At 37.1% G+C, this 65421-nt stretch overlaps 3 protein-coding genes across 9 annotated transcripts; 2 read left to right on the top strand and 1 right to left on the bottom strand.

Moving 5' to 3' along the window:
• Positions 1–14080: 14080 nt before the first annotated feature.
• Positions 14081–35887, top strand: LOC105050551 (uncharacterized). Of its 2 annotated transcripts, none has more exons than XM_019852328.3 (26): positions 14081–14516; positions 14700–14759; positions 14846–14938; positions 16261–16489; positions 17669–17775; positions 18029–18088; positions 19390–19490; positions 19921–20015; positions 20279–20299; positions 21391–21486; positions 21633–21753; positions 21872–22054; positions 22208–22404; positions 24745–25016; positions 27321–27422; positions 28327–28503; positions 28614–28802; positions 28915–29156; positions 29245–29391; positions 31987–32200; positions 32522–32650; positions 32736–32876; positions 34660–34746; positions 34828–35001; positions 35241–35300; positions 35370–35887. In XM_019852328.3, the coding sequence occupies exons 1-26, from the start codon at positions 14283–14285 to the stop codon at positions 35511–35513; spliced, it is 3675 nt and encodes a 1224-aa protein (XP_019707887.1). In that variant the 5' UTR covers positions 14081–14282; the 3' UTR covers positions 35514–35887. The 2 variants fall into 2 exon arrangements, with proteins under 2 accessions (XP_019707887.1, XP_010928927.1); XM_010930625.4 differs by having other exon boundaries at positions 14082–14516; positions 35389–35887.
• A 196-nt stretch (positions 35888–36083) lies between these two features.
• On the top strand, positions 36084–40139 carry LOC105050550 (uncharacterized). 2 transcript variants are annotated; one of them, XR_003801660.2, is made up of 3 exons: positions 36084–37645; positions 38535–38578; positions 39862–40139. XR_003801660.2 is itself a non-coding variant. In XM_010930623.4 (2 exons), exon 1 carries the CDS (start codon positions 37277–37279, stop codon positions 37616–37618), a length of 342 nt encoding a protein of 113 aa, XP_010928925.1. In that variant the 5' UTR covers positions 36111–37276; the 3' UTR covers positions 37619–37645; positions 39862–40139. The 2 variants fall into 2 exon arrangements, 1 of the variants encoding a protein (XP_010928925.1); XM_010930623.4 differs by lacking the exon at positions 38535–38578 and having other exon boundaries at positions 36111–37645.
• A 555-nt stretch (positions 40140–40694) lies between these two features.
• On the bottom strand, positions 40695–50395 carry LOC105050552 (protein DEFECTIVE IN EXINE FORMATION 1). Of its 5 annotated transcripts, none has more exons than XM_010930626.4 (13): positions 50111–50395; positions 49692–49802; positions 49107–49189; positions 48637–48754; positions 48410–48570; positions 47354–47862; positions 47155–47225; positions 44627–44883; positions 43651–43832; positions 41950–42233; positions 41713–41830; positions 41237–41422; positions 40695–41130 (listed from the first exon to the last, which is right to left on the bottom strand). In XM_010930626.4, exons 1-13 carry the CDS (start codon positions 50269–50271, stop codon positions 40816–40818), a joined length of 2556 nt encoding a protein of 851 aa, XP_010928928.1. In that variant the 5' UTR covers positions 50272–50395; the 3' UTR covers positions 40695–40815. The 5 variants fall into 5 exon arrangements, with proteins under 5 accessions (XP_010928928.1, XP_073100346.1, XP_073100347.1 ...); XM_073244245.1 differs by having other exon boundaries at positions 48637–48692; positions 50111–50182; XM_073244246.1 differs by lacking the exon at positions 50111–50395 and adding an exon at positions 49919–50088 and having other exon boundaries at positions 48637–48692.
• Positions 50396–65421: the final 15026 nt, after the last annotated feature.

Genomic DNA, 65421 nt, shown 5'->3' with positions numbered 1-65421 from the left:
TTTAAGGACTAACGACAAATCCTCCTTTGTCGAGTCTAAATAGTCCTAAGGACTTCACCACAACACAGGAGTTCATTAGAAGATGAAACATTTGTGATGAAAAAATATTAAAATAATTTTTATTTATTTATAATTCAGTACTAATATAAAAAGGAGCACAACCATCATAGGCTGACGATTGGCTTTGGGATACTATTCCCCAACAATCTCCCACTTGGCCTAAAGCTATCGGTGCAGTATCTAATACCCATTTCGACTTGTAGTCGTTGAACTCCTTCACCGAATGGCTTTAGTGAATGGGTCGGCCAGGTTCTCCTTTCCCGTCGATCTTCTGAAGGTCGACGTCATCTCGATCCACGATCTCCCAGATGAGATGGTAGCGGCGCAGAATATGCTTCGTCCGCTGGTGTGCCTTTGGTTCCTTCGCTGAGCAATGGCTCCAGAGCGGTCGCAGTAGAGCAGAACTGGACCAACAAGGGAGGGTGCTACTCTGAGTTCGGTGATGAATTTTCTCAGCCACACCGCTTCTTTGGAAGCATCTGATGCAGCAATATACTCCCCTCGCATACTGAATCAGCCACAGTGTGCTGCTTGGAACTCTTCCAGCAGACAGCCCTTACCATTAAGGGTAAAAATAAATCCTGACACACTCTTGCTATCATCGCGATCAGACTGGAAACTAGAGTCTGTAAACCCTATAAGTCTCAAGTCCGATTCACCATATATAAGCCACTGGTCCTTAGTATTTCTTAAATACTTCAGGATGATTTAACAACCTTCCAGTGATTCTCTCCTGGATCAGATTGGTATCTACTCACTACCCCTAGTGAGAATGCCACATCTGGTCGTGTACATGTCATGGCGTACATGATAGATCCCACTGCCGAAGCATATGAAATCCTACCCATACGCTCTCTCTCTTGAGGTGTTGTCGGACAATCCCTCTTCGAGAGAGAAATTCCATGGCCTATCGGTAGATAGCCTTTCTTGAAATTTTCCATGCTGAACCTTTTCAGCGTAGTATCAATGTACGTGGACTGGGATAAGTCAAGCAACTTTTTGGATCTATCCCTATAGACCTCATCCCTAGGATGTAGGAAGCTTCTCCCAGATCCTTCATGGAGAACTGTGACGATAGCCAAATCTTTATTCCCTGTAATGCAGGGACATCATTCTCGATTAAGAGAATGTCATCCACATACAATACAAGAAATACTACTACTGGACCATTAGCCCACTTATAAATGCAGGGCTCTTCTCCGTTCTTAATGAAGCCATACGTTTTGATCGTCCTATCAAAATGCATGTTCCAACTCCGAGATGCCTGCTTAAGTCCATAAATGGACTTCTGTAGCTTGCACACCTTAGACTCATCTATGGATGTGAACCTTTCAGGTTGTATCATGTACACCTCTTCGTCCAGCTCTCCGTTTAGGAAAGCTGTCTTCACATCCATCTGCCAGATTTCATAGTCCAGATGGGCAGCTATCGCAAGCATAATCCGAATGGATTTGAGCATTGCCACAGAAGAAAATGTCTCGTCATAGTCTATACCATAACGTTGACGATATCCCATGGCAACCAGATGGGCTTTATAGGTCTCCACCTTTCCGTCTGCGCCCCTCTTCCTTTTGAAGACCCACTTACACCCTATGGGTTTTACTCCTTCGGGTGGGTCAACCAATGTCCACACATCGTTGACCTTTATGGACTCCATTTCGAATTTCATGGCCTCTAGCCATTTCTCAGAGTCAGATCTCTGCATTGCATCCATGTAGGTGATCGGATCCTCATCGTTTTCATCACGTTCGACAGGATCACCATCCCGGACCAAGAAACCATAGTATCTGTCTGGTTGATGTGGTACTCTACCAAACCGCCTTAAGGGTGCATAATCAATGGGCTCCGAATCTGATCTAATCAAATTCGGTTCAGGTTCAGTAACATGTGTCGGTTTTTTTACCTGTCGAACTTCGTCAAGTTTGACTTTAGAGGCAACAGTTTGTTCACTAAGGAACTCCTTTTCTAAAAAGATTGCCTTAAGGCTGACAAACACTTTTTGCTCATCAGCAAGGTAGAAATAATACCCTTTGGTCTCTTTTAGGTACCCTATAAAATTACACTTGTCAGACCTAGGTCCAAGCTTGTCTGTAATTAAATATTTAACATAAGTCGAACACCCCCAAACCCTAAGGTGCGAGAGTACTGGCTTACGTCCTATCGATATCTCATATGGCGTTTTGGCTACAGACTTACTTGAAACTCTATTTAAAAAGTAACAAGTCGATTCGAGCGCATATCCCCAAAGGAAGATCGGCAGACCAGCAAACCCCATCATGGATCGAACCATGTCTAACAGGGTCCGATTCCTCCTTTCAGACACACCATTATGCTGTGGTGTTCCAGGCGGAGTCCACTGAGAGAGAATCCCATTCTCCCCTAGATACGTCAGAAACTCATTGAAAAGGTATTCACCTCCTCGATCAGATCGAAGAGTTTTAATACACTTCCCAATTTATTTTTCTACCTCATTTCGGAATAGTTTGAACATTTCAAATGATTCCGACTTATGCTTCATTAAATAGACATACCCATACCTAGATAGGTCGTCTGTGAAGGTTATGAAGTAGAAAAATCCACCTCTTGCACTTTAGCTCATGGGTCCACATACATCAGAATGTACCAGACCTAAGGATTCACTGGCTCGCTCATCTTTTCCAGTAAAAGGTGACTTGGTCATCTTTCCAAGAAGACAGGACTCACAGGTTGGAAGTGATTCACAATCACTAACTTCAAGAATTCCTTCTTGAGCCAACCTGTTTATCCTGTTCTTATTGATATGACCTAGCCTACAGTGCCAAAGGTAGACTTCTGACACATTATCTATTCTAGAGCGTTTATCAAATTTTTGAACCACATTAACAGGCTGTGATAGTAAGTAAATTCCATTATTTAATTGTCCAACAAATATTGTAACACCATTCAAAATGATATTGCAAATATTTTTTTTTATTAAAAAATCATAACCGTACATGGCCAAAAGGCCTACAGAAATAATATTTAATAAAAAACTTGGACAATAGTGATATTCACTCAGAATTACATTACGAGAATTGATTACAAGACTCATGACTCCTAAAGCTAGAACTGGAACTTTGCTTCCATCTCCAACATTCAGGAACCTCTCGCCTTCATCAAATCTCCTACTGACCTGTAGACCCTGCATCGAATTACAAATATGATAAGGACTTCCGGTATCTAATACCCAGGCAGTAGTATCACAAATCGAAAAGTTGCAAGGAGTTATCATATAATTACCTTGCTTCTTCTTTGGCCTGTTCGGGTCCAGGGAGGCAATGTATTGAGGACAGTTCCTCTTCCAATGCCCGTGCTTCTTGCAAAAGAAGCTCTCCGCCTGGCTCTGGTCGTGCTTGCGCTTCTTGGTCTGACCCCGTGCTACTGTCCCAGCATGAGATTGCACCTTCTTATTTTTCTTCTTCTTGTTCTTCTTCCCCTTCCCAAAGGGTTGACGACGAGAAGAAGACCCTCCCACTACATTCACCGACTCCTTATGGAGTTGGTGATCCTTCTCAAAGTTCTGCAGCAACCCCAACAATCCGTGGTAGTTTACTGCAGGCTTTGTCATTCAAAAATGAGTAAGGAATGGGAGGAAGGACTTGGGCAAGGAATTAAGGATCGCATCCTTACCGAGCTGCTCGTGCAGAGGAAAGCCCAATTTGCTTAGGCGCTCAATCATCTCGATCATGTACAGTACATGATCAGTGACTGAGGCCCCATCCCTCATTCGAGCATTGAAAATGGCACAACTAGTTTTGTGCCTTTCAACATCGTCAGGCGTGCCAAAAGAGTCGTTCAACATTTGAAGCATCTCCTGTGGCTGGGCATTCTCAAACCTTCGGCTGAACTCGTCATTCATTGCTGCCAGCATAATACATCGAACGGTGGTGCGGTCATTGAGCCACTTCAAGTAAGTGTCTCGGATCGCCTTACTAGCGTTCGGAGCTGGCTCCTCAGGTGCTGGATCCGTTACTACATGAAGGATCCGCTCATGCTAAAGGACGATTTTCAATTTTCGATACCAGCTATCGAAATTGGGTCCCATGAGCTTGTCATTATCTAATAATGATCGGAGCGACAGGGTAGTGGCCATAGCTGCTTAAAGGAAAATGAGACCTCTATTAGTACATAAATTAATACTAAAGACTTGGATTTTAGTCTAAAGTTTTTCCCAATATTTTTCCGAACTGGTAGCCTCATCCTCCAATTCGAAGAATTACTTTAATTCCTTAATGGGTACTAGAATCCACACAGACTACACACGAGCCCAACTTTGGTTGGTCAACCCATGTGCATCTATGGGTAGGTTCTTAACCAGTTGTTTCTGTAAACAACTTCTAGTAATTGATTTTGTCCCAGAACCTAATCAGTAGGCTTTGGCCTCCACTGAAAAGATCTGGTTAGGTCCAACCATTAACATGACTTAATTTAGTGAATCAGACCAATAAATGATCAGGCCTGACTTTGGCCGGCCAACCTAACCACCATCAGAAAGACTCAATCAAATTATCATATTATGAATAATAATTCCATTAGCCAATGAGCACCAGGCCTTTGGGCCTCCAATGATCATTGAACTAATGGACTCATTATCATTCACTTAATGGGAGGCTATGACTTAGTTATCATTATAACTTAATCATTTTAGGGACCTAATAATTTTGAGGATTTTATTAAAGAATAGTAGAGAAGAAATCATCCAGCCAATTTCAATCCTCCCACTGACTTCATCAAGTCAGATTAAAAAAAGATTTAATTAAAACTGGCATTAGGAGCACCTAATCAGTCACACTGATTTACCTAATGACATGGGTGAGCTCTAATCACCAAGTGATCTAATCAAAATCTAACTTACCATATTGGCCAGGTAAGTGAGATCAGTGGTGGGGATTTGCCATTAACTCGTCAATGATCGAATCAATGCGAGTAGCTCCCGCTTAAGAACCACTGGTCAAAACTGTCGAACTTACCTTAGACACCAACCGGTTCATTAGTTTTAATTTTGATCAACTTAGTAAATAGGGCTCCACCGCGTAGCCATGAATTAAGTCCATCTTGGTCTAGTTAAAGATATGGACCCATTCAACTACAACTATTGAAGTTGAGTCTAGAGTATCCTTGACCTAATCTAATTCAACTTTTGATTAGATTTGATCAATTACTCCATTTAGTCTATTTTTTAAACTAACCTTAGGTCTAACCCAATTATGGACCTAATTCATCTAACCCATTGACCCACAAGTTTATGCAATTGTCTTAGGTCTTAATTCACAATTCTAGACCTACTTGACAACACTTAATTCTTTTAATTAAGTACTTGGGCTGATGGGTCAGGGTTTGACATTTTGAAAATAATTTTCAAATTTGAAAGACTTTATTTTCTGTTCACCAAATGTGTTAACTCATTTCACAAACGGGTCAGTACATTTCATAAACAGCAATTCTATTGCTCATTTCATAACAGAAAATAACTCAAAATAAATCATAAATTTTTTTTTAGATCTAATCTAACACATTTATGATAAATTTTTTAATTAAGTCCTTTCGCTGCTTCATCGGCATGGGATATAATTGCATCGGCACCCCTACCGCCATAGGAGACCCCATCGAATGGGAAGAGAGGGCCTTTAAACCCTACTTTTCTCCTATGACCGGACGGCCATGGCAACCAACCAAATTAGATTACTTGCTACTTGGATCAAGTATATCTAAATATACCAATTTCAAAATTTAAATTTTGAATTTTAAATTTCAAATTTCAAATTTTAAATTTCAAATTTGAGATTTCAACCAAATTTCAAATTTCGAATTTCCAATCTTTGAATTTTAAATTTTGAATTTTGAATTTCAAATTTCAAATTTCGAATTTTAAATTTGAGATTTCAACCAAATTTCAAATTTTAAATTTTGAATTTTGAATTTCAAATTTCAAATTTCAAATTTCAAATTTCAAATTTCAAATTTGAGATTTCAACCAAATTTCAAATTTTGAATTTCAAATTTGAAACTTCTAACAAATTTCAAATTTCAAATTTCAAATTTCAAATCTTTTTGAATTTTGAATTTTAAATTTTAAATTTTAAATTTAAACTTATAGATTACACCTTAATCTATGCATGCATATGTATATCATATTCTAGAACCATGCTGTGATACCATTTGAAGCAAAAATTTAGTGCAGGGGTAAAATGATAATTTTAAAACTTTTTCAAAATTACTATTTTACAGCAGAATTATTAATTAATCTCATTAATTAATACTAATTAACCCTACACTAGGATCTAAATATGATACAACAACATGCATTTAAATTTGAAATTCAAATTTGAATCAGTAAACGTTTTACAGTACTGTGTTCAGAACACATCACCTTTTGCGGGTAGTCGATCACCGTAATCTGATCATCGTTAGGGGGCTCTGATCGTCATGTCACAGTCACATAAATGTCTGGCCTCTGCGGATCATCCACACGAAGCTCCCATCTGATCAGCTCCTCACGAATGCTAGTTCGTGATTTCATCCTTTTGATGGCAGATGTTGATCGAACTCCTTCGATCGATGTGTGCCGACTTTTTGGATGCTCTGGATCATCTGCACAGTTGCTTGAGAGGCTGATGGATCTTTCTCTAAAATTTGGTGGACTCACGATACTCGTGGCACACCAATCTCACTTCCCGAACCCTAGGTAGAAACCCTAGGGTACACACCAAAAACCCTGCACCCAATTTTCTCTCTTTTCTTTCTTTTTCTCTCGGAAGGTTTTGGACCTTCACCTTGCGCAGAAGCCTTCCTCACACCCCAAAGTTTTTTTCCTAAAATTTTTACGCATGTCCCACCTTTCTTCTCTTTTTAAAACAACGTCGAACGTGTCTTATCCGCGTGAGAGGATAAAGACAAGAGGTTACACATTTGAATTCAAATCAAATTTGAATTCAAACGAAAACCAACTTATCCCTATCCTTTTGGGCATGAGAAGAGAAGGGGCGTGGCTCTTTGTGCGTAGAAAATGTTTCACAAGAAACCTTTTCTCGTGTAAGTAATGTGGCGCACAAAATGGATAAGGATGAAAGGGCTAGTGATAAGTTATCCATTCAAATTCAAACATGCTTTGAATTTGAATGGCTAACTAATTATTTTATCCATCCATATGGTGCACAAATGAGGGCGTGGGGAAGGGTTTTGCGTGAGAAAAACTTCACGAGAAGTTTCTTCTTGTGAATTCAAATGGGTGCAAGGAAGTTGGGTGTCGCAGGGAATTCAAAACAAGGTGGTTTGATTCAAATTGAGCCAACCTAGTTTAAAATAGGTCAAGCATAATTAGACCAGATTAAACCTAACATGATTTGGCTTAATTAGGCTCAATAAAATCTTAATCAAATCTGGAATTAACTAAACCTAACCCCTGATCAAATCAGGGACTAAACCACCTTAGCGATTAGGTCAACATTTAACCTAATCGGGTCAATCCAAACTGAATCCAATTCAATTGGACTTGATCCAAAAATAATTACTCAATCAAATTAAGTTAATTAGTGATTAAATTATTAATTAAATCTCTCATAAATATTAAGTCCAAATCCGATGGGCAATCAGGCATCAGAGACCATCGATATGAAACCCTGATCAAAGAGTTCAAATTTCAAATTCAAAATTTGAAATTCAAAATTTTGACCCCGGTACCCAAAATGTATGAAACTCATGATTAGAGAATCCTAATTCTCAATCATAGAGTCTCAGATAGATAAGACTCATAATCAGCCATCAGATCAGAAAGGAATCTCTAATGTGTGTGACCCCGCAGGTTTGAACCTAAACCGGTAGCACAGGAACCAATTCCTGTACTAATCGAAGTGACCATCTAGCAATGGTACCCGATGATCAGATAGGTCAAATAATCGCAATCGCAACATTGAGAACCTACGTGAATATGGTTACCGTATAATTCATCCCTTTTAATCCCTGTATTTAGGACGACTCAAGGTTAAACTGTCAATCCTGATGATATCATCCGAATCGTGCTCAACTCAATTAGTCCTGTGACTCCTCACTAGGACTACCCTGGCCAAGATTTTGCTAAATTGAAACACGACTGTACACAGCTCCTAAACTGGAGTGGTCAATCCCATCTTGACACACGCACCGATAAGTCAAGTACTTGACTACACCCAGCAACCTTCCGTCACTGAATTAGAAATTCAGGTAGTCCAGTACCTAAGTGCAGTGAGTTGCTTGCAAGTCACCGTGGCGGTCTCAGGTCGGAGGGACATTTATATCCATATCCCATCGGAGCAAATCTTGACAACAGAAATAGCTCCGGAGTTGGTCACGTTCAGTGCAGATGTACCATTACATCTCACCTGTATGCCATACCAGTGTCTTCACACTCTTTGGTTATGAGGACAACCAACCCATATGGCACACAACGACCTATGCTCGATAAACGTTATCGTCCTTGGTAACAACATATCATTTGGTCGCGAACATGTTTAAGGACTAAGCGACAAATCCTCCTTTGTCGAGTCTAAATAGTCCTAAGGACTTCACCACAACATAGGAGTTCATTAGAAGATGAAACATTTATGATGAAAAAATATCAAAATAATTTTTATTTATTTATAATTCATGTACTAATACAAAAAGGAGCACAACCATCAACAGGCTGACGATTGGCTTTGGGACACTATTCCCAACACTCGGATCATAGCAAATAAAAAAAGAAGAGGGCATAAATCACTCCTCAGGGGGATTACTAGGGTGGTCGTCTGTGGGATGGTATTCCTCAGCACTGACGATGCCTTCGGTCTAGATGGCTGCATCGATTTTGGCCACCTCATTCAAAAAGTAAGACGTCATTATAAATCTCGACCAATTATCTAATGACACTGCCTGTAAATCTTCATCCAGATAATCGATTTGAAGATACTTGATGAAGTCAGGAGGAAGATGCACCTGGGCAATGGATTTGCACTTCTTGAAGCCCGTGAAGAACACCGCCTTGCAAGCTTGGGCTATGATCTTAGTCCCTTCCTTCTCCAGCTGCTTTCTCCTACTTTCAATACGTTTGAGTAAAACCCCCTGATCTATAAATTTGCCCTAGAGAAGCTTATGATTGATCTTTCTCTCTTTCAACCTCTTCTTCAGGTACTCCATCTCCAATCTGATCTCCTGGACTCCCGAGAGTGGCTCTAGAGAGATCTGAACCCCCTTGGAAGCGGAGCGCCTATCTCCTCGAGGAGCTTTCTCTCCACGGCTCGTTCTTTCAGAGATTTTGACCCTCTTGGATAGACCACCACTGGGCTTCTTCGAGAGTGAGTTTCATGATAAGGAGAACCACTTCTCGCTTCAAGTGTCCTCTTTAGGTGCTCTAGGTCAAACGGGTCTGTCAATAGTCTTTCTCAGCTTCAGACTTCTGTCTCTCAAGGGTTCTAATCCTCCCTTCAAGGTCTTCAACTTTTTTGTCGGTCCTATATTTCTATTGTTCGAGAACCTCAATCTATCTTTCAGCTGTCGAAGTTCTTCATCCCGATGGAGGATCGACTCCTGGGCCTCCTGAAGAGCCTCCTCTGTAAGGCTGAGATCCTTGGCCAGCTCAGTATTATCCCTCTCTAGATACTCTAATCGGTACTTCAGCAAGTCGATCTCCTCCTTTTCCATCATCAGAACATCAATGTTGGAACTAACGAGGCTCGTCAGATATTGTTTCACATGTACAAGGGATCTTAAAGCATCGACAGATCGTTTCTCTCCCCTTTGTTCATTGAGGAACGATCTCTCGACTGACAGTAGGAGGTTCTTCAAGTATTCCACTGTAAATTGGAGGCTCTCTTTTGTAGATAGAGCATGAGGGGTTGAATCTGAGGGTCCTGCATGAGCAGTGGATGAAAGAAAGCATCCAGCAGGAGTCGTCATCTCTAGAGATCTCCTAGTCTCCATCATCGTTGTCAGATCCTTCTCCAGGTTGTCGACCATCTTTTTCATCCATGCTACCTCAGTCGGATCTCTTTTGGAGCATCCCTCCGTGCTCATTTTCGGTGCCATCTCCATCGACGCCCCATTGATCGAATTTTTTTAAAAAATCTTGCATCACGACTTCCAATGGTAGGACTGTGGGCTCAACATAGGAGTGGCATATTTTTCTTTCTTGACCACAAGTCTCGTTTCAACAATTGAAACCACAACCTGCCTCTTACGAGTCAGAATTTGCTTAAGTCTCTTCATGCACTGTGAATCCATCTTGCTTTAAGAAATTGTGATGAATAATTAACACAAAAAAAGATCCGTGGCTGCCTCTGCAGATCCGTGGCTACCTGTGTCTTCAAAGTACAAATTTTCAGGAGGAAGAAAATGAAAAATCACCGCAAAGTGATTAAAATCTCGAAGGAACCGTCGTCTGAGTGATCCCATCAGTTATGTCTGTCTACATCAGTCACATTAAACTGACGTCATACGCTTTAAATGTAGAAGGCAAGTGTAAAGGCAGAAGCACGTGACATTGGATCTGAGATACTTTTGGAGTACTCCTTTCATCTGATTCTCAGACTTAGGAGTAGGAGATAGTGTTACGGTAGTTACCGCGAGCGCCTCGGATCAGCACTATATTATAAGATATTTTAAGCTCTCGGGTCATCAACATGATCGCTGACCATCATATGAGCTGAGGAGTCTATCTCTATGCTAAGCTGAGACGTCTTCGAGGTCTAATTTGTGTATGAGCTACTCAGCCGACTTATCTCTTCAACGTGCATGATAGCTGTCTATCCTGAATAGATACGATTTGGCATAACTGTCTTTCCTAATCTCACGAGAGCGATTAAGGGCTGAATTATCTTGCCCAGTTTGACATGTCCAACGGTCCGACAATCTCAGGATCGTACGATCTCACAGCTAACAACTCAGCTATCTGACATCTTTCTATATAAACAATCAGAGTCCTAGAGACTCGGTAAGTCCAAAAAAATCTCTCTCAGAGAATCCGTTGCTGCTCTTTTATTCTCTGCTTTTCTTATTTGAGCATTGAAAGGTCCTCACCGGAGTCATAACTTCTAATTTGAAACTTATTTTGCAGGTCACTTCAGCACCAGCATCCTTGCACGAGGATCAGATGTCCATCATCCGACCTCGATCGATTTCAGTAGCAACACTGACAAAAATATGCCCCGACGAGTCTGGTGGAGTGGTGATCTTCCCTTCCCTCGATCCTAATTTTCTTCCCATCTTGGTCAACCTAATCTTCATCATTTTTTTTTTGCTAAGAATTAGAAAAAATTATCTATAGGTCCCTAAATGGATTTGAAATTATTTTTAAGTCCTTAGACTTTTCAAATTGAATAAAAAATCCCTGAAATGCTAAAAAATTATTTCTGTGCAACCAAGATATATACCTGTATAACCTGAATATGAACGTGTATAATCAAATATTGAAACTAAATAACCTGCATAATCTGAACATAAAACTGTGTAACTTGAACATAAATTCGTATAATCTGAATATGGACCTGTGTAATTAATCTGTGTGGACGGCAGGGATCCAGAAATAACTTCTTAGCATTTCAAAGACTTTTTATTCAACTTGAAGAGTTTAGAGACTTAAAAGTAATTTCGGATCCATCTAGAGACTTATAGATAATTTTTTCTAAGAATAATCTTCATCCTTTTATCCGAGATTTTTTTTGCCATCATGTTGGTGGTTTCGCCTCCACGTAGATTTCTTTGGTCTCCTCCCATTAGCAATCTCCATCTGCTTCCTCCTCCTCTTCTCCTTGTATATTGGGTTCCATCATATATATTCTTCGAACAGGTGTCTGCATGCAGGCTCCAAATCGTCTCCCAATGAGGGGCTAGGCTGAAATAGAAGAAGAATGAAGAGAGATGGACAGAGAGAGATGAAGGATGAAGGATAAGAAGAAAAAGGAGGATTATGATTGATATGGAACCGGTCTTGCTGATATGGCAAGTAACCAATAAAAGTTCACCATCCGGCAGGTATTTAAGGTGCATAGAGATATTTGAATTTCAAAATTCCCCTACCTAGCGTCCATTATAGCTCAGCCCATGATTGTGCCTATTGATCCTTACAAGTGATCTATGTAGGTGAGATGTATGGCGTAATGCAGAAGCGAAACATCTAGACAAGATGCACAGGCTGTCATCGAGCAATTAATACGTGTGCCCTCGTTACTCAGTGATGGCCAGAAATCTTTGCCTATATAAACTACATCCGAAGGACCCCAAGTATATTCTTTTGATCCTACACTATTAAATTGCTACTTTATATTTCAAGCTTCAACTATTTCTTTAAGATCAACACCCGATTTAGGCATCCAAAAGTTCTCGTTGGACATACTCCGGCAAATGGACTTCTTCATTTTTATTTTAGATCGGATTCAACGCAGAAGTTTATATCCCAGCACAGTCACTGCCATTTAGCTTTTCTTCATCAACTCAAACACCACAGTGGCCTCAGACCGATCTTGCCAATCTAAGTAGAGATTTCATTGATCTCATTAACTGATGGATGGCAACCCCACTAGACATACTCTGCCAAATTTCAATAGCAACGCTTGTGACCTTTCATTAAGGATTCTCGCTTGACTCTCTCTCTCTGGCAGTCTCTTTTCATCTTCCTACTTCACAAATAATGCCCCTCCCCACCCCACACCCATCCGTTTCTCTCTCTTCCTACTTCACCAATAATGTCCTCCCCACCCCACCCCACAGCCATCCCTCCCTCCCTATCTCTCTCCCCCTCCCCTTCTCTATACCCCAAGCAGCTTCATACCCATCAGATATTGCCACAAAATCACAACAAAAGTACATTGATTACTCCCAAGCAGTAAATCTCGAATTTAAAGAGAGGAGCAACATATACAGAAGTGGGAGTCTTGATTATTTAAAAATGCCCTCAAGGTAAGAAGCCAACAATACTCGGACTAATTTAATTAAACCTGGCGCCAGGCTAAATGGCTTTAGTCACAAAATCGACTTGTGTGTTACGTATACTCAGCAAAATTGACTTAAATTACATATAAGGGTATGCAGGAGCTTATAATGTTAGCCTCCACTAATGTCGGCAGGTGAGCCTGTAACAACATCAGGTAAACTGAGCATCTTTTTAGACTCGTTTGGTTTGTAGAAATTAGAGAAAAAAAATAGTTTTTGAGAATTGAAGGAGAGTTCTTTGTTTGGTTGAAATTTTAAGGAAAAAAAAATTTCTCCTATAAAAATATATTTTTTATATTTCATAAAAAATAAAAATTCATAGAGAATATGGATTTGAGGATTTCTCATGAAATATAAATTGATGGTATTTTTTTCTTTCCAAAAATACTCTTTTAAGATATACATTTGAAGTTCTACAAAATATTAATAGATGATTAAGATAAAATATCGAATAGTAATATGTTCATTATTAATATAAATATTATAATATATATAATATATTAATAATATATTAATATTTATATTAATATAATATTTTTATCAATATTAATATGATATTTACATTAATATTATATTAATATACATTAATAAATTTATGATGTTAAAATATGAATATTATATTAGTATTTATAATAATATAATATATAATATATTAATATAATATTAATATTATACTTAATTATTTTGATCTAATATTATATTATATTAATATTTATATAAAATTTAGGAGGAAAAAAGATATGATCTTATATCTATTAAGAATATAATAGATATTTTATATAATTTTTTAAAAAATAAATATATAATTAAATATAAATTATTTTAAAATAAATTATTTTTTTATGATCAATTAAATATATCAAAATTATATTTTTAGATATTTTAAAATAATTTTTCAAAAATAGCATTTTTGGGAAGAAAATTCTTCCCGCAACATGTTAAGCTCCCTGGTGTCAGGCGACCAGGGAGGTCTGTACGGTGTCGGCCATGTATCTGCCGACTTTAGAACACGGTTACCGCAACGACGAGTCCAGAGTCGTAGGAGTGGGCGGTTGGCTCGCAATCGACTTGGGGTCCCTTCACGCTGGTTTTAGAAGAAACTGCTTTAACAGCGAAGCTCAGAGCATCGTCTCCGACCTCTCCCAACTTCCTCGTTGTCCTTCACGGGAAGGCGTCCGACATAAGCTGCCGGCGATCTTGAACCCTGGGTCGCCGTTCGGGAAGAGGAGCTCAAAACCTAGCTCTCCCTTTGGCACCCTCCGACCATGGCGTCGGGCCAGGAGTCCGCTGGGACGACGCTCATGGATCTCATCACCTCCGATCCGTCGGCGTCGGCCGCAAATTCCTCCTCCGCAGCGGCCCCCTCCACGCTTGGCAAGCCGGTGACCACGGAAAAGAAGTCGAAAAGGGCCACCTTGATGCAGATCCATAGCGACACGATCTCCGCGGCCAAGGCTCTCAACCCCGTCAAGACCAACCCACAGAAACAGAAGAAGAAGGTCGCTTCGTTCCACCAATCCTTTTCATTCTCACTTCTTGACCTTTACTTGGGAGCAATTCCTTTCTTTTCTTGATCTTTTCTGGAAGAAATGGGTTCTTCATCTTGATCCACTCGTTTTCCTAGTTATTTTGCTCGGTCTATATCATTCTCTAACGGCTTTTCGGATCTTGATTCCGAGCAGCCAGTGTCGTATGCTCAATTGGTGCGGAGCATTCATGAACTCGCCGCCACATCTGATCAGGTTTCCACTGCGTTTTTGTAAAAGAAAAAAAAAATTGAATAGTTTTTAGGGTTTCTGATCTAATTTATTCTTGTTGTTCCGTTCAGAAAAGCTCCCAGAAGCAGTTAGTGCATCATGTGTTTCCCAAACTCGCTGTATATAATTCAGTGGATCCTTCTGTAGCTCCATCTCTTCTCATGGTATGCCTTCTTTCCGTGGGCGTTCTTTTGATCATTGAATCTTTTGATGCATTTAGTTGCAGTATCTGGATCTTCATTAAATCTAGATCTATTGGACGAATGCATGAATGAACAAGCCTCCGAAGTTCTTGGAGAAAGGATAATAAGTTTATCTAATTATGATTAGTTATTATTGTTGATTTTTTTAAAACCTTCGAGTTTTATGACTGTAGCATGCTCGCTGAATGATTGCGTTGTACTAAGACATTTAGCACATGATGTTATAATATTTGATTGGCAGTTTTTATTTGCACACTTAAGACTCTCCCAGACTTGGATAGCATAAGAACTCTTTTTTTGAAGCTCTGAACAAGATCACCAATAGTTCCTTAAGTGACCTCAATTCTAAAACGTGGCTAAGTGGGAGCTGAAGTAGCTTTTTGTTGTACCAAATAGACAGTTGAAATATCACAATATCATGGAATATTGCTGGATTAGCTCTAGGTTTGCTGGTTTCCATAAGGTATGCTAAGGAAAATCCTAACAAATTTGAACAACTTTTTAAATTGCCTGATTTACAGCTTGTTTTTTTTATAGTAATGCTGGTTAAGAGAGTGGTTGGAGTTCTTATTTGAAATGTGGTGGATGGAAAAATAAAATAAAATTACAGATATGCATGATATTCATGTGAGTCCTTTTCCAAGTCATTTGGATACCCTGTACATTATTTGGTCATATGCATTTGATATTTAGGTGAATATATCATATATTGCTTTCATTGCTCTATGCCTCTACCTACATAACCAATGATCGAACAAATTATTTGAGAAAAATACAGTCATCTAGTTGATTAGGAAGAAGTGCAATGGCAGGCTAAGGATTTTTTATTACATTAATGTGATTGTTGACCAGGCATTCTGTAAGTAATTTGCTAGTTAGGAGGAAGCAAAAAGTTGTATTAACAATGCATTTTTGGGGAACCGAGATGGTACAGGAAAAGTAGATGGAAGAGAAAATAAACTGAAGGAAAAGGTGAAAAGGATAAAGGCATAAAGAGTCAAGATGATCTGCATGATCCCAGATGCACGCACGTCACATGGGCTTTTTTGATTGGTGTATATTCAATATCTTCTGTTCAAATTGCATTTTTTTTCTTACTTCATACTGTATGAATTTTTTTTGTCCATCTCTAAAGTAATAAGAAGATTGAACCTTGCCTGACTTCCATTTTTCTAACTTTTATGGGCATGGCTGATGCATAAGCTGAACAGAGTAGTTTTTATATACTCATACATAATGTGGTAAAGCTATTTTGATGTCCATGTTGTTTTATCCTTCTACAGCTTCATCAACAATGTGAGGACAGGAGTGTTCTGCGCTATGTTTATTACTACTTGGCCAGAATTTTGTCAGATAGTGGTGCACAAGGTTTAAGTGCAGGTGGTGGAATTCCCACGCCAAACTGGGATGCACTTGCTGATATTGATGCTGTTGGAGGGGTCACAAGAGCTGATGTTATACCTCGAATTGTGGAGCAGCTTACTGCCGAGGCATCAAATGCCGACACTGAAGGTATCCTGATTTCCTTCTCTCTTGATATAGATTCATCATCAACTTTGCACTTTATTATCAGCACCACCAGCATTTCGTTTTTCAGTCAAGATTCAGATTTTATCACTTCACATGATTTCGCAGTTAACATCCAATGGATCATCATTTTACCTTCCTATGGAGAAAGCAAAGTAGCTGCAGCAGTTTCCAATAAGCCATTTAGAACAATACAATCTTCACTGCTTGCTACATTAGGGACTTTTGAGGCACAACTTGGACTGTGGCCCTACCAAATAGTATTTAGTAACCAGCCACAGTTGATTTGAACAAGCAGAATGGACTACTCATGAAGAAAGTTTAGCATAACACATCTACCAGCATTTGAATTTTCAATAAGAATTTGCTAGGGAACTTTGGCTTTGTAAGCTTATGAACTTCAACTGTGCACTATTTTGATGTTATTTTGATGGGACAAACTTTGATTTGTCTTGCCCTGGAAAGTTATAGATCCTATTAGCGATTTTAGTTGTGAACACAATGAGAAATTGGTTTCTTTCGGTATCTTGTAACCATAATTTGATTTATTGGTGTTCCATTTTGTGTTTACTAAATAACGGTTAGGTGTGAATTTGTTCGCATGTGCAATCACTGTGAAAACTCTTGGTAGTATTGGCTTGAGCATGAATGAAAAACTACTTTTTAAATGTCTTAAACATGTTTTACTTCTAATATATGCTAATTGAATGACAGTTAAATAACATCCTGGATGCATAAGTACCAACGTCATCTTTCTCATGGTTGTAAAACCAAACAGTTCCAAAAGTTGCCTTTTTTTTTTTTGCTGTCAAAAACCCAATAAGAGTTGTTATGAGTTACTCATTATTCATCCATGATTACGTGCTACAAAGGATTTATTCATTTTGACCTGTCAATGTAGCTGATTGGAATATGATATCCTACTTGTATTGCCTCATCCAAGACAGACCAAGGCCTGTTTGTATCCTGAAGGGGATAATTTGATTAGCAGGACTCATACTAGTTTGAATTGGTATTGGTTGCTTGGTTATCAAGTATACTACAAGTGAAATCTTATATATGTATTTTATCTCCTATAACTGTTATGTTGCTTTTTTTCTTTTAATTCTTTCTTATTCCTTCATTTTTCTGGGGGTTAATAACTTCACTTGTGGTCTTTTGAAGTTCATGCACGAAGGCTTGCAGCTCTGAAGTCCCTTAGTGCTGCTTCACCAAGCAGTTCTCAGATATTGGGCAAGTTGTATGAAATTGTATTTGGCATTCTAGAGAAGGTCTGTCCTATGCATCTACTCAAATTGCTTTTATAAGATGATTACCAAATGCAAAGGCTCATGTGTTTTAACAGTCATAGCGAAACAACTTTGCATGTGTTAATGCTAGTTAAAGCATTTAACTGGCATTGTACTATCTCTCCCACGTTTATGTCTATATGTTCATCCTATCAGTCCATTGCTACAATTCTATCTGTTTGTAGCACATAAGGAAATTTTTGGTGGGCTCATCCATCCTTTTGTAATCTTTCAGGTTGCAGATACCAAAGAAAAGCGGAGGAAAGGCATTTTTAGCAAAGGTGGCGATAAGGAGGTTAGACATTAACTTATTGTGCATATGTATTGAAAGTTCAGATGAAGCTGCATGCATAAGTGTTATATTCACTTATTGTATTAATTTCTGCTTATATATTCTTCAAATCCATGCCTTTAACATTATTTCTTGATTTTTGATGGTTTAGTAAGTTAACTATATGATGATTCGACCTTAGTTCCATGAACCACATTCTGCTCTCACGTTTCACAACCACTCTGAAAATGCATTCGCTTAGCCTGCGCCAGTAGCAATTCTATAGCAATAAATAAATAAATAAATCACGTCTCATATGTTTGCCACCTTTGCATATATTATTGTTTTTACGTAGTATGCTTATATTTAGTCAAGTTCATAACTGAATGATAATGTGTTATGGACATGTACAACAAGATCTAAGGAGGCTCTAGTAAGGAGGGGTACTTTGGTTTATGTTGAAGGTTGTAAGAAAAGGAGAGGATGATCTAAGGTAACATGGATGGAGATTGTGAGAACGGATATGTAAAAACTTGGAATAACATTAGAGTTGGCTTTAAATGGGAATATGTAATGAATGAGGATCTACAAAGCTAGCCTTAAACAGTTGGGCAAAGGCTAGATGGTTAAGGTTATAGTTTATTCAGTTAGCTTCATTTTTTTTCAGAGAAAACATGGTCATACAACTGCTAGTAGCTTTATACCGTATAGATATGTTCTTTTTACTGATAGGCTCACCTTTTCACTTTAAAACTTAGTAGCAGGAATAATCAACCTAGCTTAAGGCACCCATTTCAAAATCTTCCTGGAAACTTGAACTGGCATCCACTTCCTAAGTATTTCCCTGAACAATTGTTTTTAAAATATCCGCTTCCTTGAACCTGCTCCTTCTCCTGCACCTGCATCCAGTTTTGGTAACTAATATTTAAAATAAACGCACAATGTTGTTGTTGAATGTGTAGCATTTGTGGTTCAAATTTGAGTTTTATCTTTTAGTAATTGCTTATGAAGAGCTATGCCTGAAATGATGTTTAAACAATCTCTCATCTATCTCTTATATCTGATTCAAGCCTTGTTCCAATTATTTTGGGTAGGCTTTATTGGATTTTAATTCAAAAAATCCTTTTGTTTAACTTCTATCAACAAGGGATGCCCTATATTCATGAATATCAACTTTACATCCATTTCATTGTTTGACATACTTAACACCAACACTTACCTTTTTCTCCCAGGACTGGGACCAGCATTGGTTTTGTTATTTCTTATATTCGTTACAATCAGTTTATTGATATATAGAAATTGATATCTGGTTCCTATATTTGCAGTCTATTATTCAGAATAATTTGCAATATGGTGCTTTAAGTGCTCTAAGAAGACTTCCTCTAGATCCTGGAAATCCAGCATTCCTCCATCGAGCTGTGCAGGGGTAAGTAGGTATATTACAACTTATAAGTAGATATATCTTCTTTGATTTCATCACCCTTCTGTGGTTCAACCATGACCAGACAGGAAAATACTGTCATTAGCATGATGCCAATTATTGATGAAAATGAGCACTTCATATGAAATATTACTGTTAATGACGAACAAGTCATACATACATGCATGCGTGCATGCATAGACAAAGTACAGCTTTGACTAGTATAATCAAATGTTAGAATATGGAAGATTGGTAAAAATGCTTACAAATGGATTAGAAGAATCTATAAATATAGAATCCTTTTGCGGCTTAACCTAAGCATCATGATTGGATGTGCTACATGTTGTGATTTGCATTTTCAATTTAAATCTTGTTCACAAATTTATTACTTGTCAATTTCTTGATTTGTAATATTTCAAGCTTGATATAACTGCAGGATTTCATTTGCTGATCCAGTTGCTGTAAGACATGCACTGGCAATCATCTCAGATTTAGCTGCAAGAGATCCCTATTCTGTTGCTATGGCTTTAGGTTAATCTTCTTTTTAACTTGACACCATTATGAAATTGTTGTTGATGTCTCAAAAGTTCCAACATTTACATCTACATGTGTAACTGCATGCATGAGGGTCTCTCATCGTGTATCTTGGCAAAATCTCAATATGAAAGGTTATATCTCTACAAATAAATTATGAATGTCGGTGGGCCAAACAATAGTATCCTTGTGCCTGTTCTATGCGATGTTTCCTATATTTGAATTTCAAACTAATATTATATTTCCTTTTTTTCCTGCAGGAAAGCATGCACTACTTGGAGGTATATTTCCAAATCTTTTTTATTATTTCTAAACCATGCTCAAGTTTTTCACTGAAAATAGTATAGAGTATTTATTTAATATTCACAAAATGTCGTAAAAATATTATTATGTTCAGTTTTATATGATCATGTACCTTCACTATTTATAGTTACCAAAAATCATAATTTGGTTTGGATTCTTTGATTTAAAGCATGTTTCAACTCATGCTGTGAGCTGAAGAATTTAAAATTCAAACCTCATTCTAAAATTGGAAAAAAAACATTTTTCTTTAGGTTTTAAAAATTAAAGCAAGAAGAGAAGGTTCTAGACTTGGAGGGGAAATGGACTCTTCAGACTATCAGATACCACTGATACAAAGTGGATCTACAAGCTATGATTTTGACACCTCTGATTTTGCACATTTGAGCTTTCTATATTCTTAATAAAAGAGGCATTATAAAGTTACCTGCAGGAAGACAAGTGGATTTCCATTCAGAATGCCCAGCAAAATGGGTGGCATTAAACCTTTACTACTACATACAAACGGACTCATTATTGATATCTAACTTAGCAGTAGGAATGTGGAGCAAGACTTCGAGGATTAAGGGCTTGAAAATCAATATAACTAAAGAATAATATATAGAAATGCAGTTTTGGTAGTAATAAAAATGAATATGCAGACTAGTTAGAATTGATGGCTAACAGATGCCATTGCAAATACCAACTAACCAAAATACTTACCTGGCAAGCTTTATCTTATCCATCTGGGTTTGGCTTTATGAATCCAATGTAGCCAGCTATCTCTTTAAAGGCTAGCATTCGCAACCACTTTAACAATGCCTTCTTTTTATCCATCTAGGTTGACATATTAATGTAATGCCTTCTTCAATGTTCTGGCCTAATGGGCTTCACTTTTTATCAGCTATTGTCATTGGGAAGTTGTTATTGCCATATCACAAACCACCCCCACCCCCCCGCCCCACACCCCCCAAAAAAAAAAGAGAAAAAAGAAAAAGAGAAAGCTCTTACCTGAGATGATACCTTTCATATTCATGCATATAACATTTCCTTTTTATATATGCTAAGCAAAAGCAGGTGTTATATGAAGCAGGTGCTTTGCAGGATGTTCTTCATTTGCATGATGTTCTTGCTAGAGTTTTCCTAGCTAGACTCTGTCATACATTATCTAGAGCCCGTGCATTGGATGGTATGTGAGTTCAGTTGTCCCATACACTTCTAAACTCTCTCTCTCTCTCTCTCTCTCTCTCTCTTTCTCTCTCTCTATCTCTCTATCTATCTATCTTTTATTCTTGGATTATTTTGGATTTTTAATCTAAAATATTTTTTGTGCAGAGAGGCCTGACATTACATCTCAGTATAGTTCTCTCCTCTATCAACTTCTTCTGGATCCCAGTGACAGAGTTTGTTTTGAGGCAATACTATGTGTTTTGGGAAAATTCGATAGCACGGAAAGGTGCTTGCTTATTTCCTTGTAATAAATTGGATATTGATTATTGCATGGTGATTACTTGCTAATTGCCTCTTTGAAGTGATGAAACAACCTCTTTTTATCTTTGATTCCTCTATCGTAGGACTGAAGAGAGAGCTGCCGGCTGGATTCGGTTAACTAGAGAAATTCTCAAGTTGCCTGAGGCTCCATCAGTATCATCAAAGCATGGTCAATCAAAAGATGCTCTTCCACCAAAACCAAGTAGCAAGAAACCTGCTAATAAAGCGAGGCGTCCTCAACCTCTTATCAAACTTGTAATGAGAAGGTTTATGGATTTTTTGCTTGATGTTACATACTTGGCTTCCTAAGTACATCTCCAAGTTTTGGCTATTTGTTAATGGCAACAGTTTTCTAGTTAGTTAATTTTTTTTCTTTTTTTCTTTTCTTTCTTTTTCTTTTTTTTTATTTAAAAAAAAAGATTGGAGAGCTCTTTCCGTAGCTTCTCTCGTCCTGTGCTTCATGCAGCTGCAAGAGTTGTTCAGGAAATGGGAAAAAGCAGGGCAGCAGCATATGCGTTAGGTGTCCGTGACATTGATGAAGGATCCCAACTTCATGCATATTCTGAAAATATTGAATCCCTTGATTCAGATCCCAATGATGGCTCACAATCTGAAGGTACACTTTCAACAATTTTATTTTATGCTTATGCATCAACCAAATAGCACAGGTGGAATTATTGTTCAAATATTTATTTCTAAAAGTTGACCGTGAAAATACTGAATTTCCGTTTTATTTGCAAATGGAGGATGATGATTCCATATGGACCATTTTGGAAGATATATACCGTTGACAAGGTCCCAGCCTGGACCGAGCAGTTGCAGACCTTTTCTGTCTCTAATGCAGGAAGGAAAAGCGATTGCTAAAGGACTGGAGCTTAAAGGGGAGACTGGGTCTCATTTATTGGTCTTCCACTTCATCTTTTCCTTGTAATGAAAATGCTGGGTCAATGAACTGAGGCACTTTGATGCTCTGTAGACATCCTGCAAGTTACTTCATCATGCTGTTGCATAGCATGACAAAAGTGGCAATCTGATGCTGACATCATGGTTATGAGGCTATTGTGAGTTTGGGGAGGGGAAATGAATATGTTAGGTAATAATATGAGATAGTCCGGTAAAGTCAAAAAGAAAATTAAGGATTTTTAATTGGTGCAGTTAGGGAAAGTTGGAGAAATCTACATCCTACAGAGCAATTTAAGGCCCTGACATCAGTGACACGTGGTTCTTTGCATCCGAATGGGCTAGAACATTTGAATGGTCTTTCCTAGTGTGACATTCCATAATGTATTTGAAATTTTATAAAGGGCTTCCATTTTGAGTTTGGTAGGAAATTAGAAGAATCTGTTAATGCTTTTTTCTTTGAACAAGCTTGAAGGTTTTGAGAAGTCAGCTTTAGATTGCACTGTAAGATTGGATTGCTAGAGTGGGTGAAGATAGAATGAGTAATGGCTTTCATCATGTTTTCAAACACCACAATTGGACTAGAAGAGTGCGTGACTGGTGGCATTGTTGGCAATAATTACATAAACACGTAACTAGATCTAGCAATAAAGGGTAGTGTACCAGTACTGCTCATAAAAGGAAGATATTGACAATTAAGTTGTCTAGGGTCTGTCTAGTTGTTTGAACATGGATTAGAATGTGAAATGATTTTCTTGTTTTTTAACTTATTTTTGAAGGTGAAGCTTTTAAAGTTGGCACTATATGGGGCTAACCTCAATGAGGATTCATATCCTTCTTGGACCCATCCTCCTCCCTGCTTTCCTATCCCTGGCAGGTTGTCACCCTGTAGATTAAGATCAACTTTGACAGGATTGTTCATCTAGAGGGTGCATGGTCAGGTTTTACCTTTCAGATCACTACCAGCTTCATTCTTTAAGTCGATTTGGTTGATTTTCCCATGTGTTTTTATCCTGAACTAGAATACAGAGAAGCTTGGGAGGCATATAGAATGAAAGTGGAGTCTCTGCATGCCTCTTCATTTGGATTGAAGGTGGCTTCACTACTGTGCTATCTGCCTATCTTGTATTGGTCAGTGTAGTCATACTTGTGCTCCTGCCACCTCTTTCTATTAGATAATTTGAGTTAGGCAGATATTGTTTGCTTTTGCAATGCCTCTCACACCGTCCATGAATCCAACAGGCCTGTGATTTAGTTTGCTGGTCTTGCTGTGCAGCTTATGTCCATCATTTACCTTGCTTAGTCGAGGGACCTTACTTGTTGATCAGAATGTTATCGTTATAGCATTGGTCTGCCCTGATTGTTGAATGAAACTTTTGTTTTGTTCCCTTGCATGCCTTTTTTTTCCTCTTTTATTTTGATTCACTCGCAAGTCTAACCCAATATAGTTGGGTTGCTTTACGTTTGCCTATAAGGAAACAGAAAACAGATGCTGCATATTCATAGGTGCAATATACCATAGGCAAGTGACTTTTCTACTACCATCATTGGCCAGCTTAAGGGGTCAAAGTAGGATCTACCAAAGTATGCAAAAGTTTTGCTGTCATCTCTCAACCAGATATCAACCCTCCAAATTCGTGAGGCATTTTGGAGAGAGAGGGTGTGGCATGAGATGTAAAGGCTGATTGGCAAGTTGGGAGATCTGCCTTCTTGGTCACATGGTTTGAGCATGCAATGGTCAAGCAACAGTGTAAAGTTTGCCTAGGTTTGAAGGAAATGTAGAAAAAAGGAAAGATGGTGGTCAAGAATGCAAAGATGTTTACTTTTTTGCTATTACGTTTTCATATGATGACAGATTCAAATGAAAATTTTCAAGGAATAAGAACTTTTATTTATAAGTATACAGATACATCATCTTCTTGATGTGATAACATTCCCACATTGCCTTCTATTGGCACTTAGATTTTTCTATATAACATTTAGCAACATCTATCATATGAAAGTGGTTATATTTCTTACAATTCGATGTAGATGATGTTCTTTGTTATGTTTGCAGTTACTCGTAGGGCATTACCACTGTCAAATGGAGCAGGTGGTACAGATACAATTGCCGGTTTATTAGCTTCACTAATGGAAGTAGTGCGCACGACTGTGGCATGTGAATGTGTCTATGTTCGAGGAATGGTGATAAAAGCTTTGATCTGGATGCAAAACCCACATGAGTCATTTGAAGAACTAAAATCTATCATTGCATGTGAGCTGTCTGATCCTGCTTGGCCTTCGGCACTGTTGAATGATATCTTACTTACTTTGCATGCTAGGTTCAAGGTACCCCCTTTCCCCCCATTTTCCTTATTATCTAAGTTCTTAACTATTAATTCTCCAACCTTCCTGATAATCTGAAACAATCCTTGACTAGGCCAGGGTCCAAGGTCTACCACATAGTTTAACCACTATCATAGGAGCGAGGGGATGGAATTTAAGACTTTGTTCAATCTATGGTGACCAACTGGATAGGAGGGCTAAACGCATACCAACTCATTTAAATAGGGTTGGTCTCAAGTCTCGACAAACCCAAACCTAATGCAATTATTAAAAATTACCCAAACCCATTTATTATATAGAGGTTCGCTGGATTGGTGGGTCTGGTCAGAAATTGCCACCCCTGGATGCTAGCTGCTGATAGTTTTAAATATACTGTTGGTTCTTGGTTGCTTGAGGAAGTTTACTCTATATTACATTCTTGTATTTTTTTTTTCAGAAACTTAAACAATACACCTACTAAGACCTCAATGCTGGTGAAATTCTAATTAAATGTTATACCACATGATACTCATTCAAATTATCTTAGAAATCAAAAGTAGCTTCAGTTACATCTTTATTGTGCAAGTAAATGAGCATCTGTATATATTTGAATGATCTTGTAAGTTCTCTCCGACTCAAACAGTAACTTTATCATTGCACCCTTTCTCTGTGAAGTATCATACTTTGAATAACATGCCATAGCATCTTATAAGGGGGAAAATATGACATTCTGGCAGTTGGAAATATTGGTTGAACTTCCTGCAATTTTTTGCACAATATTTCAGAGAGTTTGTGAGATCAACCCTTTCTCCTATTTATCTTAATGGATTCATACCCAATCCATTAGCCCAATTTAGAGCTTCACTTGTTAATACTATACCTTTTTAATTGAAAAACAAAAATATATCAGAAAATAGAAAATTAAGATTGAAAATCCAAACAAAGTGAGGAAAAATTAAAGTGGAAAGAAAACATGATAAACCCCAAAAATAGTTTTCCCTCCTCTGTTCTCTTTAGTGTAACTTATAATCCTCTTAAGTCCCAAGGTTCACTGTAATGGTGCGTACTACCCAATACCGGGCAATACCGTATTGTGCCGATACCAAATTAAGACTTGGTACAAGGTGCGTACTAAGTCTTGTGTGCTGAACTGGCCTCCATACCAGGTGTAATAACACTACCAGCATGGTACTGTCGGGATCCAACACTGCAATTGTGACCTTGTTAATTCTCCTGCCTTCCCAGTAATTCTAAACAATCCTTGACTGCATCAGCATCTACTGTACAGTTACCAATATCATAGGAAAGTTTATTCAACCTATAGCAAGCAACAGGATAGGAGGGCCAAATCCATATCAACCCATTTATAATCAGGTCGGGTTTGAGTCTCAACAAACCCAAACCCAACCCAATTATTAGATATTACCCAAACCCATTTATTTCAGGGAACATGGTTGTATCCTTTGTATGAAAGAAGGATACCCCTTCCTTCGTACTAGAGAAGTATGCACCTTCCTTCATGCCCGATGACCATTGGATTGTCCACTGCACAGATTTCAAAGCAGTCTGAACTCCGCCTATGGACAGTGCATGATCCAATGGTCGCTGGGTGTGAACGAAGGCATATCCTTCTTCCATGCAAAGGATGCTACCATTATCCGTATTTTAGAGGGGTTTGGTGGATTGGTGGGTCCGGTCAGAAATTGCCACCCTAGATGTCGTCTGAAGAAGTTTGCTCTATTATTACACTCTTGCATGTAAACATAATAATAATAATAATAATAATAATAAGAAAAGAAAATTAAACAGTCCACTTAGCTTAGACATAAGACCTCTATACTGGTGAGGTTCTGATTTAAATTTAGGTTACATAATGCTCGATCAAATTATCTTAGGGCTTGAAAGTAATTTCAGGTACCTTGTAGTTGTACAAGTAAATGAGCATCTCTTTATATATTTGAATGACTTTGTAAGTGCTCTCCAACTCAAACAGTAACCTTATCACTGCATCCTTTTTCTTTTGAGTATGATACCTGCTCAGGGAACATGTTGTAGCATCATATAAGCTGGGAAAAATTGACACTCTGGCAGATGGCATTGTTGGTCTAAACTTTCTGCAATTTTTTGCACAATATTTCAGAGAACTGGTTCACAACATGACATCCACATATATATTTTACCTTCTTGCTCATGCTCTTACTCTTCTGAATAATTTGTCATGTTCGACACCATTTTGTTTCTAGATGACTGGTCTTCAGTCTCTGATGTTTTTCTTTTACGTTGTTCTGTATGATATAATTATTTCTCTCTTTATGCTTGAAATACTAGGCAACTCCTGATATGGCAGTCACCCTACTTGAAATTGCACGAATATTTGCCACTAAAGTCCCTGGAAAGATTGATGCTGATGTTTTGCAACTGCTATGGAAAGTAAGTTCATACTTTGGTATCTATTACTTGTCTGAATTTTGTCCATGAAAGCTATGCTGCTTCTACTTGCATTTCATGGATGTATATCTCAATGAAGTCAATCAATTACTCCAAATTTCCAGTTCAAATTTCTTTTTATGACCTCCATGAAAGTCTTTTTCATTTCAAAGTTTTTTATTTCCAATTGCTTTGCCTGAGCTGTCTTTGTTGCATGCTGCACATGATTCTGGTAGTAAATACTCGAGAAAAATAAGCTAAAAGAGATAGGAAGAGAATGTGAGATCTTGTCCACTGAAGGACAAATATTCAACATTAATTTGACAATTTTGGGGAAGCAGTTTCATCAATAGTTCTCCATATCTTTTTCTTTATTTGTGAATCATGCCAGCATAAATCATGGAAAAGTGAGTAGAAACTATTACTTTTATCTGAGATACTTTAAGAGCTCAGAGAATCATGCAGGGATGGTGCTTACTACAAGTTGCCACTTGCAACTTGATTATCATTTGTCAAATGGGTATTAACAAGGGAACCTTTTTGGTCATATTCTCTTTTTCTGATTTTTCTTATCATTCAGATATTTATCCATAGACTAATCTATGCATCCCTTTTGTCACAACCTTTTTTGGTTTGTGTTTCTATTGTATGATCATCTTGATTGTTTAGGTATAATCTCATTATGGACTTGCCAGTGAAGTTTGAGAAGTTAGTATTGCAAAATTTACTTTCCTGAATTTCTTGTGCAATCTCCTCTTTCCTTATGTATAATTAAACTTTTATGTGTACCATCTCTTTGTGAACATTTATTCTGGTGTTTTTTATATCCCTGATATGATGGTAAGATTAAACAAATATGCAAAATATGTTATTTTCACATAAATTGTTCCTTTCCTATTTTTGCCAGACATGTCTTGTTGGGGCTGGACCAGATGGGAAGCATACAGCCTTGGAAGCAGTCACAATAGTTCTTGATTTACCACCTCCCCAGCCTGAGTCAACATTAGGACTTACATCTGTTGATAGAGTGTCTGCAGCAGATCCAAAGTCTGCTCTGGCATTGCAAAGATTAGTGCAGGCTGCAGTAAGGAATTTTGTTATTACAGTGGATTGTTCAAGAATCCAGGACTGAATTTGTACAAACATTTAATGAACCTAAAATATATTCATTTTATTTGCTAATGTTTTGCACAGGTATGGTTTCTCGGTGAAAATGCAAACTATGCTGCATCTGAATATGCATGGGAGTCTGCAACACCTCCTGGCACTGCACTAATGATGTTGGATGTTGATAAAATGGTGGCTGCTGCCAGTTCACGAAATCCTACTCTCGCTGGTGCATTAACACGGCTTCAACGGTGTGCTTTCAGTGGGAGCTGGGAGGTGTGTATTTCTGACAAAATTTTATCTTTATGATCTATTCAAGTCCTCGGTTATTGATAGCTGGAGTTAGACAATGGAATATTCTTTTCTGAGTTTAAGGTTATCTGCTCAGGTTCGAATAGTTGCTGTTCAAGCCCTAATTACTATGGCAATCAGATCAGGGGAGCCTTATAGGCTACAGATATATGAATTTTTACATGCTTTAGCTCTTGGTGGTGTCCAATCTCAGTTCTCAGAAATGCAACTTAGTAATGGGGAAGATCAAGGTGCCAGTGGTACAGGTCTAGGATCTTTAATAAGTCCTATGCTTAAGGTCCTTGATGAAATGTATAGAGCACAAGATGATCTGATTAGGTAAGAAGTGAAATATTATGTTCCTTTTCTGAATGGTATGTTTTATTTTTTATCTCAATATATGTTTGCTTAATATGTTCATGTGCAGAGATATGCGCAATCATGATAACAACAAGCAAGAATGGACAGATGAAGAGCTCAAGAAACTATATGAGACTCATGAGAAACTCCTTGACTTAGTTTCATTGTTCTGTTATGTTCCAAGAGCAAAATATCTGCCTCTAGGACCGACCAGGTAAGGTGGTAGGGTTTCATTATCGATCTTTACAACCATGAAGAATTAGAGCAATTTTGGTAGTTTTTTTCATGGCAAAAAGGAAACATTATATTATGACCATGACTTTGAGATGTCTTATGGATTGTCTATGGTCATATATTGTGCTCTTACATGAAATACTCATTGTAAGGTCCATGATTCTTGTTGTTATAACAGTATTTCCTATCAGATATCAAGCCCTGCCTGAATTAGGTAACCTGTTGACCTTTGAGAAAAGGCTGTGGGATCATATATCATGTTAATATAGTAAAGCTGAAATTGAAAACCTTTTTTTTTATCAAATTTTATTTTCTATATTTGGCTTATACGTTATTCAATATATGTTCAAATGTTTATTTAAGAGTTCATTTGCTACCATTTTCCTAAGACTCATTTAGTTTGATATTAAACAAACATTCATGTTTAATTTAGTTAGAATGATTTCAGTATCCCTTTTCTTTTGAAAGGGAGGGTACTGGAATCCACCATAATTTATTGAAGGCACGACTTTGAGATCATTTTCTTTAGGTGAATATCCTGTTTCACTTGTGGGTGAGAGTTCTGCTGGGTTTCCAAGAGATTATGCACATAAAGGTTGGGAATATTCAGGTCTATCATGTGACTGCATCCATGCAATTTTAAGACTTCTGGTGATGATGTCATCAAAGATACATGGCAGTCACATATGCAGGTCATGGAATACTTTGGCAAAATTAAAATATGATAATCTGTCAAAATTAGGAGAGGAGGAATGCTTCAAGGATAGAAAATCAAGATATTCACTATATATATGTGTGTGTATATAAAAGTAACTTTGGTTAAGCAAAAGAAGTTAACAAAATTTCTACATCAGCATAAGTTGCTAAAAAATAATTTAACATATAGCTCTCTTATGAGTCATGGTTCAATAAAGAACATTATCTGACGGAAAAAAAAAAAAAGAAGAAAATATGAGATCTTCTTAGCTAAGCAGATTGCTAGCAGATAAACCAGTATCTAATCATTTTTGTTATCTTGAATGCATTATAGAGCAGAAAGGAGGGTTAGATGAAGGCATATCTAGAATTAGAGACGGATGAAGTGGAGATCTATGCTGGATGGAATGATGGGTGGTAGAAAAGGTCCAAGACTCCAACTAGCCAATATGAACATGGCATAGATGAAGATGCTAAGGTGGATGTTTGGTAAAACTAAGGAGGGCGGGAAGGAACTCATAGGCTTCTTGTCTAAGGGTTAGAGAAAAAGGTTTGAATTAAAATGGATGGACATCATGGGGAAGGATTTTGAAACCTAGTGGATAGCAAATCTTCCTAATGACTCATGAGGAAGGATTCATGAAGTCAACCCTGAATAACTGGAATCATGCTTGATGATTATGATTATGATCAGGTGAAAGACACCTCAATTATCAATCAGACCAAGAGATATTTTGGTGATTGTTCTCCATGTCTTGAATGTGTTACACTAGATGGTGAATGAATTGTGGAAGAGATCTTGCATTAGTGGATATGGTGTTGGTATCTGATTGCTACAACCTTTGTGGTTTAAAGGGAATTCTTTGAAGATTTAAGGCTGGTGATGTATAGGTAAGAAAGTAACCCAATTATAAAGGTCTAGGAGCATGTTCCTATCACTATGTATTTGGTTAAGTACACTGAAAAGCTTGCTCAATATTAAATAGCATTCTTGTAGAACAAATGTCCTTGTTACCAGTTAACAGTTACCTCAGAGCAGTTTAGAGTGCCATCAGTTATGGCGGTGATTCGGTGAATTTATGTACTTAATTTAATTCTTTGCAATCCAGATCATTTCCCTTCTAGGATTTTTATAATTGATCATCCTTTTGAATCCTTTCTAGTGCTTAGAACTCAACTATTTGCATTCTTGAATTTCATGTTTGACCATTTTTGAACTTGTTATGATATTTCCTTCATGGATGCACATTAACACTTCCAACCATGTTAGGACCATATGATTTTGATTTGCAACAAGAGTACCAAATTTGACTTGAAGCCTTGCTAGTTTACACTTTTATCCGAGTGATCTTACTATGGTTATCTTTCTCATTCAGTCATATAAATTTTATGCTTGGATTTTTGTTAGTTGCTAGCTTAACCTAGGTATTGTTCTTCTAAGGTTTGTTAAAAAAAGGCAAATATACCTCAATCCAAGTTCTTGAAGATATTGCTCATATACTTGTATATATGTGGTGGTGCTTTGTCATATTCAGCTGGCCAACCAGAACTTTGGCTTCCATCCACCTTAAAATGGCAAAAATTACCAATCCCAACGGTTTATGCTTCCAATATGTTGGGGGTCAAAAGATTATGCAGAATAATGAAAAGTTACTCTAATTTACCTTATGAAGTGGACCAAGTTTACATCTTAGAACAATCAAAATGTGCAACAAGGTTTGGGAAGCTGGGAATACATATTCGGTATCTTGGGTGTGAATTCTTTAATTTTAGACTTTTAGACTGCTTGCTTAATTCATATGTGCCTTTGTATGTATACTTCTATGGCCTGCTGCTTATTTCTGATCTCTCTTATTGGTTCCCTGGACTTTGATGACAGTGCTAAACTCATTGAGATCTACTGTAACCGACATAACATTAGTGCATCAACTGGTCTGAATGATCCTGCTGTTGCTATGGGGATATCTGACCTGGTATATGAATCTAAAGAAACACCTAAAGAGGCTGACACCATTGATCCAGATTTGGCAATGGCCTGGGTAACAGGTTTAGAAGATAGTGCATGGGGAAGCAATGTTCCAGCAATGGAAAAGGTGTGATAATTATCCTATTTACTTTTAATCTTTGTATGATGTTGATTTTGTATGATTTCTTGACTCCAAAAGATAAATAAAATTGATTAGCTACTGCAGTATGCGCATTGACTAAAAGATTCTATGTTTATTTATGAAGTGCTTGCCATAAGGTTACCTTAATGGAGAAGATCTTTTGGCAACAAAATAAAAACTTCATTTTTTTTTTTTTTTACTACATGACTATTCTATTTTACTACACGTACTTTTCCATATCCTCTTGTGATATGTATGTCTTGAATAGATCATTAAAAAGTTCATGCTATCTATTCTCCATTCTAGGTGAATGAATTTCTTACTGGTGCTGGAACTGATGCTCCTGATGTGGAGGAGGAGAACACAACCTCCCGGCCATCTGTCACTTATGAAGATATGTGGGCTAAGACAATTCTAGAAACTTATGAAGCAGAGGTGCAAATTCCATGGTCCCTTCAAGTATTGGTCACTGATCAGCATTCTTGAAATAAAAGTTTAATGGTTAACCTCTTTGTTTCAGGAAGATGATGCAAGGTCATCTGGTACATCCTCTCCTGAGTCAACTGGTTCTGTTGAGAGTTCCATATCATCCCATTTTGGTGGTATGAGCTATCCTTCCTTGTTCAGTTCACGTCCATCAGGCTATGGGGTTTCACAACCGGTAATCAGTCCTGAAATTCATGAGAATATATTTTTCTCTTTTTTTTAGAGTATATTTTATCAGATGGATGTCAATGCTCCTTCTTCAATCTTTTCTTGGATTAATACTTGGTTTGGCAATTCTCTTTGCATTTGAATAGTAAATTGAGAAACTGGATATGCATTGGTACCTGCATCGTTAACTCCACTACTTGATACTATTGCCTTTTCACCAGCTGAAATATTTTGACTTCATTTGAATTTTAAAGATAGAATATTCAAATGAGCAGTTAAACTATGATGGCTTAGTTGCAGAAACCTTTCTGCAAGTTTGTACTTCAGGAACTTGTTCCTGCTTCTGGATTCTGCCAATATACAAATATTGACATCATATAACATTACTATAAGCTTATGTATCTATAAGGTGCTGCATCACTCCAAAAACTTGCTCCAAATTTGGATGCATCCAAGCTTTTCTCCCCCTCTCTTACAGATGTATCTTGCTCAAATACATATTTGATACTCTATGATTTTGTCTTTGTAAAAAGATGACATGTATCATCCTGTTCATGGAAACACCGAGAAAGCTCTATTAAAAATTTTATTGTAAATTCTCCTTTAGATGCAGACATGTATTAGGACCATGCGTGCACATGAATATATTTTATGCCTCTCCATCTTCCATCTTTATTGGTGGCCCTACCTCCAATTTGTTTTTTTGCGGCATTAAACCATGCTCTTTTAGTGCATCATGATATGCTTAGAATGAGTATGTCAAATAGGCAAGTAGCCATATCAGCATGAATGGATGACCCTTTTCTTGCATTGATGATGAATTACTGAACTTGTACATGACTATACATTTGTGTGTGCTGATATTTGGTCCAGAATCAAACTCAGCTAGGTTGACATGGTGTGAAATGCCAGGCTTGTATTGTAACAATTTTCCCTTCAATTTACAGAGTAGAAGTATACAAATATGATGTTAATTTGGCCTTGATTCATCATTAATTTAATTTAAACCATCTTGTGGTGTCAAAAGCTGATACCAATAGCAAGATTTGCTTGCATATTTAGTTGCACGACCATGAATCACAAACCAATTCTGTCTATGCCCCTTTCATGCTTCTCCTGTCTATGCCCAATTCTGTCTATGCCCCAGTCATGTAGTTCTGTAATAATTATATTGTCACAGATGCATGGGTATTTCATATGCAAATTTCTAAAATTTTAAGCTTGATGGGCAAGGTTATTGTAGTTATGCCAATGAGGTTCTCTAATTATAGTTATATGTTGTATTGGCAACATAACATTCTAATTGTAGCCAACTGCCCCTCTAGACAGCAAGGGACTCAGGGACATGATACAATCATACAGGAACTTCGCAATAATTCAAAAAAAAAAAAAAAAATCACTGTGTCAGTTAACTTCAAATTTCCCAGTTACTGGTTTCTCTTCATTGTTTTCTGATTAATGTGACAGTTTTTCAAATTTCATCATGGGTAATCCCTGCTTGGTTGACCCAATTGCATCTTGGTTAAATGTAGAACTGAGCCTTGTCTCGTCTATATGGCATCACCTTTATTTGAAAATAGGCATGAGCACCTAATTTTCAACCTTAAGTTTTCATGATACACAACTACAACCTTGGGTGGCTTGGTGATATATGGATATAGGCTACCATGTGAGATATCATAAAAGTGGACAGATGTAAAGTATAAGCACTTCACTGGACAAAGTTATAGTTTGCGACTTTCCTCATAATTAGACAGAAATTTTAACCCATCTGAACTTGATCCAATCAGGAGCAAAGGTCTGCAACCACTTCAAGTAGACTCAGCAACACTTCCTTTGGTGGTCCATCATCGACTTATGAGGGTCTAGGATCTCCGGTTAGACATATGTTCAAGTTTTGTCTCTTATCTTTTGATACACTATCAAATCGCCAAGTTATAATTTTGCTCCATGTTCAGATCAGGGAAGAACCACCATCGTACTCGACATCTGTTCTGCAGAGACTTGAATCCTTTGAGAACCCTCTAGCAGGGCGCGGGGCTCAGAGTTTTGGCTCTCACGATGCAGACGGTTCTGAGAAACCACAGTTTGGGAAAGCATTATATGATTTCACTGCTGGTGGTGATGATGAGGTAACTCCACATCTTTTAGATGGGTAGATTCTTAGAAAGTTGCCATCTTGATTGTTGCAGAAATGCTTGCTGGTCTAAGAGAAGATGCCTATTCACCTTGATGTCTGCTTTTTGATTTCATGCAATAATTTCCTCTTGGTTCTTATGTGTATCCTGTAATAGATTAATCACAACTCTTCTGAGAAGGAAAAAAAAAAAAGAAGATAACACAGTTATTAATCTGGATGTCATTTTTACAGTTAAGCTTGACTGCTGGAGAAGAGGTTGAGATTGATTATGAGGTTGATGGTTGGTACTATGTAAGTCTAAAGAAGTCATTTCCTTTTTCTATGATTTGATTTGACACCAAAAGTAGTATCCAAAAGCAGATCATGAATGTTTTGGCAGGTGAAGAAAAAACGGCCTGGGAGAGATGGGAAAATGGCTGGATTGGTTCCAGTTCTTTATGTCAGTTCAACTTGACAGCTATTAGCATCTCAGCCACAGCTGATACCCTACTTTTAAGACCTTAGATTTGAAAATTGCCCAGATATCCTGCACCATGGCTCTCATTGCTGGTGTCTGCCCTGCTTTGCATTTTTTTGAAGAGTTATTGGTCGATGCATTTCAGCTCGTCTACAGAAGATATGTTTGTGCACTTTATTCCTGTTGCTAGTGAGTTCTATATAATGTTTTATTGCCGCACACTAATAAATGAGTTTTTTAATGTTATTATTATTATTTTTGCCTGGTCGCTTTTTTGTCCGTAGTGTCCCCATCCCATTGCTCTTTACTGGTTTAGTTATACTGCTTAGGAGGAGTGCTTCTAATGAACCTATGATCATTGTGGATTGGCTTCTCTGCATCAGTTTGACGTATAATGAAGCTCCATGATTATATTACTTAATAGATCGGTTCTTTATTTGGATTTGACAAAGATTTATGGAATCGTTTGACAAAGATTTATGTAATTGTTTGACAAAGATTTATGGAATGCTTATTCTCATACTATTCATTCATATTACCACCGCAAAGGCAATGGCGTTTGAGTTAGTTTTCCGGTATTCCCTTTTTTTTTTTTTTTTTTTTGTTTTTTGCCCAGAATTGCAGACTTGGGGAATGATAGCATGCTGCTGATTTTTCCTTGAATCTTAAATTATTCGTTAATTCACTCCCCAATAATTCCCTCCCAGCTATATATATGTAGTATATAGTTATTTTGGTATTACAAGCGCGGATGAACGGAAGGCGACAATCTCCAGTCTACGGTTTGATATTTGCTTTCTAGTTGAGATCATTTGTTCCCGTGAAGGTTGAATCGGGGGCAGGATAATCGTGCAGTATGGAAGTTTGATCACAAGCAGCAGGCATGTGGCTCTGGATAGGAAATGTGTGAGGCAAGTAAGAGAAAACTATTTGGTTTCCAGTATAATATTTCCTGCAGCAAGCATTTAGAAATTAGTGGGGTTGGATACGGCGTGGCAAAATCTGAGAAATTACTGATAGAGGAGCTATCCCAGTAGGTCTTGACAGGAAGAGTTGATTTGTGTCACCAAATTGTGGAAGAATTTCAAGTCCTACCACAAGGGAAGCATAAAAAAGGATGTCAGCTCGAGCTCCAAGGACCGGGGGTTCAGATATTTATATTACTTGATATACTTTTATTGTACAAGAAACTTACACGGCTCTTCAATGGTGCTAGCAGGTAGGCAGAAAAATGTTGCTGGTCGCTGTTTCATGGTTGCACCGGTTTTTATTATTCCGTCATCATTGCGCGGATTTCCTCGTATGTATGAAACCAGACCACTCTTTGCGTATAGAGAAGAACCCTCTGTGTGAAACCATACATACCACTCTTTTCTCATCAGTGCCAGAACTTGAGCCAAAACTTTGATGGTGTTTTTGAGTGAAAACAATTATTATTATCACTTAAAAATGAGCCAGGCAGCATAGAGTGGAACGAGCTAGCTCCTCGTGATCGGCCGCGCTTTTCGCGATCATGCTAAAATGAGCCTTTCAGTTCAGGGTCCTTCTTCTTGCGTCTGCCGCCCATAGTAAAAATAATGCTCTCTTCCACCACCGCGGCGGCAGTCAAACGAGGCGCGGTTTACCAACCACTCCAAGCGTATGATATAAGATCTTGTCAAGTAAACCCGATATATTCTTCGTTTCTCTCTTTCTTGTAGGGGAGAGGAAGAAGAGAACGCTGCAACTAGGGAGTTCGTCGCACCGGATAAGGTTACGGGAGCAAATAGAAAAGAGCAAGGGCGAGAAATAGGGGCCAAAAAAAAAGGACATGAACTTCCGGAGCCTGGAGGAGTTCTGGGCGTATTATGTGAGCCAGCACTCCAAGGCGTCGACCCGGCGGTGGCATTTCTTCGGCACCCTCTCCGCACTCCTCTGCCTCCTCTCCTCCCTCCTCCTCCTCAACCCGTGGCTCCTCCTCCTCGCCCCTTTCTTTGGTTACGGCCTCGCCTGGTACAGCCACGTCTTCGTGGAGCGCAACGCCCCCGTCACTTTCTCCCACCCTTTCTGGTCCCTCCTCTGCGACCTCAAGATGTTCGGCCTCATGCTCACCGGCCGGATGGACCGCGAGATCAAGCGCCTAGGCAAGAGGCCCGTCCTTCAGGCCTTCTGATCGCCACCACTTTTTCTTCTCTTCTTGGTAATCCTTTGCGCACCGATCTTCCACCTGTAATTATTATTCTATCTTGATTTTACCGATTAATTTTATGCGATGGCGATATCTGATGAATGGGTATTCTGCATAACCTTTCGTGTTTTTTTTTTTTTTTTTTTTTTTTTTGCCCCCCGCTGCTTTTGCATCGTTTTAGTTTAGATCTTAATTATTAGATTTCCCCCCTTCTTCCCCAATAGCACATGCCTTCGATCCCTTTATCTCTGGAATGAATTCAAGTGCTTTTCCCCTGTCTTTTCAAGGAAAATAGAAGTACCAAATTCGATTAAAAAAAAAATAATCAAGGAAAAGGTCTTGGATGAGTTGCTAGTGTGGAGTCTCTTTGTAGCAACCTTGCTTGCAATTGTTTCTGGATCCTGTTCCGTTCTATCTTACAGTATCTGAGGTTGTCTTCCACAATTTTTGTGGAATTGCAAAGATTGACTGAATAGAGAAACAGATCTTGACAATGACGGAAGACAGAATAATCGATTATTTACTACAGAAATCTAGTATGAAGAGGAACTAAATTATCAAACAGATATATTGATTCCAAAGGACGGAGCAGAACATGTATGGGGAAAAGATAGACATCATTTCTTTTCATGCTATGGCTAACAGTCAAATTAGTGCCAACATAAGGTCTTATAAATATGGAAGACGGATTGTTGACAGCATCATAGTTTGTATGCATTGTGGTCTTTGGGAAGAACTTTTCTTGATGATATGAAATTTTCTAGCTCACTTTGGTTTGAAAAGATGTCTTATTAATGGGTCTTGACATCAATGAGCTTTATGGAGTGCTGTTAACAACTGATGGACACTAAGTCCTGGGCCATTATAATTTTAATATTGCTTTCCTTAATGTTTTTCTCAGGTGATCTTGTTCTTGTTGTTCAAGAGTTCTCTAGTGAAGATCGGGTAAGCGAGACGACAGATTTAATTTGGTTATTATATATCAAGGAAGCAAGATAGGGAGCCAAAGACTTTAGATTTTGGTTCCTTATTTCGAGCATTTGTAATGTTTTGAAATTGTTATCTTGTTATATAGGTATGGTTATTGATGGAGTCTTCTCATGCACAAGCAGCCAGTCTTAAATATTAGAGGATATCAAATGTGACTCTCACAGTTAATGAATGTTATTCTTAGGGAAGGATTGATTTTAAAGCCTTTATTTTTGACATGGATCATAAGAAAGACTATGATTGGGTGGATTGTCTTTCCTTGCTTATATGCTTCGGGTGGGGAAAAAAAAGGAGCTGCTTGAAACCATTTGATATATCTTATTTTTATATTTTGATCAGCATCCTTTGTTTTTTTTTTTTGTTTATTTTTATTTTTAACCTCACAAGTTTCATTACGAATTTCTCGAAGAAGGATAGCTGATAAGTGATCTAAGAATGAAATACAAATATATGTTGCTTACTGTTATTTTATGTCTTTACATATATTCAAGCTTGAAATTAAGAAATGTGTTCTTAATATTAAGCTATTGAGCTGATTTTGGGTCTTAGTTCTTATAAGTTTAGTATATAAATTATTTTAGTAAATTTCTTGTTAGTTATTAATTGCAGTCCGCTAAAAGTAAGGAGGATATCCAAACATGGCATATGCTGGATAGAGGGTTATGTTGATAGTTTCCAATGGAATTTTTAGATTGATAGATGTGGGTGTTTCTTTAGATTTTAAGAATGTCCCTGTTAAATCTTTAATCACAGGAGTTATGATAGGTCCTGGGTCAAGGATTCTTGCACATGAATTGAAAACTTAAGAAACATAATTGCAGCTGCATTTCTGATTATGTCACAGCAGCGTGTCAATCACTTTGGTTGGATTCTTTTATGGCTATAACTTAACAAAGATTCTTATTAATGGAACTTTTTAAAAGTATCAAGCTCCTGTGAATCTCTTATTTCCCATCCAGATGTTTTCGTTACCAATCATCATCAAGCACTTTAAATTCTGCAGTGGGTGATGGATGGTCGGTGGTTACATTTTGTACTTCAAATTAGTTTCTTTTGTTAGCTAATGTTTGGTTGTCAATTGTGGCCCCCCTGTGTTCGCTTTGGGTTACTCCATTAGACGAGAAAGTCTAAGGGCAGATATATTTTTTGCTTTGTTTACAAAATATCGACTGCTTCCATTTTGCTTTGTCATTTACCTGGTCGCCATGTTTCTAAAGGTGATGTGTCTGGATCTGCAGCCTGCAGGAAGGAGACCTATAGATTTGACCTGCCTGGACAAAAAACAAAGAACTCAACCATGATGGTGGACGATATTAGTTGGGTTTGGAGCAGCGTCTCTTTTCCTTGTTCAGCTGAGAGCTTACTTTGGTCTTCTGTAGTTGCTGTCAGTTCATTTTGTATGGTACATACTTCAGTACCAAGGAAACAAGTATACTATTTGCCATTCTATTGCAACATTGAAAATTAGCAATTCCACTGCTCAAGATGAAGGGTAACATTGCCAATTATTTTTCCAGATCTTCGTAATGCTCATTTGTGGTTATCGTCCATGGTTGTTGAGATCTTCGTAATGCTCACTCGTGGTTATCGTCCACAGTTGGTGATCTCTCCATAAGAATGTTGAGGCCATGAAGTACCGAGCAGAGGATGCCTTCAGAAATGGCGAGATGAATGCAGAACATCCTTTTCTTTTCAATGGAAATTTGAGGAGAAAGGCGCACACTGGTGCTATTCCCGGTGTACTACCTCCGGATTCATGTACGGTGCATGGGGATGGCTAAGAGTGGGTTTCATTTCCACCAAGGTTGGATTTGTTGGGAAATTACTCCTGCCGGGACTATTCCTTGATGGCTACCAGAGTTTCTTTATTTTTCGACGGAAAAAAAAAAACACTTTTCCCCCAACGATGCCTACTGATTTCACAGAACATGACCGATGCAATCTATCGTACCGTCTCGATGTTGTTTCGATTCTAATTGGTAATAAAGCACTAACTTTGGCTTTCTTAAATTACTGAAACTTTCTGCAACAAAATGAATATTGAGACGGACGAAGCTGCTGGCACCAAGAATAAGAAAAGTTTACGCTTACTGTAAAACTTTCGATAACACGTTAAGCATTGTATAATTCGAAAATCAAAAACCTTCCTCCAATTGTTCGCTCCCAGCATTAACAACACCACAAAAAAGTCACTAATCTGTATTCCGTGAGAAGGATGGCAAAGGTGCACCGTCCTGTGGGCGAAGAATAACGAGGACACCAAACATCCCCATCATGGGCAGCACCACAAGCCACTTCAGCAGCTTATAGAAATGCATGTGGAATGTCAGCGAAAATTCATCAGAGAAATATAGTCCATTCTTGTCGACCATCTCCACCAGCACAGTACCTGTTGTTCGAACAGGTACCGTTGGCAGCTTCACCCGCTGCTTCCCCCGTTGATTGTAGACCTGCTTGACCGCTATGCGCCTCTCTCCTTGATAATTCCCAGGAACCAATAAAGTTGTCTGGATGTTCAACACCATACAAGGAGAAAGAGAAAAAAAAGCATTATAAGAAATGGATGGTAGATTAAGTGAAAGAGAAGCCATTGCGGAGAGGATGGAGTCTTACAGTAACATTATAAGGTCCTTGAGACCCCGAGGGTTCTTCTCTGTATTTGTCTACAATCTCCATTTCCACCCAGAAATGTTTGCCTTCTTCATCGTGAAAAGATCGGGATGCGTCTGAGACATAAATTCCTTCACGATTATATCGGTATGCAGCATTATTCCTACCCTGGTTTGGTGATCTCCATTCCTGAAAAGAAACAGCAGAGAGATAAGATCCCAAAATATAATGTGTTCCAGCAAGACTGATCCACCTGTAATCGGGGCTACTTTCAGCAGTGAAAATAGGCCAGGAAGATGAAAGGTCGAAGGACCATTTGCACAGGCTAAATAGGTGAGCAATTTTATATATCAATCCACATTGCATCTAGCACTACAGATATTCATTTTTTAAATGCGATGACGAACAACATCATCAAACATACAAGAATAGATGGAGTTTTTCCATCATTCACATCAAAAGAAGAAACTCTGCCATACCTTGAGAGGATGGTGAGGTGAGAGGGTGGAAAAGCAGAAAACGTTGCCATTCATGGTACTAACAATTAGATCAAGGTCATCTCCACCATCAATATTATCAGCCAAGACCATGCTATATCTGCGTATTATAAAAAACCAACTATCAGCACAGCTATGCATGGATATTATTAAGTCAAGCTTTTCCTTTCCCTGAAAACAAAAGTGCTTATATAATTGACAGATGAGGAGATGTCGTACGAAGTCTCGCCAATGTCAACGACATCTGCACATGATGTGGCACCATCAATCAAGTACAAATAACCATCAAATGAAGTTGTAACAAGAGTCAGCCCCTTTGACTTTGCATCGCGTGTGCTTAAATCAACTAAAAGAACCTGACTCATCACCCTCCCATGAGTTCGATATGGGAAGGGATGAACTTGTGAACCATCTCTTCCGCTGAGAACGTATATATTTCCTGAGATTGTTGCGACTACAACGTCGGTATAACCATCCCCATCAACATCACCTATGGTGGGACCCTGGCATCAAGTTGATAATGACTATGAAACATAACTGCTAATATGCTAATATAAGCATAATATGTACTGCAGCAACAATCTTCCCAACGAAACATGTTCAATAAATGTGCATGTCTGCCACCATGCGTCCAGGAGCATATGTACAAAATATGATAAAGGATACCCAAATAGAGTGCTGACACTGAAGCAATCCCAAATTCAACAATAAATGGGTGAAATAATCCATCATAATCTCCCAAATAAGAAATAATCTATCATAAAGGGCAAGAAGAAGCAGTTCACAATACCTGCCAAGAAGCAGGTTCACACATGCACTCCAGTTTTTGTCTGAAGTCCAAGGGTTGGTAGGCCCTATGTATTGTACCAATGTCATGTAGAAAAGCCTTTTTTTCTAGCTTCAACATGTGCATATGACAATCAATGAAAAGGTAGAATTTCTAAAAAAAAAAAAAAAGCAAAGGGCATGTAGATTGATTTTTAAGCATCCATCGGTGCCAATATGCCAAGTGTGATACAAAACAAGGAATGGTACTAAACTTGCTAGCATGAGCATATAGATAAGAAGAAGCAAGCATTATTTAGAGCCCTTTTGTTGGGTAAGATTTGTTGGTTGTAGAATTTTGCAAACCGAAATCTTTACTACCATAATTAGAGCTATTAGTTTGTGCAGTTGCCAAAAGGAAGCGCTACCTAGATGAAAGTAGTTCTTTGTAGATAAAAGAGAAATTATTGATATAAGCCATCATATAGAAGAGGCAATCCAAATTTTATTTTCGTTTGCTCAAAATTCAGATCTTAATTATATAACCATGCCATAAATGGTTCGCTAGCATAGCACTCTAATGAAAGTACTAATAACATATACAACCATAACAAATCTTAATGTGTCATTCAGCTTTGGAGATCATACTAGTTTAATTCTTTTCCTGTTTGGCGCACATGGCTAACAATGCATAATCAAAGCCTTTCTCAGGTTCGTTGGGAAATGAGTCGATCTAGATAGCAGGTTTGGGATTGGATTCATGCACAAGCAGCTCTTTTACCAAGTCAGACTGGGTGGTTTGCCGGTCAAGATTCCGGTTTGCTGGCTCATGGCAAGTGGAGGTTGTTCTGGACTAGGCTAACCAGGTCGAGGAGGTAGAGACATATTTATCAATTTTTTCTAGATGTAAGCAGAGCCCAATAGGAGACCCAAATGCAGGAGCCCAACCAGGAATCGACTTAGTGGATCCAACTTATGTCAGATCACTCTTGAGTTTCAGCCCAATCAACCCAATTGTTCGCCTACTGTTAACACTAATTAGGTTTTCTTGAATCTCCCTTTTCTAAACACTATAAAGAAATATAATACCAAAATGCCAAATATCATACCTAGATTTTAACAGAAAAAAATTGTAGGAAGAAAAAAAAAACTTGCCTGTGGTATGAGACTCTTAAGATGTACTTCCCAAATTTCATCTCCTTGGGCATTCCATGCAGCAACATTTCCATGGGTATCAGCTGTCACTATTTCAATCTCACCATCATCATTTATATCTGCTGCCACCACTGGTCCCTGAATCTCAGCCATCTCAAGTGGAAATTTCTCTCTCACCTTACCTAGACATAAACAATATCAGATATCAGTCAACAAGGTACAGGCTTTTCCTCACATTACTCATTCATACTGCAAGGGGCTTATATCTATGGCTGCAAACAATCTGAACTGCTCCTTGGTAACTCAGGATCGGCTCAACAGCAGCTTGTTCGAGCCTGTCCCAGGAAGAAAATGATCTGAGCTCAAACAAATTTCAGAATTCAGCTCATAAATAAGCGAAGCCTGACACTAGTAGATTGCAAGATAAGAAGAACCTCGACTTGGCTCAATTAAAGATTGGCTGATAACTGATACAAGCCATGCTTGTACAAATTGTGTTAAGTTTGGCATGAGCTAAAGCTAAGCTTGAGCAGCCCCCTTGCATACCAACTTGAGCCCAAGCAGTCTGATACTTGGCTCAGCTCTGCTCATTTGAACCCCCTACTTATGCCTACAAATTATAAATGAAGGTTGCATATTTCCTATGTGCTATCCACTCAACAGGTGATAAAATCATTTGCAGCTGCAATATTAACATAAGTACAAAAAACAAAAGCAATTGCACAATAGATAAACACAAAACATGACAGCAAGGAATAAAAGATCCAAACGACTATGAAATGATATGTTTCAATCTCAAAGTTTTGAAGGACAATATGCTAAACCAGACTACATCGTGACCATAACCAGAGAAACCATGCCCAGATAAGTTTTGTATGGAGAATAATTAGGAAAAGAACTTGTGATACTACCAAAGCAGAGATATGATTCATAGAAGATAAAGAAAATAAAATTGTGGTAACACCAAGAAGCTCACCATGATGATCTAAAACATAAAACAAGCCATATGAAGTGCCAACAAGTATGTCCATACATCCATCACCATCCAAATCAGCAACTGTAGGAGAAGAATATATATATGCACGGAAGCTTCCAGTATCAATGCTCAGATCAAGATCAGCAGTCCATTTGACTTGTTTTGTATCAAGATTGAAAACAACAATGCCACTTGCTACATATTTTTCGATATCAATGCCACCCAAATCTGCTAAATGCTCTGGGTTATCATAGTACCTGTCAATTTATAAGCCAACATATTACCACAAAATTAATAAGGAGCGATACCAAAGGTTTATAAACAACAGAGTTGTCATCAAAAAATCTAATTGAAATTTAAACCAATCAAAAGAAGTGATTTGCAAGCTGAAATAAAACTTTAATATAAACATGAACAAGTAGAATTAACAGTTTGAAGTTAAATGAAGTTTTGGGTGCATGGAAGACGAGGAAGATATCCCATGAGTAAGAACAAGGGCTGACAGATATGTTAACTGGGAAAAATTTTCCAGCATCCGCTTCTACTTTTATGTGATAACTCTAAGGCGATAATTTCAAGGACATACTAGTCATTGAATAGTCTGTCGATCATCGCATTACAGTCTCTTTTGCAGTTCGCCAATATGTTTTCCATATAAAGCTATATCAGATTTGCTGTATCCCTTTTAGTTTTTGCATCCGTATTCATTCTATGAATTACTTGCACCAATCTTAATATAACTCCAAGATCTAGGATGCTCTTTTCCAATCCGTCAAAGTTCAAACCCATCCAAGGCCATTAATTCTGGTAACCTCAACAATGTAGCATTTTCCATGCCTAGCCTAAAGTACCTCAGATTTTATCCTTGTAAAAAAGTTCTTCCTACAGTCCTGTTTTTAAATCTTTATCTTTAACTCTATTTAACCCAAATAGATAACTCTGGTGCCACCTTTGGTGTCAAAAATCAAGTTTGATTCTCAAGTACAACCAGTGAAAGCAACAAGAACTTACAAATCAATAACATTCCTGCAAATAGCATTAATCAACAACTTAAATTTGTTGAGTTACTATAGCTGGAAAAGGTGACTCACTCATAGTACCCAAGGTGTTGAGTAGGCTACAGCAAACAGCACAAGCAATTCACACCATTGTTTGACCACTCGTAAGGGGTGCACTATGGTTTTTCAACAGGTTAACAGGTAGAGAGATGCTTCTCTAAACAACTTCTATGAGCAAGAACAAAGGAGAATGTCTCATTTGAGTTATATAAGGAGCACTATCAAGACTAAAGTAGTATGACTGAGTAGAACAAAAAAAAAGGATGTGCATTGCATTGGTGAAATTCAATGTGCAGTTCTATAACAAGTGGATAGAGTGGTGGGTTGCATTTCAATTGGAGCAGCCAGGAATCAGATATCAAAAGTAGATAAAACTGTGGCCGAAGCAAAGCACTTGCCACTGGATTATAATGAGAAGATATTTTCTTTTCAAGAAAGGCAACATTGGAGTCAAAGAATGCATGGAAAAGATGAACAAGCTAATAATTTGATATCAAATTGATGATGATGATGGACAAGCTTTCTCTAAATTCCAAGAAGGCCATAAATCTGAAATTCAGCAAGAAATGAGTAGTTTGTGGTTTTATAAGATCTGCAACATTCATCGAATGACATTAAAGAGAATTTTTAGCTAGATGACCAGGTAATGAAACACATCAACCAAAAGGTTAGCGAAGGTAAATGAATATTGAGAAGTGCCTACTTAAAATTTTGCAAGTCATCATATTCTGGACCTGTAGCATTGGCTTATAAAGACAAAGCTCAGGAAGTAAACTCTTCATCACGAGACAACAAAGATGGTGCTTTCTTTGTTAAGGGATAGTCTGCAACTGCATATTCTAAAAATGATCTTGTTAAGAAAACAAGGATAAATTATATGAACTCAAAGCTGTGGTGCAGCATCAGCAAGTATTGATGATAATGGATGTTGGATATGATATAACTAAAGTTAACTTCAGAATTTTTGACTAATCCTTGTCTGGAAGGGGAAAAAGGATTGTATTTGACAAGCCCCATGCATGTTTTCAACTTAATAACTGATAGTGGAAGCAGCTTTAAAAGGCATAATTTATTACAAATATAGTAACAAGACATTCTTAAGAAGATCACATCCTATTACTGTAGAAAAGGATGGAGATAAAACACCTTAAAATGACAAAGACTAAAAACCATAACTTCTTTTCTCAAGTCTAAAGAAATGGGAATTATCTGAATTACTAACCCTACCAGCAAAGATCTGTTAATTTTGCTGATCAAAATAATATATAATATCCAAGAACTACATTAAGCACACTTGGCCAGTCTTCAACACAGCTAAGTAGTGGAACATGTGCTGAACTGGGGCACTTTCAAAAATATCCAACAAACAGCAATCTATATATCTACAACTAACTCAAAGTTTCATTCTTTTACCATTTGCTTCATGTAAAGGAATATAATACTAGAGAGTGGGGTGGGAGGGAGTCTTACTCACGATCAAAGAAGTAGGACACTGCAACAATCATCTCTTGTATGCCATCATTGTCAATATCTGCAATTACCTAGATGGAATACCAGGGTTTCAGTGAGTTGTTAGTGCCCAGATAAACTAATTTTTCAATTATTACCAATCTTTAAGCATGCACTCAATATAGCATTAAAAAAATCAATTTTTGCATGTCATACTTACTGGAGTGCTTAGGATGTGAGAATCTATGTTCACATAATCTTCCATTTTCTCATGTTTCACTTCTGTCCATTCCTCATCTCCCCACATGGATTCATCAACATAATCATCATAATCATAACTATACTCATCAGCTAGATCTTCTGAATTCTGGAAAAAATCAAAAGATGAATCAGCATCTTCTTCCAGAACCTCATTGTTTTCCACAGTTGTTGCATGTGAACTGTTATCACTAGCATGAGATACAGAAGTTCCCTCTTGAGCCCCTTTTGAATCAGTGTCTTGAAGAAGTCTCCGTTGAGAATGTGTTGCATTCTCTGCCAAGGTACTTCCTGGTGATACACTATGCATGGTGGTATTATCCAGATTGTTCACCAGCACATTATCTTGACCTGCTTGAGCAGGATCATGTTTTCCTTGATCGTCTGGCTTGGATCCATTCTTCAATGAGCCAGCGTCACCAACCTTTGATTTAACGGAATTATTTAACCCAGATGTGCTTCCATTCATATCTGCACAAAAATACAATACATGGATCATCCGAAACATTTGTGACATTTTTATATAAAAATATTCATTAGGTGGAAGGATAAGCTTAAAATGAAGTGATTCGCCACATATCCAAGTCTAACAAACAGTTTAGGAGCAGAACTTGATATTAGGTATTATATGTGAAACTACTGAGATAATGTTTTTCAATAGCATGAAGCTATCAAAAGGGAAACGACAGACATGTTCTGGATATGCTTCTCAGATATAGAAGCACAGATTGCATGTATTTAGCTTTGGGCAGCATCATGCAACAAAGAATGAAAATTTGTGCATGATTACAATATGATGGCTACGAGAGTATATTAAAAATATGTGTATGCAAAGCAACACCAGGATCCATGCAAGACTACTATTACACATTTTCATCAGGCTAAGAAAGTGAGAAAGAGATGGTGTGAACTTGGGTTATTGGATTAGCAGCCAAAATAGTGATATGGGTGAGAATGGTTCACCAATCACCAGTCAAATCAGAACCAGAGAAATAGAATTACATTGTTGATTACTTACGAGACATTGCATTCATAACAGTAGCCTCTTGAACTAACCAATCATCATGAACATCTGGATGAGAACGGTCCACGGGGTCTGGATGCAAGCCAACATACCAGTTCTTACGAACTTTTCTACGAGGTACCTCTAGTTTGTCCATCATCATATAGCCTGAGGCCCTATATAAAAATTAAATCAAGCTTTAACTGTACAAAACCACCAAGCAAAAGATGAGATTTATTTACCTGAAAAAATTAATAACACCATTGTAAGTAGCCAGAGCTATTTCTCTCGTACCATCCTGATCAATATCATATAAGAGAGGACTTGAATGAACTGTTGATTGGTGGAAGACAGGCCAGCCTTTTAAAGAAAAAAATGCAGTTTAAATGTTAAATGCCAATTGCAATCCTATAATTGAGAAGTCTGACATGAAACAAGAAACAATGACAAAGTTTAATTGCAAATATTTTGAATTTCTTCTTGAAAAATTTAACCATTTACCAGTATACATCAAATCATAACTTAAATGAAATGTAAAAGGAAGTGGCAATGAGAATACCTAGAAAACAGCCAATAGTTTTGGAACTTGAAAAACATTCATATAATACTTGATGATTATTTTTATCCAGTATTACTACCAAATTGCACCTGGTAGTTTATCAATGTAAACCATTCCTAGAAGAATCAAGGTAAAGGGGACATCAAAATGCACCTGGTAGTTTATCTCCATCAGAACCTTCCAGCACTTCCAAATAATGAACAAACGATGGCACCACCACCTCAAGCTTGCCATCGCTGATATTACAGAAAAAGAAGCATTCCATGTCAGTACACATCTTCTGACAACTAAAACCACATTCATGACATATTTCAATGCTGGCAATCAGAAATGGAAGAATTGTCCGGAGCTTGACATCAAGGATAATGATATGGATGCTTATATGAGTTAAATGACACTGATAACATAGAATACATCTGCAGATTGATGTTTATAAAGCAAAACTTTCTCCAGGAAAATTATGCATTAGAGCATACAACATATCTCTTCTTGTGCATTTCAGCTATAGCAGCTCATTAACAGCACTATAGAGCTAAAACACACTGTGTTGGCTTGCATGAGTGCAAAGCAATTGACTGAAAATAAAAGCCAAGACGATTCAAGTAGCCGTTCGATGTTCTTATGCACTAACATTCAAAAGCAAAAAAAGATATAAATGAAACATACAAGAAAATAATCAATAAAGCAGGTTTCTTGTAATGAATCCAGAACCCAATTGGTGCGGACGAAAATTTTCACCTGTTAATATCAGCAATCAAGGGGGTCGCATATATGCTGGAGCTAACTTCAGTCTGCCATCTCAATTCAACGTGCTTTGGACATTTGGTGTTCAACAGAGAATCTTCGTCTCTACAAGAAAAACAACAAAATACCACCATCTTTTAGTCATCTTCGAATCACAACCACAATTACTTCATACAGGCGAAATTGCATCATTCCAAACGGTACAAAATATATGCACAAACTTGGGAAAAGAAGTTTCTTTGGGCAGAACCAGAGCCAAGTAGTAATGTTAAATACTGGGACAAAATCTGCATCCGGACCAGATCGACAAAATTCCATATTTGGAGAACAGATAACGTCTAGACTCTGCACCTCCATTGAATTGATTGACACGAGCTGATATAGAGGGAGAGGGGGTGCGGTATCGATCTTACAAGGTGGGATATCCGAGCATATCATCGCTGGCTTCGCGTTCCCGGAACTTGTTCGTCTCCTTCGCTTCTTCATCCTGCTTCGAGTCGGAGGCGCCGTAGATAGCATCCCACGACGCACAGAACACCAGCAAGGAGACGTAAAGCCCGGTGAGGAGCCTCATCGGTCCTTCGCGAGCTAGGGTTTAGAGACCCTTGGGGATCTCGATCGATCGGACGAGGGGACGCGGACAGGGCACGAAGAGGAAATGGCCCAAGATGCTAGCCGGTCACCGGCTGGGAGCACAGTGGATCTGGTTGGCCCAATTTAGATCTGTGGTCAGAGATTGTGAACCGATTAGGACCCGTCTTTCAAAAAGGTCCAAACAACTAACCAGATACAACGGGCAAAACCATGGATATGAATGCTGATGCAGCCGCAAGTACACGAGTCCAAACAACCCTAAAGAAATTTGAATAAGTGCTTATTATTCAATCCTTTTTTGTTTCCCTAGAGAAATTGTTCCATCGAGATTCCGTGCTCCACAACATATCTACACCCTTATTTATGATGCTTGGGTCGTGGATTTTAGAGCCATATCTCTCAACACCGTTGATGTTTCTCGCTATAGATGTCATCTCTAAAACAAATACCCTGAATGCATGGTTATTGTTGGACGATACCAAATTACATTATATTGCCCAGAACTTCTTGGAGACCCTTTAAAGTGTTTTAGTGTAGTTGGGATTCCATCAAATGGATCCTACAAAATAATCAGACATGCTATAAGCATGCTGAATCAAACTAACAAGGTCAAAGTAAGGGACCATCAACCAGAGATAGCCGCCATTATCACGATCATGAGTATAATAAGATCGCTTGTACCTCAGCAAGCATCGAAGTTAACAGTTCGATTAACTGTTATGGCTCATTTGATTGTTGACCGTTGGTTCGGTTCATGCCGAAGTCATTACTTCAAACAGGCGAGATCACTACTTTGGTTAGATATTAAGGTTAGATTGACCAATAAGTACTGCATTAAGATCCACAAATATTAGATCAGAGAAGCTATTATCCACAATATATATGTATTTTGCAAGCTTGTGTAAATACAGCTCCCCTACAATAATGCGACACCGTGTAAATTTTGACAAGGAAATAAAAACGTCCATCAAAATAAAATACTTACTAGCACCATGCTCGGGTGTTGCCCAGGCTTATTGGTTTTGCAAATGTGGACACAGAGAAATTTGAGTTGAAAATAGAGTATACATATTGATCAAATTCGAGTAATTTGAGGGGAAATAACTTTTGTTTTGCAAGGAGAAGAGAGAGAGTATAAGAGGCTACACAGAGAACAAGAGACAAGGAGGATGGATGGTTGGATAAGAGAGTTTGTCATGATATGGATAGAAGAATAGCATAAATTGAGTTTGGGTTACTTGGGAAGAGTAAGAAGTACGAATGATCTCATATTGGTTTGAACGAAAATAGAATTTCTATTGTTTTTAGATAGGAAAGATCTTGATCATTGCCTTTGATGAGGATGTCCGGATTCTTTCGGTATCATCTCGTTATTGCAAAACACAAAATAGACATGTAATTAAACTGTTGTTTATTCATGCAAAGTTTTTTTCTTAAAAAGAAATATATTATATCTGCATGAGCAAGCAATTTGAGTGGTAAACTGAGGATTTTGAGCATGATAATATAGATGGCAATATACATATATCTAGATGCATACATGTATATTTATTTATTTATAACCGATGGAGAGACAGAGATGTAAAGATTGTGCAGAATTATGTTGTTGGTATCTTATTGACGTCATAACGGTTAACTAATTCAGTGAACCTGTTTCTATAGTTGTTCAAAATTCTCGTTGCCTCATCCATGCCGGTTATGTGTTTAAAATCATTCACGACACGATCATCCTCTGTGATAATTAGAGTTAACCCATATGCATAAACCCCATGCACGTTTCTGATGAGAAAAGAATCTCTCAGCATGGTTTTACCCTCCAATCTTCTTCCATGAATATAGAAATCATCAATTCCAAGTACATCACAAGTGGGTTGCCAGCTTCGAGCCAAGGTGGTGAGGAAAGCTATTTCACGTGCATTCTAACATTGGAGCTTCATTTTTGTGATATTGATTTTTGTTCTGCGCTGAATAATTGGATGGAACAAAGCATTTTCCAATTGCTTGCAACTATTAACATAACATGAAATTAGCATACTATATTGACACGAAATATATTCTATAACTTAGTCCAATATTTATACAATTATGCTTGAGCCTAGCATTTGTTGCATATTTGAGTTCCATCTCTATTAGTTTCTGAAGCACGCAAGTTAGAAGTTCATCAGGTAGCTTTTTGATAGAGGCTGCTTTCTCCTTCTCGTTGTTCCATTGTGGATTCTAGCCTCACTGATTATGATAAAATTAGACCATTTCATTCCACTACAACCATTTTATATAGAAAAAGTACTTGCCAAAATGTCACTTGCCTCAGGCGATGGAAAGTCAGGACTTCTAGATTTTCGATTGGGTACATGTATATACTTTTATTCCAATTAATAATGTCAGTACATAACCCCAGAATTGTGGGAGTTTTTTGATCGACTCTTCTATGTAAATTTTTGTGTCATAACCATTCCTATTGGTGGAATGATGTAGTGTATTTACAAAAATTAGTTCAATTTTTCTGGACACAAAATATACATATTTGTTACAGTTTTGTAAAAACATTATATTGAAGAATTTCGAGCAGTTATCCATTTTGTCTTGTCTCATATTTCTATGTTGATCAATATAATCCTAAAATAGTTTTTTTTTTTTTTTTTTTTATGACAAATGCCTCTTGAAACTCTTATTATTCACTTAAAATATTTGTATAAGGAGAGACTATATCTTTCATAGTTTTTTGAATTAATACACTCCTTCAATTAACATATATGCTGAACCAAAAAAAAAATTATTTTTTTTAAAATAGTTCAGCCCAAATTTGAAATCGAATGATTCAATAAACTTGGAGTTTGAATTGGTTTCAATTTGATTTCTCAATTTTTTTTGCCACTCTATCACAAGCCATAAATAGCATAATATTTAAATATGTAAAACTACAATAGGTGTGTACAATAGAAACTTTAATTATGTAAGGTTCAAAGCTTATTAAAAAATAACTCAATACTAAACAAATTAACCAACCCATACAGGTCAATACGTCTGGTTTTTGATAAACAGCATAATTTTAATGAAGTTCAAATCTTGAGGTGAGTGAGAGAGAGGGGGAAAAATCAAAATGGTACCATTGATCGTAGACTGAACATATGAAACTACTATATATTCCAATATTTAGAAAAAGATGTTCTAAAATAAGGAACTGTCTTATCATAGTTCTATCTATAACTTCAATTAGAAGATGGTGAAATTACAACTATATTAGTTATACATAATTTCTGCTAAAGATCTTGTAATGAAGACTACACATTCTTCAATTTTTCAATCCAATCTTTTTTTCTTTGATCGGCGAACTACTGCTTACATAGGCAGAGTGTTCATAAGCAGTCTATTCTTTATTCTCCTCAGACATCCTTATATATTCAATTTTATCTATCTCTTTGGTTCTTGGGTAAAATGTCTAACTTTATTTTTGGCTATTTTTTAGAAAGAGAGCTTTTAAAAGAAAAAATAATATATACAGAATGATTACCCGAACTTCTGGACTTATAGTCTTAATTGAATCTGCTTCTTCTGAATCTTGTTTGCTTCTTAAAGCTTGAAAGTGATGGTAGTGAGTTAATCACCATAATCTGTCAAAAACTAAGAATGAAATAAACAAATGTAATCTTTTACTCATTATTTACAGAGACATGCCAGTTGTCCAAGATTGTAACCACCATTCTTTTCAAATTATTCATCTAATTTTGAGTTTGGAACAAATATTTTGATTACTGCATGACTGTCATATTTTTTGTGTGTTTAGAGTTGGATTTTCACTTGACAGATAAATTTTTTACTATAAAGGCTTTGTATAAGAATCGGTATTTCTTCCATATCACTATTTTGCATATCAAGCAACTGAGCACCAAATATTGCAAGAAGCTTCTCAACCTCTCTATCAAAATGGACAAAGACCTTAGACCCACTATCATCTTCAACAACAATATGCACTTTATACCTATTAATAAGTATTTTGTTATTAGAAAAAATATTTTTTATATTATTTTTTTGTTTGTATCATACAAGCATTTGATGATAAACTATTTATATGTAAACTCATTTCCGAATAGAATCACATCTGGCCTTGAAAGATTCATACTTAATCTTACATACTGAGCACCATAGATAAGTGTCAAGTTTGTTGACTTTCTTTTTGCATATGTCACACTCTATGTAACACCAATCAAATAATTTTCTCATATTTTTTTACAGCAGCAATCACTGTTTAGGCATGGCCATTTGTATCAAACTCAAAGTTTAATGTTTAGAGTTTAATGTTGCTTGCTTGTGCACCTAATCTGAAAAGTAATCATAAAGTCAGTAAAATAAAAAAGTAAGATCCCTAGGGGGCTGTCTGGGAGAAGGACGTCATGTCTATCTCAGCATGCTCATTAATGGGCGCAAATTGTGCAAGGGCTGCCAAGATTCTGCTGGGAGATGAGCCGAGCTACTGCCAAGGAAATTGCTGTTTTGGAGAAGCAATTTACACAATTGGTCGTCTTCTCTGATGATGAACTGCAACGGACCGCACATAGATACAAATCAGCTTTGGTTGGTAAATTCCTTAGCAGAGGCTTTCCCCTTGATTTTGTAGCAGAGGAGATGCGTATGCGGTGGAACTTGGAAGGTGAATTTCAGGTTTTACCGCTATCTAAGGGTTTTATTTTGTTTTGCTTTGCTTTGGAAGAGATCCGTGCTAGGGTTTTAGAAAAGGGGCCTTGGTCTCTTGCAGGGCATCTTCTTGCTCTCGAATGTTGGCGGCCTACATTTAACCCTAGCAAGGACGTAATTGTGAAAGCTAATGTTTGGATTAGGCTACCTGATTTACCTTTGGAAGTTTGGGATGAGCAGATGATTTTGAAGATTGCTGCTAGTATTGGAACTCCAAAGTTCTTAGATAATTGGATATCTACTGCTCGATTGGGTTTTGCTAGGGTATGTGTTGAACTTGATCTAACAAGATGGGTTTGTTCAGGGACTCGACTTCAAATTAGAGATCATGTGGTTTGGCAGGAATTTATTTATGAAGATTTGCCCGACACGTTATGGATGTGGTGGTATTGGCTTTACTTTGGAACAATGTGTAGGTCGTAAAGGCCATATTGATCCTACAACTAAACAACTGTATGGTCTTTGGATTAGGGCGGCTCGAGTGCCAGTTTCACAAGAGTCATCAAGTACGAGTTGTCGATATTGGGATGCGCAGGGGTTTTATGCTTGCATTTCAAAAATTTTACAGCAGAAAAATATTAGATTAAACCATTTAATCTATAAATGCATACATAAGATCTGATCTTAAAACTCTTATAAATGGATCCATGACATGAAGTTATATGCATAAAAATCTAAATTTAAAATAACAAGCATATGAACAAAAACAGCACATTGTGATAGATCTATCTACCACAGTGAGGGTTCCAAACACAATACCTGAGCATGGATAGTCTAACTTTATGATCGAGAACATAGATCTGAAAGTTCTCTCTGGTCACTCGTAGCCGCACAAGCATCTGGCCTTTACAGATGGTCCCCACGAAGTCCTTGGATCGATCAACCCTCTACGTGAGTGCTAGCTCACGCAGTCGGCTTCTGATGGAGGATCTGATTTGATCTCTTTCTTCGATCGCCTCAGACCTTTTCAATATCGAAGATAGATTAGAGGAAGATGCTGGATGGTAGAAAAAAATCAGATGAAAACTCTTCTCTTTAGTTTTTTCCTCATCCAAAAATCCTAGAATGATTATAGATCTCTCATCCGAGAGGAGATAGATCTCCTCCTTTGCTCACGCCAAAGAAGATAGAAGCCCATCCAAACCTCCCGCCCCTAAAGGATATTCGGCCCCTCTTTTTCTCAGCTATCTCACAGTGAAAATCTCAGAGCATTTGGTGCACAAAAGAATCTCATCCTTTTATGTTAACTGGCAACATAGATTAGGCAGTATAAGAGCCAGAGTTTGTTGCAATTCAAACTCTTTTGAATTTCAATTAAACTCCAACTTTCTCTCATCCTTATCTAACCAAAAGAGGGGCCGACTAGAGGGTTACGGGCATGGAAAACATATAGGAGCTCTTTCTTTTTGTCGCACAAATCAGGGTCCTTCATAAGGTGCCAGCGTGTGGAACGATAAGAATAAAGTTTTAGGTTTAAATTTAAACTTTTTGAGTTCAACTTAAAACAAACCTAATCCTATCACTAATGGACGATAATAGGAGGCTTTGGCATAGATTATTCAGTGCACAAAATAATTTGTATGATGAAAGAAGGCATGGAGAGAAGGGGAGGCACAAAGGGAGAGAGAGTTCCATTATTTGGGACTCTACGGTTTAGCCAATTAGATTTTTTTTAAATCTAATTCAATTAGATCCTAATAAAATATGATGAATCTAATATAATTAGGCTCCCATAATCTTAATTAAATCTGATCAAATTAGCAAATTAATTGAGCCATAGATCCGATCAAATCAAGATCATTTTTTTCTTATCGATTAGGTTATCTCATAACCTAATCAGACATGACCTAATTGAATCAAATTCAATTAGACTTGATTCAGACTTTAATGCTCAATCAAATTGAGCTAATTAGTGACCTAATCACTAACTAATCCTCTATTAATGATAGAATCCTAGTCCATTGGGACTCTTCACCAGAGTCTTCATCCAGTAGGACTCTTCACCAGAGTTCCAGTTCAGTGGGACTCTTCAGATCAGTCATTTGATCAGAGAAAAACTTCTAATATGTGCGACCGCATAGATTCAAATCTAAACTGGTAGCACAGGAATAGATTTCTGTACCAATCGGAGTAACCATCTAGCAATGGTATCCGACATCTGGATAGACCGAATGTATGCAAAGCAACACTCAAGAACCTACTTAGATACAGTTACTGTATAATTCATCCCTTTGACTCTTGATACTAGGATGACTTAGAGTTTAAACTGTCAACTCTTAATAGTACATTCATTATGTATCTCAACCTAATAAATCCTGTGACTCCTCACATGAATTGCCCTGACCAAGATCTTACTAAATTGAAATACAAAGCATTCTCTCCAATCTCTTGGAGTGATCAATTCTATCTTGACTCACGCATCGACTTCACAAGTATTTAACTGTACCCAAAAATTTTTCGATCTTGAATTAAAAATTTAAGTAGTCTGTACTAAAGCACAGTGAGTTGCTTGCAACTCACCGTGATGATCTCAGATCGGAGGGATACATATACCTATATCCCTTCGGAATAACTTTTGATAGCAGAGTGCTCCAAAATTGATCACGTTCAATAAAATATACTCCTACATTTCACCTGCATGCCATACCAGCATCTCCATGCTCCTTGGTTAAGAGGACAACCTACTTATATAGCACACAACAATCTATACTTGATATGTCTATCGTTTTAGTAATAGCATATCATTTGATCGCAAACTTATTTAAGAACTAAATGATAAATCTTTTTTTATTGATTTAAAATAATTCTAAGGACTTTCATCATAACATAAAAATTCGATATAGAAAATATACAAGCTTATGATAAAAATTATCAAATAATATTTTATTAATAATTAATTTATATACAATTATATCAAATAGCATGACCGTCAACAGGCTGATGATTGATTTTGAAATATATTTTTCAATAACTCTCACTTGTACTAAAGCCAATTAGTACAGTGTCGTATACCTATCTTCATTTTATGATCTTCAAACTCTTTTAGAGCTTTAGTGAATGGGTCGGTCAGGTTCTTCTTTCTGTCAATCTTTTGAAGGTCCACGTCACCTCAATCTACGATCTCTCAGATAAGATGGTAGCGATACAGAATATACTTTATCTACTAATGTGCCTTCGGCTCCTTTACTTGAGCTATGGCTCTAGTATTGTCGCAATAAAGCAGAAGTGGACCATCGATGGAGGGTGCCACTTCAAGCTCGATGATGAATTTTTTCAGTCACATAGCTTTCTTTGCAGCATCAGATGCTGTAATATACTCTGCTTCGCGTACTGAGTCGGTCACAATATGCTGTTTAAAATTTTTCCAGCAGACAGCTCCACCATTTAGGATAAAAATGTATCCTGACACATTCTTGCTATTATTACAATCTAATTGAAAACTAAAATCAGTGTATCCCATGAGTTTTAAGTCAGATTTTTCATAAACGAGCCACTGTTCTTTAGTATTTCTCAAATACTTAAGGATGGTTTTTGCAACCTTCCAATAATTCTCATCCGGATCTGTTGGTATCTGCTTATTGTTTCTAGTAAGTATGCCATATCCAATCTCGTACATATCATGCATACATTATAGAATCTACTATCGAGGCATATGAGATTCTACTCATATGCTCTCTCTCTTAAGGGATTGTCGGACAATCTCTTTTTGAAAGAAATTTCATGGTCTATCGGAAGATAGCCTTTTTTGAAATTCTCTATGCTAAACCATTTCAACATGGTATCTATGTATGTAGATTGGGAGAATTTGAGTAGCTTTTTTGATCTATCTCTATAGATCCTCATCTCCAGGATGTAGGCTGTTTCTCCTCGATCTTTTATAGAGAACTATAACGACAACCATATTTTTATTTCCTGTAATATAGAGACAGTATTTTTGATTAAGAGAATATCATCTATATATAAAATAAGAAATACAATTACTGAACCATTAGCCTACTTATATATGTAGGGTTCCTCTCCATTTTTAACGGAGCCATACGTTCTGATCATCTTATCAAAATATATGTTTCAACTCTGAGATGCTTACTTCAATCTATAAATGGATCTCTGAAGCTTGCACACCTTGGACTCATCTGTGAATGTAAACTCTTCAAGTTGTATCATATACACCTCTTTGTTCAACTCTCCATTTAAGAAAATTATCTTTACAAATATTTGCCAGACTTCACAGTCCAGGTATGCTGCTATCATAAGCATGATCTGAATGAACTTGAACATTACCACAGAAGAGAATGTCTCATCATAATCAACACCATACACTGATGATATCCCTTGGCAACTAGACGGGCTTTATCGGTCTCAATCTTTCCGTTTGCATCTCTTTTTCTTTTGAAGACCCACTTATACCCTATGGAGTTTATTCCTTCAGATGGATCAACTAATGTCTATATATTGTTGATCTTCATAGACTTCATTTTGGATTTCATGGTTTCAAGCTATTTTTTAGAGTCGGACCTTTGCATTGCATCCATATAGGTGACTGGATCCTCATTGTTCTTATCAAGCTCAACAGGATCTCCATCCTAGATCAAGAAACCAAAGTATCTGTCCAGCTGATATGGTACTTTATCAGATCGTCTTAAGGATGATTCTATATTGGGCTCAGAATTTGATCTAATCAAATTCAGTTTAGATTCAGTCACTGGGGTCAGTTCTTCTACTTGTCGAACTTCGTCAAGCTCGACTTTAGAGGTGCTTATTCCTTCACTAAAAAATATTTTTTTAAAAAGTGTGTCTTACTGCTGACAAATACTTTTTGTTTAATAGAATGGTAAAAATAATATTTTCTCATTTTTTTTGGGTACCCTATAAAATTATACTTATCGGACCTAGGTCCGAGCTTGTCGGTTTGTAATTGTTTGACATAAGCCGGATACTCCCAGACCTTAAAGTAAGTGAGGTTCGGCCTACGTTCTGACCATATTTCATATGATGTTTTACTATTGACTTGCTCGAAATATTATTAAGTACAAAACAAGCTGTCTTAAGTGTATATCTCCAAAAAGAGATCAGCAGACTTGCAAACTCCATCATAGATCGAACCATGTCCAACAAGATTTGATTTCTCCTTTCTAAGACGTCATTACACTGTGGTGTCTCTGGAGGGGTTCATTATGAGAGAATCCCATTCTCTCCTAGATATGTCAAAAATTCATTAGAAAGGTATTCACCTCCTTGATCAAATCGAAGAATTTTAATATCTTTTCTAGTTTGGTCACCACTTCATTACGGAATCGTTTGAATATTTTAAATGATTCAGACTTGTGTTTCATCAAGTAGATATACCCATACCTAGATAGGTCATCTGTAAATGTAATGAAATAGCTATACTCTCCTCTGGCACTAATGTTCATAGGTTTACATACATTACTATGATTAGACCTAGAACTTTACTAGCTCGTTCATATTTTTCAGTAGAAGATGACTTAGTCATCTTTTCAAGAAGACAAGACTCACAGATTAATAATGATTCATAATCATTGATATTGAGGATACCCTCTTATGCTAACCTGTTTATCCCGCTCTTGTTAGAATGATCGAGCCTGCAATGCCAAAGGTAGGCATCTGTGATATTATCTAACTTTGGACATTTATTTAGAGTGTACATTACACTCACAGGCTGTGACAAAATATAGATGCCATTTCTTAATTGTCCTCGTATTATTGTAACATCGTTCATAATAATATCACAATAATCATTCTTTATTGATAAACTATAACCATCTTTAACCAAAAGGCCAACAGAGATTATATTCATCAAGAAAGATGGATAATAGTGACAATCACTTAAAATGACACTATTAGATTTGAAAACAAGCTCGATGACTCCTAAAGTCAGGATTGAAACTTAATTTCTATATCCTACATTTAGAAATCTCTCATCGTTCTCAAATTTTCTACTAACTTGAAGTCTTTGTAATGAATTACATATGTAAACTAGACTTTCGGTATCCAATACCTAAGTAGTAGTGTCACATATAGAGAAATTATAAGATGTTATCATATAAGCACCTTGACCAGCAACTAATTACTCATTTCTCTTTAGTCTATTTGGGTCATAGTTTGCTTGACTCGATTCAGTCCTAAATTTTTTAGCTAGATTGGGCTCAAGATCAATGTTCAACTTCTAATATTGACTATCAAAGTTGGGTCCAATAAGCTCATCACTAGTAAGTGGAGCGACAAATTGCTAGTCATTTCTGAAAAGAAAGAAATACACAAACCTAATTAGTATATAAATTAATCAAGCCTAAAGATATAGACTTTAGTCTAAAGGTTTTTTCACTATTTTATATAAATTGGTAGCTTTTATCTCCAATTCGAAAAATTATCTTAATTTCTTAGCAGATACTAGAATCCACACAGACTGCATACAAGTCCGAGTATGGCTCGACCAACCCATATGCATCTATGGATCGATTTTCAATCAATTATTTTTTCAAATAATTTTTAGTAATTAATTTTATCTCAAATTTTATTTCAGTAAGCGATGGACTTCCACTGAAAGTCCTAGATAGGTCCAAACTATTAACATGAACCTACTCAGTGATTCTAACTAATGAAGAATCAGATCCGAGTATGACTTGATCAACTCAACCATTCATTAGATAGTATAATAGAGTTATCATATGATGAATAATAATTTTATCATTCAGAAAAATACCAGACGGATGGCGCCTACAATGTCAATCAAAAATAATGGACCCATTACCATTCACCTTAATGGGAGGCTATGATCTAGTTATCACCATAACAAGCTTATTTTATAGACCTAATAATTTAAAAAATTTGATTAACATAATTTAACAAAATTAAATATATAGACCAGCTAATCTCAATCCTTCTACTGACTTCACCAAGTCGCATCAGGATGGACTAGAAATAAGCTGGCCCAACTGACAAGTCAGCAATCTTTTCACTGACTTCACCAAGTTATGATAAGAACTAAGACAAGTCAAACTAGGAGCACCTAAATCAGTCATAACTGATTTTCTAGTTTGCATGGATCAAACTCCAATTATTAAGTAATCTGATCAAAACATAATTTACCATCTTGGCCCGATAAGTGAGATTGGTGGGAGGGATATGCCATTAACTCGTCATAAATCCAATCTATGCGAGTAGCTTTCAATTAAAGGCCACTGGTCAAAACTGTCAAACTTATCTTAGACACCAACTGGTTAATCAGTTTCAACTGGATCAACTTATGAATTTGGATTCGACCACTGAGCTCAAGATCAAAGTTTATTTGGGTCTAATCAAAGACATGGATTCTATCAACTACAACTATTGCATTGACTCTAGAAAGATTTTGATTTAATTTAATTTTTTTTCTTGATCTATTTAATCTTTGATTCTAACCCTAGGGTCTAACCCAATTAGAAGGACCTAATCAAGCTAACCCATATACCCATCATCCATGTTTTATGTGAATGATATTAGATCTTTAATTTATAATTCTAAATCTAATATGTTCAACTTAATTCTCAATTAAGTTTGGGGCTGTGGGTAGAGATTCAGTATTTGAATATAATTTTAAATTTTATAAAATATTTTTATAATTAATTTTTATGCATAATTATTTAGATCTGAAACTTGAATCGACTCATTCCTGGATTGAGTCGACCCATTGACTCATCACAATGGGTCGACTAAGTTTGGAGACTTAGTTAACTCATTGATGATGAATTATTAATCATATTTTTAGTTTATTCTATTGAGTCAGCTTAACAAAAATTGAGCTAACTAACCATGATCCTAAGTCGATCCAAACAAAATTGAGTCGACTCAATAGGCAAACTACAATAATTGTATTAATTTTAGATCAAAATAACTCTACATAAATAATAATAAAATTAATCATAAATTAATTTAGAACTATTCTAAATATATTTATGATTCTAAATTTTATTTGTAAAGATTAGATGCAACTACTTTTCATACAATGTATCACATACATAATCCTAGGGTTTTGCAGAAAAATAAAGCTTTCTTTTTGCATTCATCTTCATGAGATATAGTCACAATGGTACCCCTACACATTATAAGAGGATTCAATTGAATGAAAAAAAGAGAGATCTAATCTCTATTACCTCCTATGATCCAACGACCTGATGACAAATCCGATCTAATTACTTCGCTACTCAGATCATCTGATCTAAATAATTTAAATCTAATCTAAATTATTTCAGATTTGATTATTATATTTTGATCATATAAAAATTAGATAATAATCATCATAAATAAATTTTATATGCTTCAATTTAAAATCAAATTTTATAAGGATCAGCATAAACTAGGACAACATTTGCCCTATAAGAGATAAATCTTACAGCAAGATAATCTTATATCAATTTGTACGATCTGAGCTATAATTAATTTTTGATCTAAATATCATATATCAGATCTAATCTAAATTAAATTATAGATCTGAACATATATATAATATCATGTCTTATAGAACTGTGACTTTGATATCACTGTTGGGGTGCGCAGGAGTTTCATACATGCATTTTAAAAAATTTACAATGAAAAAATATTGGATTAAACTATTTAATCTATAAATACATGTATAAGATCTAATCTTAAAATTTTAATAAATAAATTTATGATATAAATTTATATGCATAAAAATTTAAATTTAAAATAACAAGCATGTGAACAAAAACAGCATATTGTGATAGATCTAGTCTACCACAGTAAGGGTTCAGAACCCAATATATGAGTATGGATAGTCAAACTCCATGATCGAGAATATGGATTTAGAAGTTCTCTCTGATCACTCATAACTGCACAAGCATCTGGCCTCTATGGATGATCCACATGAAGTCCTCGGACCGATCGCCCTCCGCGGGAGTGCTAGCTCGCATAGTCGATTTCTGATGGTGGATCTAATTTGATCTTTTTCTTCGATCATCTTGAACTTTTTCGATATCGAAGATAGATCAAAGGAGGATGCTGGATGATGGAGAAAAATCAGATAAAGACTCTCTTCTCTTTGAGTTTTTCTCTTCTAAAAATCCTAGAATAATTCTAAATCTCTCACCCGAGAGGAGATAGATCTCCTCCTTTGCTCACGCCAAAGAAGATAGAAGCCCACCCAAACCTCATGCCCCCAAAGGATATTTGGCCCCTATTTTTTTCAGCTATCTCATGATGAAAATCCCAGAGCATTTGGCGCACAAAAGAATCTCATCCTTTTATGTTAACAGGCAACATAGATTAGGCAGGATAAGAGCCTGAATTTGTTGCAATTCAAACTCTTTTGAATTTTAATTAAACTCCAACTTTCTCTCATCCTTATTTGACCAAAAGAAGGGCCGACCAGAGGGTTATGGGCATGAAAAACATATGGGAGTTCTTCCTTTTTGTCACACAAATCAGGATCCTTTACAAGGTGAAGGCATGTGGGAGGATAAGGATAAAGTTTTAGGTTTAAATTCAAACCTTTTGAATTCAACTTAAAACAAACCTAATCCTATCACTAATGGGCAACAATAGGAGGCTTTGGTATGGATTATTCAGTATATAAAATAATTTGGGCGATGAAAGAAGGCATGGAGAGAAGGGGAGGCACGAGGGGAGAGAGAGTTCCATTCATTTGGGACTCTAGGATTTAGCCAATTAGATTTCTTTCGAATCCAATCCAATTAGATCCAAATAAAATATGATGAACCTAATCTAATTAGACTTCTATAATCTCAATTAAATCTAATCAAATTAGTGAATTAATCGAGCCATACACTCGATTAAATCAGGATCAATTCTTCCTTATCGATTAGGTCATCTCATAACCTAATCGGACCTGACCTAATTGAATCTAATTGAATTAGATTTGATACAGACTTTAATGCTCCATCAAATTAAGTTAATTAATAATTTAATCACTAACTAATCCTTCATTAATGATAGAGTCTCAGTCCAGTGGGACTCTTCACCAGTCCCAGTCCAGTGAACTCTTCAGATCAGCCATCTGATTGGAGAGAAATTTTTAATGTGTGTGATCCCATATGTTTGAACCTAAGCTGATAGTATAAGAATAAATATCTATACTAATCAGAGTAATCATCTAGCAATGATATCTGACGTTCGGATAGATCGAATGTATGTAAAGCAATACTCAAGAACCTACTTAGATACAGTTACCATATAATTCATCCCTTTGACCCTTGATGCTAGGATGACTTAAAGCTTAAACTGTCAACTCTTAATAGTACATCTATTATGTGTGTTAACCTAATAAATCTTATGACTCCTCATAAGGATTGTCGTGACCAAGGTCTTAATTGAAACACAAAGCATTCTCTTCAATCTTTTGGAGTGGTCAATTCTATCTTGACTCACGCACTGACTTCACAAGTATTTGACTCTATCCAAA

Source organism: Elaeis guineensis, chromosome 10, assembly GCF_000442705.2.
Source record: "Elaeis guineensis isolate ETL-2024a chromosome 10, EG11, whole genome shotgun sequence".
NCBI lineage: Eukaryota > Viridiplantae > Streptophyta > Magnoliopsida > Arecales > Arecaceae > Elaeis > Elaeis guineensis.
This window is presented reverse-complemented; position numbering and strand designations above follow the sequence as displayed.

Bases quoted from the DNA above. Each gene is read 5' to 3' on its own strand.
- LOC105050551 (XM_019852328.3), top strand. From the start codon at position 14,283: ATGGCGTCGGGCCAGGAGTCCGCTGGGACGACGCTCATGGATCTCATC. The intron at 28,504-28,613 runs GTAAGGAATTTT...TGTTTTGCACAG, and splicing joins AAAGATTAGTGCAGGCTGCA to GTATGGTTTCTCGGTGAAAA. The intron at 32,877-34,659 runs GTAATCAGTCCT...TGATCCAATCAG, and splicing joins GCTATGGGGTTTCACAACCG to GAGCAAAGGTCTGCAACCAC.
- LOC105050550 (XM_010930623.4), top strand. From the start codon at position 37,277: ATGAACTTCCGGAGCCTGGAGGAGTTCTGGGCGTATTATGTGAGCCAG.
- LOC105050552 (XM_010930626.4), bottom strand. From the start codon at position 50,271: ATGAGGCTCCTCACCGGGCTTTACGTCTCCTTGCTGGTGTTCTGTGCG. The intron at 44,884-47,154 runs GTAAGACTCCCT...ATAAATTGACAG, and splicing joins TCCTACTTCTTTGATCGTGA to GTACTATGATAACCCAGAGC. The intron at 41,831-41,949 runs GTACGACATCTC...TATAATACGCAG, and splicing joins GTTGACATTGGCGAGACTTC to ATATAGCATGGTCTTGGCTG.